The sequence below is a fragment of the Neomonachus schauinslandi genome, chromosome 7, assembly GCF_002201575.2.
Source record: "Neomonachus schauinslandi chromosome 7, ASM220157v2, whole genome shotgun sequence".
NCBI classification, from domain to species: domain Eukaryota; kingdom Metazoa; phylum Chordata; class Mammalia; order Carnivora; family Phocidae; genus Neomonachus; species Neomonachus schauinslandi.
Window position 1 is genome coordinate 142,744,697 of NC_058409.1, and position 71,322 is coordinate 142,816,018.

Below are 71,322 nucleotides of genomic sequence, written 5' to 3' on the forward strand. Positions count from 1 at the left end.
AAAGAAATTGAAAATTGTTCAGTTCTGTGGGCCCAGCACTGTTTCCACGTACATCAAGTCACTTGGGCATATTACCTGACTTCCCTGTGCCTTGGCTTCCTCATCTGGACAGATACACCTGATCGTACTGGGACTTACTCAGAGGAACACTGTAGAGATGGACACAAAATGCTCAGAACAAGCTCCAGGATGGGAAGTGCTTGATAAACGTGAGTCGCTATTTCCTCCTCCTCATCAAAGTAATCATTTAGCCCATTTTACAGATGAGAAAATGGAGGCTCAGGGGAACGCAGCAACCCTCCCAAGTACTTCCTGGAGGGGGGAAGTGGTTCAGCCACGATCCAAACCCAGCCCAGGGTTACACCATCTCTCCTGCTGGGATGCACAAAGCATTTGTGAAAACCATTTGAAACCAGTAGCTTTCAAATGGTTTTGATTGCAACCCTTGGTAAGGAATGCTTTATATCACAACCCAGAACAGATATATATAAAGAGAAATCAAAGTTTCCTGAAACATATTTTCTCTTACTATGTTCTATTGTTCTGTGTACCCTGCTCTTTTTCTATTTGGTACTATTTTATTTCATTTTTAAGAACTGGCTTCTTCCTGGCCTCATGTGGCAGTTTGAAAACCACCAGCCAGGTAAGTGAGAGAGTGAGTTTAATCTTTGGAGCAGCGCTGCCCAGGTGTGGTCCTGGGCACCCCCTCTGGCTACCTGGGCCCCCAGCTCTGCCAGGACCAGCCCCTCCCACCAGGGCCCCAGTCTCAGGAGGCAGGGTTGCAAAGCCCCTGGAGGCAGAGGTAGCCTGAAGTTCATGAATCCCATCTGCAGGCCCCCTGCTCTGGGCCATACAGATTCCCTTAGGCTGTGTCCAAGGACACGGATTTAGGATTTATCCAGTGAGGGTCACCCTTCAAAAGGCCGACGCTCCTTTGATGTTTGCATCTTGGGGTCCAAGGGACTAGCTCTACAGAGTAGGGAGACTAGGATGTCCGAATGGAGGCCAGCTGGTGCTTAGCAAGACAGACAGAAGAACCAGAGGAAGAAGCCAAAGGAAAATTCCTGCTGGGATGAGCCTGTCCTCGGTGCCACCTTGATCTGCTCGTCCCAGCTGTGCTCTTCCCTCAGCCCACTCTTCTTCTTCCGGCCCCCGGCCCCTCCAGTTCCAGCTACCTTTGCCCTTCAGCGTGGCCTGTGCCTGCAGAATGCACGTGGACGTGACGGGCAAGTTCTAGGCTCCGCCCGGGTAAACCTGCCCAAGCACCGCCCTGCGTGCTCTCCCTGCCGAGGTTTGTTGTGGACGAGCACGGAGAACTGGGAAGCCTACGGAAGGGCCTTGGGTCCCCAAATCACTGCTCAAGTGGACACCACCTGCTCATCAGAATCTCCTCCTCAGCTTCCCAAGAGTAAGACATAAACCTACATTATGTAAAGCCACTAAGACACCGAGATTACCCTCATCCACAAATGTGCTCTGAATATCTAAGGCAGTGGGGCAAGAGATTCTCAAATGTTAACACATTTAATGAATAAAACCTTTACTTCGAAACAGGAGATATTCTGTGTACTGGGTTCAACAGTGTATCCCCAAAGTTCATCCCCACCCAGAACCTCAGGAGGGCACCTTATTTGGAAACAGGGTCTTTGCAGACATAATCAAGTTAAGACGAGGTCATCCTGGGTTTGGGCAGGCCCTACCTCTAATATGACTGGCATCTGTATGAAGAGAGAGATTTGGACACGGAGTAACAGACCACAGAGGACAAGGCAGAGACTGGAGTGAGGCGGCTCTAAATCGAGAACCCGGAGGATTGGTGGTGGCCACAGAGGGAGAAGAGGGAAGGGAGGGTCCCTTTTGGGACGTCTCACCCCCAGAACTGTTGCAGAATAAATTTCTGCTGTTTTAGGCCCCCCCACCCACAGTTTGTGGTGCCTCGTTATGGCAGGCATGGGAAGCCAATATACTCTGTAATCAAAGCCTTGTGTAATTTTAAGAAATTGCATTATTTTTAGCCCCGTCCTGGGTCATGTGTTCTTAGGAAGAGCGCATCCTAAATCTGTACTTCCAGCTGGAGGATGTGAGCGCAGACCCCAGGGAAGAGACCTCCCCTCCTCTCAACCTTCCAGAGAAATCCCCTAGGGGTTGAGTTGCCAAGAGGCTTCCAAGGCAGGCAAGCTCTCTGCCAAGGAAAAATACTGGTTCTTCAGGCTACCCACCAAGGTCTAGCTACCCTTGAAGATGGCTTGGCCCAGCCCTCACAGTGCTGTGCCTCGGACAGTGGCTGGAGGGGGCCACATGCAACGTTAGACAGGCGTGGAGGGAAACCTGTCTGGGAGAGGCACTTGTGCGGACGCCCACAGCGTGTGTGTGTGTGTGTGTGTGTGTGTGTGTGTGTGTGTGTGTGTGGCCTGGATGCAGAGAGAGGTGAGGGAGGGGGTGTCCCCGGGAGGGTAGGGCAGCTGGGAGCCACAGGGGCCAGCGCAGCCAGAGAGGAGACCAGGGAGGTCGGGAAAGGCACGGTGGGTAAACGCCATGACCCGCCACACGCCCTCCTCTGCTGTTCTGTGTTATGGCCGCTCCCGGAACCCCACCCAGTGGGCCACCCATGTACTGAGGCGTGCTGACCAGAATCAGCTAGCTGCTCATTATCACCCTAGTCATGTCTTACCACCCTTGCAAGTTTTCAGAAACACAACAAATCATGCATTCCATGGCTTCCTGAATCAAATTTTATTTATTTTTTTAAAGATTTTATTTATTTATTTTGAGAAGGGGGAGGGAGAGAGCATCTCAGACAGACTCTGTGCTGAGTGTGGAGCCCCATGCAGGGCTCCATCTCATGACCCTGATATTTGACTAGAGGCGAAATCAAGAGTCGGACACCCAACCGACTGAGCCACCCAGGCACCCCATTAAAAGGCAAAATATGTTGTAAGCACAATAGCTACTCAGGCTACCTCAAGGAACACTAACGTGGTGAGCATTCTTTACCAAACAGACATCTTTCTAAAAGTGAATAATCACTCCGTATACTATTCGCTAAGGCTACCATATAAAGTACCGTAAAGTCAGTGGCTTAAAGAACCGAAATTGAATGTCTCACAGCTGTCAAGTCTAGAAGCCCAAGATCAAGGGGTCAGCGGGGTTCGTCTCCCCCCAAATTCTGTGAGACAGAATTTGTCCCAGGTCTCTCCTCTGGCTTCTGGAGGTTTGCCAGCAATCTTTGGCTTATAGACACCTTACCCCAATCTTCATATGACATTCTCCCGGTGTGTTTACCTTTGTCCGAATTTCCACTTTTTATACGACACCAATCATACTGGATTAGGACTGCTCTGTTCCAGTATGACCTCATATTAACTAACGACATCTCTCATAACCCTATTTCTTTTTTTTTAAGATTTTATTTATTTATTTGAGAGAGAGAGCACACGAACAGGGGGAGCAGCAGAGGGAGAAGGAGAAGCAGACTCCCCAGGACCCCAGGATCATGACCTGAGCCGAAGGCAGACGCTTCACCGACTGAGCCACCCAGGCGCCCCTCAAACAGTGGGATTCTACTCAAAAATAAAAAGGATAAACTCAGCTTCACACAACAATACAGACAGATCGAATGAACATTCAATTCAGGCACCAACACCAAACAAAATCAAAAGATGTAGGAAGGAAAGAGCAGAAGCAAGGATAAGGAAGATATAAAAATAGGCCAGGAGAGGCATGTTTCACCTGCTCTTTGATTTTAAAAAGCTCAGTTAACTGGAAGCCTGCATATGTGGTGAGTCAAGAAACACAGAAGGGAAGCTCAGTGGAAAATTTTGGGTCATTCCCACTGGAAGAATATTCAGGAATTTAGCCCAGCCCAGGGAAACAAATACGAGCTTCCTTTGCCTCGCTTGGATGAACCGGTTTCAGCCTTGCGGTGAGACAATGAGAGAAAGGCGTTAACCAAAAGGAAGTGCTGTTTCCTGTATTTCTGAGACCACAAAAACTGTGCAGAACGAAGCCGTTCAGTCACATCGGTGGCCCTGACGTGAGCTGCCAGAAGCACAGGAATCTAATGTCTCTTCAGCAGGTGCCCTTCACCTTTCCAGTCTGGAGGCGATTTCTGGAAATGGCCGGAAGTTATTCAGAATCAGGTCAGCTGAGTGAGCGGGGTGACCGAACCCAGTTCCCTACTAGGAGGCAAATCCAAGATTTGGCTGCAGCGTGACATCCCTGGCTGCCTCGTGTGGGTTGCCATCTGGTTCTAAAGGCATTTCCTTATACAAGTCCCAGTGCAGTTTGAGCAAGGACAAGGGCACAACGGAAGCCTGGACTTTCTGCAGGTGCCTCTTTTGAAGGGCTAAAGAAGTTCTGTCAAATATCGGATCCCTGACTGTCATGCTCCCCTTATCGGACTCCCACCCTCAGTTGGGTTCCTTAATGGTCATCAGCCATTTTCAGACACAGGACAAGGGTGCTGTTGTGGGTGCCAAGGAGGAAAAGAGGGTCCACCCTTGGGGGCTGGCCAGGGACCGTGGCAGAGGGGCAGGCAAGGACAGGGTAGACACTATCTGTATTCACTCCTGGGGCCACCATAACCAAGTACCACAGACCAGGTGGCTTAAGCAACAGAAACTCATTGTCAAAGTTCTGGAAGCTAGAAGTGCAAGATCAAGGTGTTGGCAGGGCCTCCGAGATTCTGGTTAGAATCCTCCTTTGCTTCTCACCTACCTGCTGGTGGCTGGCCAGCAATCTTCGGCATCCCTTGGCTTGTGGATGTAAGACTCCAGTCTCTGCCTCGGACATCACAAGCATGTTCCCTGTGTGTCCCCATCTTCACATGGCCGTCTTCTTGTAGGATATCAATCCTACTGGAGTCTGGCCCACCTGACTCCAGGAGGACCTCATTTCAACTAATGACATCTGCAAAGACCCAGTTTTCAAATAAGGTCACATTCTGAGGTCCTGAGGGTTAGGGCTTCACCATATCTTTTTGGGGGGACACAATGCAATCCATAACACCACCTTTGTCACGACTGGGATGGTGTTAACTAGGCTTGTTCACCCTCAGGTACTATTTGTTCCTATACACCATGCTGTTCAAACAAATCCTTTCTTGGAGATCCAATCTGTTGTGCCCCCAGAAGATCTCAAAATAAAATTTTTGTGCTTTTTTTTCCTTCCCTTTGTCTCTGACAGGTGCCCACACACGGAACAGGCTCCTTACTGCAGGAACACAAAAGATAGGGCTTTTAATTCACACACCAGGCTCTTGAGATCCAGAAGGGAAGGTAGGAGGGCTTTGGAGCAAGTTTAAGTCCTAATAAAAACAAAGGGGAGGGAAATCCATGGCCCCACCCACTGATGCCTCGGGGGAAGTCATGGGGGTGGGGCGTAGGGGCAGCGTGCCGTGCGGGTGGGGGAGGGTGGGGAAGGATGGGGGGGTTCTCGGTTACTGGGCCAAGGAGAGGGGGCGTTAGGGGAAGAAGACTGAGTGTGGCCAGCCTGACGTTGCGTGGCCAGAGGCTGGGTGGGAGCCAGGGGAAGCTGATTCCGGGGGGCACAGACCTTCCCGGTGCGGATGTGGATGTCGTTCGTCAGGGTCATGGATCAGCTTCCCGCTCTGCCCTTTCACCTTCAGCTGTCCAGGCCGCCTGTGGCTCATCCCCGGAACAGTCTCCACACCTGAGTCTTCGCTGCGCTCCCCACCGCCCCGCGGACACCCCCACTGTCAGCAGCGCGACTGTGCGCCTCGGCCCTGCAGAGACGGCGCTGGGGAGGAGGGGCGGTCTCTACCTGAGCCCTGGAGGCTGCACCCCGTTCCCAGGACTCCTGCAACAAAGGACCACAAACCGGGTGGCTTAAAACAACAGAAATATATTCTCTCACCGCTCTGGAGGCCAGAAATCTGAAGTGAAGGTGTCAGAGGCTTCACTCCCTCCAGAGGCTCTCGGAGAGAACCCCCACCCTGCCTCCTCCAGCTTCAGTGGGGGGGGGGGGTGGCGGAGGAGGGGTGCTGCCTGCATTCCTTGGCTTGTGGCTGCATCACTCTATTCGCTGCCTCCCTGGTCACACGGCCCCCTCCTCTTCTGTGTCAACCTCCTTCTGCCTCCCTCTTATAAGGATCCATGTGATTGCATTTAGCGTCCCTCCTAATGAGGGCCAGGGCCTACTGATTAGTCAGGATAATTCCCCACAGCCAGCTCCCTAATTTAGTTGTATGTGCAAGGACTTTACCACATAAAGTAACACGTACAGGTTCCAGAGATTAAAGTCTGGTATCTTTGAGCATCGTTACTCATCCTACAACAGCGAGAATGGGAGTGGGGCACCCATCCTTGCTGCCAAGAAGAGCTGATGGGTCCCTCCCTCTCTCACCCCCCACAGGTGCCCTGAGGGGCACCCCGCTGAGGTCCTCGGGCTCTAATCCAAGGGTGAGAGCAGATCCCCCCTTCCCTTCTGCTCTTCACAAACGCTCCATGTGTCCAGGGGGCAGGTGAGTGGCCCCGAGCACTTGTACCGGCGCCAGCTCGGAGAAGCCCATTCCCTGGCCGGGCTCCAACACTTCCAGCTCCGCCTGGCTGAGGGGAAACGCCGGATCTCGCCATCTTGGTGGCTGCCAGGACAGGCAGCTCACAGCTTCATCCAACACTCATCGGTTCCAGTGATTTCATCCATACTCTAAGTCCTCGTGACGCAAGTGGGTGTGGGGACCACGGCATCACCATCGCCTGGGAGCTCGCTGGAAAAGCAGAATCTCAGGCCCTGCCCCAGATCTCCCGAGTCAGGATCTGCATTTGGACCCGCTCCCCAGGGGAGTCTTGGGCTTGCTGCAGTGAGAGAAGCCCTGGTCTACACACCACTAGGATAGCTCCCTTCTCACCAGTACAACTGCTCGCTCCGTTCCAGTTCTGACCTTTCCTCTCCCAGCAGGAGACCGTGGGCTCTGGCTCTCTAGGGTAGGGGCATGTGGTTTGGAAGCAAAGCCCTACTCATTTAGTTTCTTTCTCTTCCTGACAATCTGTTTTGAATTTCAGCTACCATTCTAGAACGTGGCTTGCGTTGCCATTCTTAGGCATGGGGCAGGTGCGCTTGTGCTTCACAAAGTTGAGAGACACTGCTCTTGACTGCCTACATCCGGGGAGCAGCAGACCCAGCCCTTCCCCCGCCCGGCCACCTGCCCAGTAAGCCCTAAAACCAAGCCGGGTCCAGCCTCCCTGTCGCGAACACCTGTTGTTCTCCCACCAGCATTTCATCCCTTTCCTTCAGAAAACGTCTCCTCTCGGGAGGGGGCTGCCAGTCACGGCATGCTCACCTCCTTCCCTCCACCTACGTCAGGCCGCGGTCAGGTGGTAGTCACGTGACTCGGGCCTGCCTGTGTACTCTGTTCTCCTGGCCACAGTGATTGGTCCGGCGTTGGTCATGTGACTGAAACTAGACCAATCAGAGTCCTTCCCTGGGGCTTTTCATACTGAAGCTGGGAAATCGGTCTCTGTTCCCTCTGTTCAGGGGCTCCTAAACGCGCATGATGTCAGTCAGGACTGCCACCCCAAAGTACTCCCTCATGGCAGCCTCCACACAGAGGCACCTGTCCCATGGCACCTGCCTTGTGGTACCTCGCCCCACAGGGGTTCCCCCACACATGAACAACACCCATCCGCCAAGGGGTGGATTCTGCCAATCATGGAAAAGCCTCCATCAGAGTCAGAAGTAAAAGGGAGTCCTGGGACCACCCCAAAGCCCCTTCTAGTCCTGAGGTCATTGGGGTCCTGTCCCCGGAGTCCTTCTAACACATTCCTTTTTCTGCCTACCCCAGTTTGGATTTGGTTTCTGTCCTTTTTAACTGAAAATGTCCTGACTAACGCGTTCCCATCTTGAAACCTTTCACTGTCTGCCACGGCAGGGGACAGGGTCACTCCCCTTGTGTTGGCATTCATAGACACACACACACACACACACACACACACACACACCCTCCCCACGATTTAACTCCATATCCATTACTTCCTCGCACTGGCCCTAATATCCTACACTGGGAACTCTCCAAAGGTGCCGGCGCCCGCTGGGAAATTCCAGGCCCTTTGTTTCCCCGCCGTGTTTCAGGGGCTGCACCCAGGAACAGCATCATCCCGCCCCGCTGCAATCCTGTGGATCTGTGCTTCCCCTCCTTAGGCTGTGAGCATCCCGGAGGGACACTCAGCCTCTTAGCCCTGGGGGCCGGTGGATTTCACAATCATAGAACACCTTTAGCAAATACTGTGGCGGGAACATCCAAACTCCATGCGCGGTTTTTCAACTCCGGGTTCCTGAACATGTTGTGTTTCAGTGAACGTTCATGACTGTCAGGCCATGAAGTGCCTCCGTCTCTGCATCCTTACGAAGGGGGAAATCATAGCTCCTGAGCATAGGCTTGTCTGGACCATGCTGATGAAGCACTTAAGACCATGTCTGGGGTCCGGTGAACATCTCCGAGGATTCGCTTGTATGATGTACATCTTCTCTCCTCCCCCCACTTCCTCTGCCTTCTCGCACTTTCCACGTGTCTCTGCCTCTCAACACAGGGGTGACTGGCTACCACGGGCACCTGCCCCACCACAGGGGAATGCTCGAGGCAGGCTGTCTGGCCGCTGAGATGTGCTGAGATGCCCCTAAGTAGAAAATAAAGTACCCCTGCACCTCCATTTATGCATCCCGTTTGCTTCATTCCATCCCCACCCCCCTGCCCCCTATTTAGAACCTATTTCCAGCCAGGTGACCCAGGACACCGATGTCCTCATCCCCGAGACATAATCCCCAGCTTATCCCCAGGATTGGCGGGTCTAAGACCGCTGTGGCAGACGCTGCGTGGCTGCATGTCAGAAGGAATCAGCACAGACCCCAGGAAGCTCCCCCGGGGCCCTGAGTAAGAGCCTTCAAAAGGTAAAAGGACGCATTTTCTCCCATACAACGTCTTTTCGCTCTGATTACTATATTCTCCCCAGTCAGATTCACCTAGGAAATTTTAACATGTGGATAATCAGTGCTGATCGTCTGGATTTACTCTCTGAGAGGCCAGGTGAGTCATGAAATGGTCATCCAAGTGGACTGCCCTGGACCCCCGAGTCAGCAGCAGAAAGCACATCTGGAATGGTGCTTCTTCACAGCTGGATCATTCTGCCAAGTCCCACGACACTGAGTGTTCAGCGCGACACTTAGTGTAGTCACTCGTGGGTGAAAGAGCTAAGGTTCAGAGGGACACAGAGGTGGAGACGTGGAGTGCTTCCTGGTTACAGCTTCTGTTGTTTCTGCCCGTTCAGATCCCTGTCTGCTTCTCTCAGTAACAACACCCCACTTTCCCTTTGGGAGGCCCCCCGTCCCTGTGTCATTCCAAAGATATGAGTGGGACCCGGGTCTGGCCACACAGATGGCCCCACTTCCCCACCTGCTCTGACCCATCTGGACCGGCAGCTCCCCATAGCCAGGCCACAGAGAGGCTCCTGAGCGCACCACATCTCAGGCTGAGCCAAGAGATGGAGAAAAGGAAGGTTTTAGATCGCTTTTTCTGAATGACCAGATCCAGCCACTCTGAAGCTGAGGCTCACTGGCTGTTTCAGGTAGGGGAACCCATAAATTCTCTTTACTACACACCTGGTGAGGCTGGGATCCCTGACCCTGCAACACGATCCCCACATGCCTTCCCATTCCTCGGCCCCGCACCCCATCCTGGCAATCTGCACCTTTGCCTGCAGGCAGGCCTCTATCCGTGTCCTGGGGCTGCCCTGGCAAATGACCAGCGTGACACGCTGGGTGGCTTCAGACAGCAGGAATATATTCTCTCCCAGCTCTGGAGCCAAAGGTCTAAAATCAAGGTGTCACGTGTTGTGATGAGCACTGGGTGTTATACCCGACTAATGAATCATTGAACACTACCTCAAAAACTAATGATGTACTATATGGTGGCTAACTGAACTTAATAAATAAATAAATAAAAATAAAATAATAAAATAAAATAAAATCAAGGTGTCGGCAGGATGGGCTCCCTCTGAAGGCGAGGGAGGATCCTTCCTGCTCTTCCAGCTCCTGGTGGCCCCAGGCGTTCCTTGGCTTGTGGCTGCATCACTCCCAGATCTGCCCCCATCTTCATGTGCCTTCTCCCCGCTGTGTCTCTTTGTGTCTTTCCCTCTTCTTATAAGGATGTGAGTTTAAATCGAGATCCATCTAGTGACATCTGCAAAGACCTTATTTCCAAATAAGGTCACATTCACAGGTTCCAAGTGGACTTGAATTTGGGGAATTTGAGGGAAATCTGAGGGAAAACTATTCAACCCACCGCCATGCCCCATCCCTCCCTATTCTGCCAGGACCCTGGTCCTGGGATCCCCCCAGTTTTGCCTCCACATTCTGTAGGGGCCCTGGCACTCAAGCTGAAATGGTTCAGGATCCAGATCCCCCCCCAAATTCTGAAGATCTCTCATTCCAGGGACTCCCATATGCCACTTAAAAATTTCCAGAATTTATGGGGAAAAAAACGAATGCAATATTGATGGTATAAAAAGGTCCATGAAATGACCCTAGCTTCTTTTTTTTTTCCTTTGGAGCAGGTCTTTAATATGCCAGAAAGTCCTTGATAGGAGGATCTGTTTATGGCAAATAACAGAAGCATTGGAAAAGGTCTGTCTTTCAGTAGTTTTTGTTTTGTTCCTTTTGTGTTTATTCTTAATGGTGGTCAAATACACATAACAAAATTTATCATTTTAACCGTTTTTAAGTATGCAGTTTATTCAGTGGCATTAGGTCCATTCACACTATTGTGTAAACATGCCCACTATCCATCTCCAGAACTTTCCATCATCCCAAGCCCAAATTCTATATCCGTGAAACAAAAACTCCCCATGCTCCCTAAGCGGAGCCCAGAATTGCTGAATTAGGAGACAAAACATTTTGACAGCCAGGGTTTTTCAGAGTGTATAGCTGAAAGCTCAGCTTGGCGTCAGTTTACCCCAGGATGAATAGCAGGATTTCCCAGGGCCTGCCTGCTTGTCCCCTCCTGCCACACCCTCGTCCCTGCACTCCTGAAGGGCCTTGCGAACCCCTTCACTGCTCTGAGTCCTCGTTTTTAAAGCCAGAGGTGGGCCTGAGTTGCTTGAAACCCATACAGATCACTCTGAGGGGGTGCGGCTCTTCTGAGGGCTCAGAACTGACAGACGGTTCGCTGAGTCTCGGAGGAGGGACCACAAGTGTGACGAAGAAGGTTAACTCCAAAACTCGTGTTTCCCCATCCTTGAGGCAGGGCTGTCCCGGAGAAGGTGCTTCCCAGCGGGCCCTACGTTTCCCAGCAGCCCTGTGGACGCATGGGGCCCACGGAACGTGAACAGAGTGTTCTGGGAACCATCCACCTTAGGGCAGGGAAGAAGTGGGTTCCTTCCCCCTCCTGCCTCCCTACCTTCACTTTCCCTAGAGGAGCTGAGGCCCAAGGGCAGGAGGACAGGAAACTTCTGTGAAGATGGCAAATATTTGCAGCTTCCAGAACCATACCCTTTCTGCGACAGCTACTGCATGAAAGCCACCACAGACAAGGTTAGAGAGGGCATGTCTGTGTGTCAATAAAACTTTATTTACAAAAACAGGTGATGGGCTGGATTGGGTCTCCTGGCCTTAGAGAGCAGGGTCGGTGCTCTGCCCTCCACTCACCAGCATGCACGCCCCTCATCCGGGGCCTCAGGGCAGCTGAGCCCCCAACAGTGAGCAGACGGCTGTGGGCATCACGGGAAGGATGAAACATCATCCATTTGTTTCTTTGCCAAATTTGGGGGCCGACCACCATGCCTGACGTGGGAGACCACTATGCACCAGGCGGGCAGACCCCTCACCAGCTCACCCTGGGGGAGATGGCCAATAAGGTGTGCAAGAGGCATGAACGAGGCGGGGGGGCTGGGAGGAGGGAGCATGGCAGGTGACACGCAGGGGACAGATGGGACTCAGACGGTGTTTGAAGGAGACCCATTAGACAGGGGGCGCTGGGGAAGGCTTCTCCAGGAGACATGTGGGAGCTGAGGCCCATGGGGAGCACTGGAGAGGCCCTCCTGCTGGAGGGGTGCAGAGGGGGTGTCCCAGGGGGATCAGTGACGGCAGGAGGACGGAGGGTGGGCCAGAGCTCCCAGGAGCCAGGTGAATGAAGCCTTTAAAACATCACTAGGCCCCCCGCCATGTAAGAATGGCTTATACTCAGTAGCTCATGATTCGAGAGTGAATCAGAATCTTCCGGAGGGGGTTTAAACCCAGACCTGATCCTGTAGGTCTGAGGTGGGCCTGGGAATTTGCATTTTGAATGTATTTCTAGGCAATGCTAACACTGCTGGGCCCGGGGAATCTGAGAATCACTGGGTTTCTGGAGAACTCGAGCATCCCCATCACCCTCTCTGTCACATCACCTGTTGGATCCCCTTCTCGGGACATGCCAGCTCCGAAATGCTCTTGAGTCTCATGCGGAACTGCTTCCTTTCTTGTCTTCCTTCGTGGGGAGCAGAGCCCTTGTCTGTCTCCTTTAAGATGGTGTTTCCACCACTGAGAAAGTGTGCGGCATACAGGAGGTGCTCAGTGGGTGTTTCCTGGCAAGAAATGAACTGAATGAGGGTGGGAGCATGAGCTGGGGAGGTGGAGGGGCAGAGCCAGCAATGGGGTGGCCTGCCTCGTTCTCCGTGGTCTCACATTTCTGACATCCTATGAGTAGAGGGACTAACTGCCATTTTGTCCCAATCTTTCAAGGATGTTTGTAGAGCTCCTCCTTGGAGGAGCTGGAGGAAGTGTTTCCTGGCAGAGGAGAGGGTGGGTTGGTTATTGTCTAGTAAAATGAATGGGGTGCCTGGGTGGCTCAGTCAGTTAAGCATCTGCCTTGGGCTCAGGTCATGATCCCAGGGTCCCCGGGATCGAGCCCCGCATCGGGCTCCCTGCTCGGCGGGGAGCCTGCCTCTCCCTCTCCCTCTGCCTGCCTCTCTGCCTACCTGTTCTATCTCTCTGTCAAATAAATAAGTAAAATCTTTTTAAAAATAAAATAAAATGAAGGTATGGCCACCCCCGGGGGTAGTGGCTGGGTGCACTTGCTAACTGCGTGTTATAAAGCACGCGTGTTCCCCGAGCTCGGGGCTCGTCAGCTGTGCTATAAGCCCATTGCATGGCAGCGACCACCCGAGGCCTCCGAGTCTCCCTGTGGGACTTGGGGACGAGGGGAGCCAGCGCAAACACTAAGCTTGTATTAGCCACGTCTTGCCTTTTTAGGGTTCTGATGCTTTGGCGTCTGGCACCTTGCTGAGCCTGGGGTGACCGCCTGTCCCAGGGATAGCCAATCCCCAAATGTAGTAAATGACTCTTCTATGAGCGTGCTTTTGAAAGATAAACAATCCAGAGCCTAGACCCCGACCCCCTCTTTTATGGGACTGTCGTTCCAGGCCACCATCCCCCTGTCAGAATCAGCTCAGGGCCAGGTACCAGACTCCTAGGGGCAGCCCTTCTGCTCAGAGCCCATGGAAGTTACCCAAACTAGCCAGTTCTAAGCCTGCCTACCATGCCTGCCTTCCCCCTCCCCATGGAAACCACAACAAAGGCTCTTGTCTCTTGCCGGAGACCCACCCTGGTGCTTCCCCATGTGGCCCCCATGGGACCAGGCCCACACCTCTTGGGAAACGTGGGTAGCAACCTATCTTTCCGATCTGTCAGCCTTACTTATACCTCCAGTTTTCTACTAAGACGTTATATTTTAAAAAACAAAGCTTGGGCTGCTTGATCTGCTGTGAGTAACAAAGCCCCCTCTGTCTCTGCCCCAGGAGCCATGTGTCCCCGGGCAGCGTCCAGGACACCCCGTGGGAGCAGGCAAAGCCTGGGAGTGCTCACAGTCTGACCAGACCCAGGCCTGATACTGCAGTGGGAGCTGTGGGGTTTGAAGAAATCAGTGGAGGGTCTGAAAGCAAAGATGATGCCCATCCCCACGCCCAAGCCCCGGTCAAATTGGGCATGAGAAGAAGCAGATCCTCTTGAAAGAGCTGACTACTGGGGAGCCTGCTTTCCAACTTTTCCAAAAGGGGAGGGACTATGAGGTCAGAAGGGAACACCAGGCCTGTGGAGTCCAGAGCAAGTCCCCTACCCCCAGACTTTAATGCTCACAGGACCCCATCCCCCAGGGAGCTGGTGAAAAGGCAGATGGATTCAGGAGGTCCGAAAGCTCCCAGGGGGATGCCTGACTCTGCTGACCTTGGACTACGCTTGGAGCAGGGGCTGAAGGACACACTCAGCACAAGGCTTGCATTTACCCATGCGCCTGGAGGATGGGACGGAGACGGTCTTATGCCTGGCCTGCACCACCCCGTCTCGTATCAGATCCCATTGCCCTGTCCCCACCTTAATACACACAGTCCCCATTCCAAAGTCTGCATTAATTCAGCAACCCAAATAGGACCCTGGTGGCTATGACTGCCAGGGACCTTAGGAAATTTCTGGAACAGAAGATGGGGTTCTCAGAACGACCCTGATCTCTCTCAAGGTGCCTGGGTGGCTCAGTCGGTTAAGCATCTGCCTTGGGTTCAGATCGTGATCTCAGGGTCCTGGGATTGAGCACCACGTCGTCGGGGTCCCTGCTCAGTGGGGAATCTGCTTCTCCCTGTCCCTCTCCCCCTCCCCCCAGTTTGTGCTCTCTCTCTAGCTCTCTCTCTCTCGCTCTCACTCTCTCAAATAAATAAATAATCTTAAAAACAAACAAACAAAGAATGACCCTGCTCTCTAGTCCCCTCCTAACATCTCCTGAGGGACCTCCAATCTCTCAGAAATCTGGCTACTCTGCCCATCCCCTACACATAGATGGGGGTCCAAGAAATGGCTTCTGAATTAACGAGAAAAATCTATCAATCTGTATTTGTGTATTTTGTAGCTCCGGGGGACCATTGAAAGAAAGAAACCTCCCAGAAGAAATAACCACATTTGATTATGGCCTGTTTGTTCATTTATCTGCTCTTCTGGAAACTGAGAAGTCCCTATTTTTAGCACCTCCCATGCTCAAGCATGGATTTTTTTTTCCCCCCTTCAAGCTCTCTTAAAAAGTTGACGTTTCCCAGCCTATAAACTGCAAAGTCACATCATGCATTCAACAGGAGGAGACAGGGGGACAGCCGCTCGGGGAAGAGGCCTCCTCTCCCATGGCCCTCAGGAAACACTCATGAGGTAGGAAAGGCAGAGAGTGGAGCCTGGAGAGTCAGCAGGGCTGTTCCAGAGGCAGCCTCCCAGCAGAAGGCCCAGCTCTTCCACCTTGGCTGACCCCTGCTTTCCCTGGGCTTCCAGGGAGGGGGGTCTGAGGGGCCCCACCTCCACCCACCCTGTTCTCTTTTCACTCCCGGGGTGCGGAGCTGGGGAGGCTCCTCCCTGCGTGGACGGCTCTGCCAAGCCAAACTCACCAAATGGTCATTTATGAGCGGCTCCCTGAAAAATGGGGGGCGTGTGAGCCACGCGTGAGCCCCCATTGTAAAAATCGTTGCGAGAGGAAAGTTGTCACAACTGGGGTTCTGGGCTCAAGATTTTTCTAGCTCTGGCTCACTGGAGGAACTTGGGCAAGGCTGAATTCTCTGGGTCTCCTTTTCTCCATGAGTGACATGGGAATGATGATTGTAGACCCCGGCCCCCAGGGATAGTCCTGGAACTGGAAAGCGCTCTCACACGGTCCAGGGGATTAATGCACCACTCAATCATTCGTGACATCTCTCTAACGTACCCACACAAGGAAGAGTAATTATAGCAGCCGTCTCAAAAACAGACCTGGGGAGTCATTAGAAGAGCAATAATAATGCAAGACTAGAATAGAGAAGATTTCCGAGGCATTCATCTTCTTAACGCCTCCATGAGGATGGGAGGTGGCTGATATGAGTGAGACCATCACCACTGATCTTTTCAATCAGAAGGTGCAGGCAGACTGGGGCGGTGCCCCCACGAGCCAAGGATCGCTGGCGGCCCCCAGACCCTGGAGGAGGCGAAGAAAGATTTTTCCCTGGAGCCCTGGCAGAGAGCACAGCCCTGAGGACAGCTTGGTTTGCATTTCCTGCCTCCAGAGCTGTGACAGTACACTTCTGCGGTGGGAAGCCCCCCCCCACCCCCCAGCGCGTGGCACTTTGAAACCAGCACAGAGGGGACCCAGGACCTGGAACCAAGAGGACCCCAAAGGGAGCTCTCAGGGGCTGCGAGAACACTCAGCGGCAGCAAGCGGGGCACCAGGAGAAGACTCCAGTCCCTCTGGTTCCATCTGACCCAGGGCAGAAGCAGATGTTGTGGGAGCCAGCCAGCCAGCCAGGGACAGTCGCCAAGCCAGCATGCCTCCGCGCTCTCCGCCCGCCCCGTTGAGCAGCCTGGCTCCCCATCCATCTGTTTGTACCTGTGGAAGGAGAAGCTCCATCCGACCAGACCGATGGCAGGTCCGGATCAGGAAGGGCTGTGGTGTGTGTGTTCTCTGAGCTCTGAGTGCTCGCTGCTTGGAAGGCTGCCTGGCTGTGAGTTCTCTAGTTGGGAAATTACAGGGACAATGAGCCCCGCGTCCTTGCCTCTCATCCTTCTTTCTGCACCATATACCCTCCCTGTTTTCTCACTCCTTCGTTTCCCCATTTTGCTAAGCTCCTGTGAGTGCCTTGCATGCCAACCCAAATCCTTCCCGCCCGTCCATCAGCAGATCTCAGCACTGGTCCTGATCGGCCGCATGACCCTGTCCTGCCTTGTCCCAGGGACACTGGGCTTCTCCTTCCACCAAGTTTGGATGGAGCGCCTTCCTCATCGGTGAAGGCAGCAGGTCTTCAGGGAACGGGGAGCAGGGCACAGGAAGCTCTCAGCAGAGCTCCCGGGATAGTCAGGCTCAGGAAATGATGCGCAGCTTCACGAATCCATGGAGCGTCAAGGTTAATTGCAAAGACCAGGGGCCGGCAAACAGCCTGTGAGCCAAGAATGGGTTTTCATGTTTTTAAATAGTTGAATAAAAAAAATAAAAGAAGAAGATATTTTGTGACATGTGAAAATGATATGAAATTCTCAGTTCGGTGCCCATAAATAAAGTCTGATTGGAACACGGCCATGCTTGTTCGCTTCCACATTGTGGGTGGCGGTTGCCTTCGCCCTTCAGCCTCAGGGCAGAGTAGCTGTGACAGACCGCACGGCCCGCGGAGCAGAAAATATGTACTAGCCCATGCTTACGAGAAAGGTTGCTGGCAGAGACTCTGGAGCCAAATTGTCCAACTTCAGACCCTAGATCCACTGCTCACCTACCGCATGATTGGGGGCAAGTTCTCGTGCTCTCTCTCTCTCTCTCCCCACCTGCATTTCCGTACCTCTCAAATGGACATAAGAGTTCTTATTTCAAAGTTTCCTTGTAAGGATTCGATGAGTTATCACTTTACAGTCTTTGACCGGTGCCCGGCACACAGAAGTACCAAGGATGGGTGAACTTATTTTCAATCTCCCAGATTCTTAAACATCACCATCCCATAGTAGAGTAACGTATATAAGAATTCTTTTTTTTTTTTTTAATTTATTTATTTGAGAGATAGTGAGAGAGAGAGAGAGCACAAGACAGGGGAGCGGGAGAGGGAGAAGCGGACTCCCTGCTGAGCAGGGAGCCCGATGCGGGACTCGATCCAGGGACTCCAGGATCATGACCTGAGCCGAAGGCAGTCGCTTAACCAACTGAGCCACCCAGGCGCCCCGTATATAAGAATTCTTAAGCCTTCCTTCGATTCGACCCGCAAGGGTTCTTGAAACGTATCATTTCCTTTGCTTTTCATCATTGTTCCATATGCAAACAGATCCAGGAAGTCTTGGCTCAGACTTTGCAAATCCCAGATGGGTTCTAACTTGTTACGTCAGAGGGGAAAAAAAAGTCTGTCTTCCCCAGCAGGTTCAGGCTTTGTTAGACAGGCGCCACCTCCTTACTCTCCAGCATTAAAAGACGTCTTTGCAAGCTCTACAAATCTTGACTGTAAAGCAAAAGCAGAATGATGAAGCCTGGATTTCCCACAAGGACAGGGATGTTTTCCTTCCTTAACCGTGGGTGGCTGGGGTGGCGTGCGGAGGGCTCCGGGACAGCTAGCATGGGGACGGTGGGCACCGACGGTATCCCCCACCTCCTGCTGCTTCCATGTGATTGAGTCGTTGCTGGGCTCCTGACCGCTCCGCGGGAGACTCGGAGGCCCAGCCTCCTGTGCAGGAGGGCGTGGTCACGTGACTAAGCGCAGCCCCCTCCCCTCCCCCCCCACCACCACCTGGAAAGGAGGCGACAGGCCCCGCCTCTGCTCCTGGGCCTTAAGGCACCAAGCCCGTGCTCCGCGATGCCCTCCGCCCTCCCGAGAACCACACAGTTGACAGCGACACCCGAAGCGAGGGCCAAACAAAAAGATGGTCAGAACCTGGGTCCCTGAGTGACCATGAGGAGCAAAGCAGCCCGTCACCTTGGACCCCCTCCCGGAAGGGTTCTTCTTTGAGAGTAACCATCTGTTAAGTCACTGCACAGGAGCTTAGCTTTTACCCTTAACTGACACCAAGGCCCTGCAGTCTGCTTCCTTTGGGTTACAGGTGAGGAGACTGATTGGGCAATCCTCACCCCCACCCCAAATCCCCTGCTTGGCTGCAGAACGTGGGCTAGACCCATTCTCTTACCTCATAGCGCCGAGCTCTGCCACTTACTTAACATGGACACGATGTTTACTTTTTGGTGATAGGCCTGCGTCACCTCAGGTCTCTGAAAGAATCCACCCGGTATTTAGCACACAGAGCCACCCGCTGCTGGGGAACAGTGTGGGTCCAATCAGGAGAGAGAAACCACATAGTAATTCAAACAGGGGAGGGTTAATGCAGGATTCAGTCACTGGAACAGGATTGGGGTTCGAGGAATTGGCTGGTAAGAAGCAGTAAAAGAGTAAACGAAGAGCAGACCGCATCAGGAGTAGCCCTTGCCCCTCAGCACTGGGGTGGGGCACTCGAGGGAGAGGCCCCCAGGGCTGAGATCCAAACGTCCATGGAAAGGGCCTGGCTGTGGCTGATGGGACGGCAGAGAAGGGGCCCAGCTCACAGAACTTGCCAGAAATCTGCCCTCCAGGTGTTGGGGCTTACGGGAGAAGCTGCTGGCCCGCGAAGAAGAGCAGGCATGCCATTGCCGTGGATTTCAAGAACATTTACATACACACAATGATCAACTTTTGCCCATCTTTTTTCTGTTTTCCTTAGAGACTTTCAAACCCTTTCTCTTAGAGGGCACCAGTCATTGGACTTAGGGTCCACCCTAAACCCAGGGTGATCCCATGTCAAGAGTCCCAACTTAATTGCATCTGCAAAGGCCCTTTCTCCAACAAGCCGCATTCGTACATTCCACGGTCAAGCCTGAGACATGTCTTTCTGGGGACCATTATTCAAGTGATTACTATGGATTTAGAAATCCGGTTAGGTCTATAGCAAAGACCAGGTATTTCCCTTCCTTCTGCTTAAGCATGGCGGGCCCTTGACTGGTGGGTATAACTGAAGTGAGGGCCAGGCTGAGGTGGTACTCCCATCAGAGAGGAGGGGGCCAGAACCCTAACCCCTCAGGCCACCATGCCCCTGATATAGACAGGCTCCTCCACACTAGAGCCCGTAGCAGAGGGGGAGTCAGGTGAGCACCAGAGGGCTCTGGTCTCCCCCGTGTGATGTGGGAGAAGCTACTTAACGTGACTCTTCCCCTCTGTCACATCAGTAGCGCAAAGTAAATAACAATAATACTCACTTTCTGGGGTTGCTATGGAGCTTAAGTGAGTTAATGTACGTAAAATGGGCAAAATTCTAAAACGGCTCCCAAATTCCCACCCCACTGTGAACACGCCTTGCACAATCCCCTCTCCTTGAGGACCTGGTGTGTATTTGCTTCACCTAGATGACCTTGCCCTTTGGGGATGAAAAATGAAGTCTACCCGTAACTTATGAGTTTCAGTGGCATGGAAGTGATCATGGAATCATGTTAGCTGCTGTTACCACATACAGCTCTAGACCCACATCCCAATGGTTCCTCATCCACAGGAGAGGGAAAAGACCTCTTCCTTCCAGCTCCAGCATGAGAAGTTCAAAAACAGCAATTCTTGTTAATGATTGGTGGATGGATGGATGGTGCACAGCAGGAGTAAATCCAACAGTTAGTAGGCAACTTCTCCTCAGAAGTTTCCACCAGTTTCTACTGTGTGCTTTTCATTCCAGAAATCCTTTCTGTGTCTCTTAGCATTCATATGAATATGCGGAGATCTGGCTAGGCAAGCCCTTCACCCATTTTTCATGCAAATGACTGAGTGCCAGTTTCCCTCTCTTTGTCCTGAGCATTGCCTCCTCGCTCCAGCCCGGGGCATCTGACCTCTGTGTCATGAGGCTTCCTTTCGTCTGGTTTCTGGTTTTTCTTGGCCAACACCAGGCCCTGGCAAAAGATCAGAGAGTGGGGGGGGTAGGGGTGGGTAAATGAGGCAGGAGTATTTGTTCCTGTGGCTGCCTCCCAGGGAGGTCCCCGGGCGTTGGCTACTCCTCTACTGAATCCACAGCTCCTGCTTGGGGTCCCCTCTCCAGCTCCAGCCCTGTGACAGCCCCCCCCCACCCTGTCAGCCCTAGGGTCATAAAGTACCTCCCGTGGCTGCTGTCCCTCATGGGGTCCCCTCCCCCTTCCCCACACTCTGGTAAGCCGTCTTCTGTGAAACGGTGCCCCCAACAGCTGTCCCACCCCATGCTGTGTCCTCATCTGCGGCGAAGGCCAGCACCCACCTCTGGTAGTTGGTGTGAGAATCCAATGAGCCATAAAACCCTTAGCACAGGCCCAGACCTTACCCGGTGCTGGGTGAATGCACTTTGATCTCAGCCAGGCGTTATGCCAACCCAAGAGTCCCCGAGGCCCCACTGGGCGGCGTTTGCCAGGACACTTGGGACCGGCTGTCCGACTTCTGGTCACGCCCCTGTTCCAGCCACTTCACGTTGGATTCGAGCATGACGCTGGGGTTTGGGGGGTGACTGAGTGGCCCCTGTGCCCGGAAGGGAGTCATTCTCTATCCCAGGTCTACACCGGCTCCATCCGAGCAGGGGCGAGTTTGAGATCTGCTCCACTGTGGTGGGTTACACACCAGCCATCCACGCGGCTCCTGGGAAGGACCCAACTGGGAAAGATAGGGCCTTAATGCATCCTGTGACCTCACGGAGAGCCCGCACCGGGGAAATGGAGCAGATACAAGGAGGGAGGCAAGGGGACAGAAGTGTGAGGTTGGGGCACCTGGACACGGGGTGTCCTTGGCTTCTTAGCTCTGGTTCAGTCTCCTAGAAAAGGGGGTTAATTATATTTCTGCACCCACCTCAGGGGTTCCAGTGAGAATGTGCTTTGATAACCAGGGAGAAGTAATTCTGCTTAAGAGTTAGAATTTTCCCTGGGGGGTGTCTGACCCCTTTCATTCTTTAGACGCCAAGACAAAGAGCCTCAGGCCTACGAGTGCTTCAAGGACCTTTGGAAAGGTTTAAGACTTGAATAAAATTATAGGCCTCGAATTATGGACATAGCAATATGACGCTCAATCAATGATTACTTTACCTCTTCCTTCTTCATTAATTGTGAAATTGAGTATACATACAAATCTCCCTACATTTGAAAACCATTTGTAAAGCTAGATTTTCTCATGTTACAAGAATTTGTAAGTAGGCCAAGCGATTGCCAGGAAGTAACAGCTAATTGTCGTTAAGTGAGCGACTTGCAGCTAAATCATTTTCAGAACAAAATCCCAGCCCTGCCTAACTGCCTCAGAACTCATCGTGCCAGGTGGTTGCGCATTCCAGAATCATCTCTACTTCCGCCTTTTCTCTTTCTCACACATCACGAACACCAACCAACAAAACCCACTTTCTTTAAAGATGAAAAATGCAGAAGCCGACAAAGAGAGTTAGGTCGAAGACCAAATCCTTCTGGTTGCAGCTTCGAGAACAATGGCTTTGGAAGTGCATCTCCGCAAGACGGAGCTCCTAAGACACAAGGTCAAAGTCGCTATCAGCTGATGTGCGCCTCTGGCTTTTCCAGTCCTGCTTTCCCCCAACCCACTCCCCTGCAAGGAAGGGAAAGCAGATATTTTCCAAACCCACACCTCACAAAGACCAGGGATTTTTTTTTTTTTTTTTTTTAGTGTTCACTCTCCATCACTGTAAAGTCTGTTTTTTAAGTGACTAATTGGAAAAATCTTTTTTGGCTCCCGAGGTGCTGAATCCAGATGAGGCCATCTGCCTCCTCTCAGCGTGTGTGCAGAGTGTGGTTCTGAAGCCCCAACGATCCTATCGGGTCCTCAGGGACCCCACCTGTCTCCCTACCACAGAGGAGCGTTTTTGCGGGTCTCCCTCCAGAGAGCCTTTGTTCAAACACTCCAGTCACTTTGAATGGTTTTTTATCCAACATGTTAATTAATGATTCTTGCAACAAGCTTGTAGTTAAACCATTTGACTGAGCCCCCCAAAGACAGTTAACAGTCTGATTGAAAGCCAAACTTCCTATGGCTGTTTTAAAAAGAAATAACTACAGGATATGAAGAAGAAGAAGAAAGGCGATTCAACTACGGGACAGGAAGAGTCCAAATCAGCAAGGGAATAGGAAAAGTGTTCTCTTTAATGAGACGAGGCCTGCTGGCCGAATGTTAGGAATCTCGTTGTCGAGGAGCAAACGGTCTAGTTTTGGCACACAGCGTGGTAGCTTAATTAGGTGCTAGAACAAGATGTTGGAGGCTCTCGGGCAAAAATGAGACAGAAGAGTGCTTCCCTTTATATGCTTTGTTAGTTATAAAATTAGTTCATTTTCCACCTTCTGTCTGGGCACTTGGGAGCCTTCAACACGGAGGGACAGCTTCTGGGGCTGAGGCTAAGCTGAGAGTGACCCAGAGGAAGACCCACTGTGTTGTGGGAGGGGCAGGAACAGAGCCCCCAGATGTCAGGCTGGGGTCAGTCTAACCGGCTACTTCGGCAGTCCTTGCTGGGACCGCAGTAAGGGGACAGGATTGGGGTGGACAACCACTTCCAACTCTGCTGACTCAGAGGCCACCCTAAAGAATATTCTGGAAACACAGCTTGAACCTGACTGTTCAGATATGCACTTACCCAGAAGCAGAAGCTGCATTCTGGTTGTCCCGCTGAGGTGACATATATGTTCGGGTGGCATCCACTAGACAAAGGCCAGCTCATGCTTCTGTACCCCGTTCTTTTTGTTTGAACGTTAGGGCACTCGTGGGCATCAAATCAGACCAAAACAATTTTGAGGGGCTGGAAATTTTTTTTAAGGGAATGCTATTTCCAGTTCTATGACAAAGTCATTCTGAAGACCTACCTTTCGTGGGGCACCTCGGTGATGCAGTCGGTTAAGCGTCTGACTCTTGGTTTCAACTCAGGTCATGATCTCAGGGTTGGGGATCGAGCCCCCCATCTGGTTCTGTGCTGAGCACAGAGTCTGCTTCAGTTCTCTCTCCCTCTCCCTCTGCCCCTAACCCGCTCTCTTTCTTTCTAAATAAATAAAATCTTTAAAAAAAAGACCCACCTTTTGAGACGAAGGACAAACAGCAGAGCCTGTTCACCAGCAGGGGCTGTTTACTCACCCCTGTCGTAGCCCGTGTCTACCAGCTCGTTCCATACACGCCCTGCACAGAGACACGCACGGCCTCCCCCACTGGCAGCTTCCAGAGCCAGAGGGACACACTTGTGACAGCCGATGAAGCTCACAGCCTACCTAAGAGCTCACTCCTGGCGCTGTACGTTCTACGGGTTTGGACACACGCGTAACGATATGTATCCGTCATTGTGGTATCCCACAGAGTACTTCCACTGCCCTAAAAATCCTCTGCGCTCCACCTGTTCAACCCCCCGGCAGCCATCTTTGTACTGTGTCCATAATTTCTCTTGTCCAGAATATCATACAGCTGGAATCATACAGTAAGCAGCCTCTCAGACTGGCTTCTCTCACCTAACAATATGCATTTTAACGTCCTCCGTATCTTCTCCTGGCTTGACAGCTCATTTCTTTTAGAGTGGATAATAACCCAGTGTCTGGATGCACCAGAGTTTATTTATCTACTCACCTACTTCATTCCCTTTCATTCTCTTAACACCTTATGATTTTTTGATAGAGTGAAAAAGTATCCCAATTTACATTTTTTAGTTCAGATGTCCACGTTAGCAAGTTTATTTATGATCATATTCATCTATTTTCAATCTCATAAAACTCTGTCCACGTTTACCTCCTTGACCTAAGCCAGTGTGACTGGTTAGCAATTTGATGAAGTCCTTCTGGTAAATGTTGGTGGCCTCCAGTGATGACAGGACGCAGGGGCTCTATGTCCCTCCCCTATAACCTCCCGACAAGATCACTAAAATGAAAGTATGGCTCACCCCAAATTCTACCAAATGCACAGACACTTGTTAGCAAGCAGGCCCCAAAGTCATCAGGTCCTTGGTCCCCTGGATGGACACGCTGCATGATAAGCTCTCTCCGGGGCTGACTCAGTGACATCTATGGCTGGCCTTCCAGCTGGGCCAGGCAGAGGGTCCCCTGGGAAAGAACCAGGTGAGGCAGGGTCCCTGGCTCTCAGGTAGTGATTACACAGGAGGGGGCTCTCTCCTCCCTGAAACAAATTCTTCCTGCTAATTTTGGGTTTTCACAAGTCTTTGAACACGGATAACTTTAATTAGCATGGCGACCAATCTACAGAGAACCAACAAGCCAAACCATTTTTAAGTTCTCCGAAAAATGATCTAAGGTGTATTAATTGCCACTTCATTTTGAAGACTTGATATAAAGAAAGCAAATAAAGGATCTGGGATGCTCATTTCTGTTCCGTGGACCAAGTGCTGGTCTAAATTGTCTACTTTGGGGGCACCTGGGTAGCTGAGTCTATTCAGCGCCCGACTCTTGACTTCGGCAGAGGTCATGATCTCAAGGTTGTGGGGTCAAGCCCCACATCAGCCTCCACACTGAGCATGAAGCCTGCTTGAGATTCTCTCTCCCTCTACCTATGCTCTTCCCCCTGCTCTCTCTCTCTCTCAAATAAATAAATAAAATCTTAAATAGTCTACTTTGTTTCCTGGGGTCATGATGCTCCTCCAGCTAGCAGGTGCTCCCAGGCCCACCCCTCCCAGAACAGATCCAGCTTCAGCAGAAGACACTCTTCCTAGGGGGTCTTAGGTGTGGTTGTCCGGGGAGCAAACATCAGCATTCCTGCTGGTCAGGAGTCTCCAATGAGGAAAAAGAACAGCCAGTTTTACACTGCCCATCCCCCCCCCCATAGCATCCAAATAGATTGTTTTACGCAAAAAGATTGTTTCCTTGCTACGAATCCTCTCCATGTAAGGGTCTGCCAGGAAACAGGGTGAAGAGCAATTATTAAGTAGATCCCAGGACACACTGACTACACTGGGCTTCCACTATGAGAAAAACTCACATAACACACCTACGTGGTTAAAGACAAGCTGTATTTGGTGCCAAGGTTTTAAAAAGCACTATTTGATATTAAAAAGTGTTCTTCTCTGTAATAATGGCCTCTGTCTTCTGAATTTTCTTCTCGAGGTTTTCTAAACTTTCCTCGTCAGAACGAAGAAATCTGAAAGTCCTATCATGCCATTCTTTCTAGATTCTCTAGGTTGGAAACAGATAAAGGCACTTATTAGTCATTTCTCACAGCACACAACGCAATTCTTATGAAATCAATCTAATTTAAAGGTTTTACTTAGAAAAACAGATGATTTCCAATCTCTAATCAGTAATTTTTTTTAAAGATTTTATTTATTTATTTTGAGAGACAGAATGAGATAAAGAGAGAGAGCATGAGAGGGGGGAGGGTCAGAGGGCGAAGCAGGCTCCCCGCTGAGCAGGGAGCCCGATGCGGGACTCGATCCCGGGACTCCAGGATCATGACCTGAGCCGAAGGCAGTGGCTTAACCAACTGAGCCACCCAGGCGCCCCTCTAATCAGTAATTTTTTTTTTTTAAGATTTTATTTATTTATTTGAGACAGAGAGAATGAGACAGAGAGCACATGAGAGGGGGAAGGGTCAGAGGGAGAAGCAGGCTCCCTGCCGAGCAGGGAGCCCGATGCGGGACTCGATCCCGGGACTCCAGGATCATGACCTGAGCCGAAGGCAGTCGCTTAACCAACTGAGCCACCCAGGCGCCCTAATCAGTAATTTTTAACTCTAAAACTAAAGCATTATATTTTCTTGTACAAAAATGGGCATTTATTTCTAGGTGAAAAAATCAGTACTATACATTCTTCTTTATTGGCCATTCAAATTTTAGTCACTACTGAAACAAAAGTATCCTTCTATTGGAAAAGTTGGTCCAGTGAAACTCAAAGGTCTTGAGTCTATGAAACTTTGGCATTGCCAACAGCATGTCCCTTGCTTTTTCTTTTTATCTATAGATACTTCTATTTCTTAAGCCATGGTGAAGCATTAGCACATTTCTAGTGCCAACATCCGTGGATGTAAAAATGCTGAACAATATTCATTCTCTATGTCGGTGGGGGAAAGGAGAACCATCTCGAGGGCTCGTATTTTCAAGGTAAAGGGAACATCAGTTAGCAGTCCTAAACCACATTTTACCATAAACAGCAACCATCTCTCACAGCCCCAGGGGAATCACAGGTGTCCAAGCTTCTCACTGTGGCTGCTTAGAGGTGAAGAATAGAACGCTGGAGAATGGTGCCTGTCACCCTGACCCCATGCTCTCCTGGGCATGAGGATTTCCCGCCACGGTGGCCCCTACAGCTCTCCTCAGGCTGCCGGAGAAAGTGGGTTTGCTGTCTTAGCTGTGCTAACAGCAAATGGAGGCTCAGCTGGAGTGTATCTCCCCAGTTAAGGAAGAGCCATTAACCAAGTGATGGAAGAGAAACACCAAATGGGATCTTCTTTGGACTTCCCTTGTGAACTGATTCTTCACCCCGGGTACCAGCTAATGGCTACAGAACAAATCTCGCCATGAACACACCATGCCAGATCCTTCTGGAAACAGGAAGGGGCCACTCCAACCTTCCAGGGGCTTCCCAAGCCTCCCAGGCTAGGTCCTTGAAAAGCCACCTCCGGGTCGGCCCCCAGGGCATCCCGTCGGCCAGGGCCCCTGGTCGGCCTGCCCAGCCCAGCCTGTCTCCGCTCATGCACGCCCTCAGCTCATCAGTACCTGAGTGTCCAGCACCTTCCACTAGGGACGCGTGGATGGGTCTGAAACACTCTTGGAAATGAGCAATGAATTCATGAATGCATGACTGAGTGAATCGATTACTGAATAGGCAGAAGTCCCTCCCACTGCCGAGAGAGGCCGAGTCAGAGTCAGCCCGTCTACAAAGGTGGGTGGGAGCGGGTGGGGAGAGGAGTGCTCTGACCCAGGCCAGCCGGCCACAGCGCTCACCCACTAAGCTCCGCTGCCCCCATCCTGTGTGCCTTCCAGGTGCTTGCTGCTGGGATGGATTTGCTCTCAATGGATGAGCAGAAATTGTAAGATTTAGACAAGCCCAGCTCACAAACTCTGTGCCCTGATCCAAAATGGGTTACTGGGGTGCCCAGGTGCATTCAGGCTTTTCCTGTGAGCTCTGAGGGGGCTGTCCATGTCGGGGTGCACAGGCACCAGGTTATACACCTGACCCCCCACCCACCCGGCAACTGAGTGTGCTTCTCCTTTACCTTCAGCCCCTCCCTCCAGGGGCCACCCCCGTCTGCAGGGTCATCTGGGGGAGCTGGAGCCTGCACTGTGTTGGCTCCCCTGCCCCACGACTCCTCTGAAATCACCACTGCCAAGGTCACAATGTAAGGGACAGTTCTGCAGCTGGCCGCACTGGGCAACGCCCATCCTTGTCCACCCCCCACCCCCCGCCCTTCCAGGTGCCCTCTGTCCCAGGGTCACTCCTCCTCCTCCTCGTGCTCACCCCCCTCCTCAAAGCCTGGAGCTCCAGCTGCACCCCCACCAGCCAGCACCCTCCTCACCCTGCCACATCCGGCACCACCTGGGGGGACTCCAGCCCAGGCTGCGCTCACTGGACAACCCCCCCGGGTCACCCCACAGGCCCACCAGCTCACGAGGCCTCCCCCCCCGCCACAGGTCACGTTCTGGGAGACAGCAGCACCCTTCGGGGCAGGCCTGGAAGCCTCTGTCGCCCACTCCTCACGTCCAGTTAGCCTCCCAAACCTGGGGCAGCCCTACAGCCTCGCCCTTCTTGGTCTGGACCTTTGCAGAAGTCTCATGCCTCAGGGGGGAAAGGGGGGTCCTTCCAACCAGAACCCACCACCCGCTTCCCTGTCTAAGCTCTTCTCCATTGTCACCAGACTCAACCCAAACTGCCCAGAGGCTCCCGTGCCCCTTCACCTCCACCGCCTGTGGGGGGGGCAGGCAGCCCAGGGGTGCTGTCCACCCGCCAATGTGCCCCGAGCACCACTGGGCGAGCAGACACCACCCCAGACCGGTGAACCAGCCCGCATCGCTGCGCTCCGTGAACATCCCATACGGTGACTTCGGTGACTTCTCGGAGGGACGGAGGGGGGTAAGTGAAGCTGCTTTATGGGGAGGGCCCTTTACCAGAGGCCTCTCGGAGCAGGCGACATCCAGCAGCCGTGCAAAGGGGGCGGGCTGTTCCAAAAGCACGAGTGCGAGTGCGGAGCCCGAAGTGTGTTTGGGGGGCAGGGAGCTCGGGCTGCTTGAAACCCACAGACCCACGTGGCTGTGTGGGGCCCAGAGGCCATGAAGGTGTGGGTGAGAAGCCTCTGGAAAGTGACTCAATTTATCGTTTTAAAGGACAAGGGGCTGCGGGGGGTGGGCTGGGGCAGGAGGAAGCGGGGCCCCAGGAATGGAGGGAAGGACAGGAGGTGGGATGGATTAAGGGGGTGTAGGGGGAGGAAAGGGGCATCATCAGGGGTCACCCACGTCTCTGTCCTGACCTCATGGGGAGCTGGTGATGCAGTTTACAGAAGGGGGAAACTGAGGAACGAAATGTATGGGAAGGATGTGGATTTCTGTTGGGACATTTTCAGCCTGGCGTGTGACATCCCGGTGGAAAGGTCAAGTGGGCAGTGTGATATCGGAGTCTGGAGCTGGGAAGCAAGGCCAGCTCTGTGACAGGACAGCAGTCCCCGCGGGAGGGGCCCAGACAGAGGGCCAAAAGGGCTGAGATTCGCAGAGGTGGGGCAGAGGGAGGGAGGGAAGGGGGAGACCAACGGGAGTGTGTGTAGGAAAGCATGATGGAAGCTGCCGGCGGCCTCGGCGGCCTCAGAGTCAGTGGGACAGGTTGGGTCTGGAGTCAAATAGGGAATGAGTCTGGGGTGAGGGACAGGACGGCGTCTATGCAGCCCCCACTGGCCCGGACCCACCCACGATGGGGCAAGAGCTCTGATGCTGACACACAAGGAGCTTGCCTGTGTCCCGGCGAGGTGGGATGGGGCCAGGAGGAAGCTGGTGGTGAGGAAGGGGGCAGGCACAGTGGGGGCTCAGCTGGGCTGGGGACCAGGTCAGACTCAGGAGGGCGGCAGGTCAGGTGGGGGCGTGATGCCGGTCCCCTCCTATGGCTCCCCACTGGTGGGCAGCTGCGGGTGGTACTGGAGGAATCAGGAAAGAGAAGGGTGGCGCCCTGGAAACGGGGAGCCAGGCCACAGGGCAAGGGGCCGGTGAGCGTGGCTGCGGAGGAGGGGAAGGGGAGCGCCTGCTGGGACATTGGCGAGGGGAGGGCTGAGTCCCCAAGAACTGTGGGTGTTGGGGGTGTCGGGGCACGAAGAGAGTGTCCCCTGGGAAGAGGAGGGCAAGTCAGTGGATGGCACACAGAGGAGAGGGAAGACCGGCGGGGGGAGGGCAGGGATTCTGAAGGAGGGAGGACAGAACACGGTCTGGGAGGGACGAGGCCGCGGAGCCGAGGAGAGATGGCCACGGTGGCAGCAGGGAGTCCCGGGGCTGGCCCTGGTGCCCCAGGCACGGACGGTGTGGGAGGGCAGGAGGGACCCAAGTCTGGCGGTGATGACAAGCCAAGTGTCCCGCCTCTCCCCGCCCCCCCCCCCCCCCCCCCCCCCCGCCGTCCCGTTCTCACGGCCCTCCACCCTGCCTGCTGGCGGGGTCTGTGAGTCCGGTGTCTGTCCGCTCCCAGGACGAGCAGGACGGGGCACAGGAGCCAGCACCCGATAAACATTCAGGGAACAAAGGCATGACATCACACCCTCTACCTGCGGCGTCGCTGAGACGCGCCTTCTATCTTCCTCTTCGACATGCTGTGATTTTAAACCACTGGACACACTGGACTGAAGAATCAAGATCAGTTCTGATGAACTTTTCTTAGAGACGGGATAAAGAGAACCCGACTTCAGTCCAGCACTGCCCTGAACCACGCATGAAGAAAAGCTGCCTCCTGAGGTTCAGCTTTCTTTAGCACGGCTTGGGGCCATCTTGGGGCCATCTGGAGCGCAATGTGTGTTGCTCTCCCTCCTGGCAAAGGCCGGATTCCCCAGAGCAAAGGTACCCGAGAGGAGAGAGAGAAAGACCTTCTCTAGCAGTCCGTGCACTGGAATTCCAGGGAGGGCTCATACTTACACAGTGTCCTTTAAAGTGGCGAGATAGGATTCCGTGTCCACTTCAGGGATGTCCGAGTCCATTTTGGACAAGTAACGGTAGACGTAGGAGAACGTCTCAAACGGGATGCGCGCAGGCCCGCCCTCGGGGTCCACGGTGAGGATCTCACACAGGTGCTTCATCGAACTGTTCAGTGACTAGAAACACCACAAACCAGGGGAGGAAACAATTACTACCTGGAATCGCTACAGTGAAAGCAAGACAGCAGCAGGATCAGCGCTTGAGTATATTTTACAGAAATTCTCCAGCAAGTATGCTTCAATCGAAATGAAGAACTAGGTGAATTTACACTTGCCATAAACAAAGAAATAAAAAGGAAAGGTTTGATCAAGAGCCTGAAAAGAATTTTAATCCACAGATTTTATTTTATATTAAAACGGGAATGAGGAAGCGTCAGTCTCCTTAAAGCTGGGCCCAAAGCCAGCCCAGAACCCCCCAGCCCCTTCAGCGCCGTGACACACCCGGGGAAGGAGCTGTCAGTCACCAACGAGAAGTGCCATTTGGGGGGGGCTCTAGGACAGATGGCCTCGTGAGCTGTCCTGATGCCCACCTGTGATCAGCCTCCATGCAGGCTCCACACAGGGCTAGCCCTGCTCTGGGCCTTGTCTCGGTTCCAGAAAAGTACCAGACCTTTCTCCCCTGCACACTGTGCATCTCACTCATGCTCCTTCTCTCTGTCTGGGTCAGTCACCCCACCTACCCTGGCCGACACCTTGACTTTCAGCCTGAGAGCCAGTCCCTGGAGAAGCCATCCCACTCCTACAAGGCACATGCTCAGAGCATGCAGACCCTCCCTCCGAGCCAGGAGGGCAGAAGGATTGTATCCAATCCCTGGTGATCTCACAAGAGCCTACAGGCTTGCAATCAGCCAAGGCGGAAACATTGACACCTCATTCATGGGCTCACGCTGCAAGTCAGGACCCTTTGCCCGGAAGAGAGCAGGCTGTTGACACTTAGGGGGCTGCACTTAGGAGGGAAGAGCAAGGAAAACACAGGTGGGTCAGGCACAGAGGAAAGCTTCCCAAGTGGGGAGAGTCACACCCAGACCTGCTTGACCGGGACCGTGACTGTGTGCAGGGAACGAACCTGACACCCTTAGGGACACACAAATGGCTGGAGCCCCGTTTCCTATCCCGACATGTCTGTGGGTCGGGATTATGGGCACTGTTTAGCTGGGTCGTCCAAGGCTCCAATCGGGGTGGTGGCCAGGGTTTGGGCCTCCTCCAGAGGCTCGACTGGTGATGGACCTGCTCCCACCCTCACCGAATTTGCCAGCAGCTGCCGGACACACGGCAGGGCGCTTCCCCAGGAGCTCGGCCAGCTTCTCACAGTCATATCGGGGAAAATCCCTTCTGCTTCAGCAGGGAGAGGGGGAAAAGGACTAAAACGAAGTCCAGGGGCCCAGAGAGGCTAGGTGGCTGGCCCGAGGTAAGCCCGCAGGACCGCCACACCCCAGCACCTTGAAGAGCACCAGGCTGGCTCGCAGGGTGAGCTGCCCTGTCGGGAGGGCGGGGGGCGGCTGCCTGATCAGCCCGGAGCTCCCCTCATCACCACAGCTGGGGCTCGGCGCATCTGGAAAACCCCTTCCCACACTCCCCGGGACCCCTGGCCGTGGCCATGGCACGATGCCGGGGTGGATGGCACAGCTCTGACGTTAGTCTAACCCCAGGGCAAAATGATGCTCCGACGGGAGAAGCGACCGTGTTCTGTCTGCCCAGCAGGTGCTTTCTCCGGGGTCACCGCCCGCGCCCCTTCCTCTCAGCACGGCCTTGAGAGGACTTGGTGAAAATAGAGCTGCATGTTTTATGATCCATGTTCCTCGCTTGAAACTTTTCCAAGACGTGCAGTTATGTTAGCTTTTGCTTTTCCATCCGTCACAAGCGAGAGAGAGTCATTGCTGAGCCTCAGGAAGGAGGCCAGGGAAGGAGGCGGCTGGCGCGCAGCAAGCAGATGAGGTCTGTGAAACTGAGCTGCAAAGGCTTCCAAGGCGGAGGTATTTAAGGAAAACATGCATCAAAGCAGCCCAGCGTCACTGCCTTCTGCAAAGGCCCGATGACGTTACCGGGGCAAACGTTCCTGACAACGAGATGAGATGTGCGGCAATTTGTATATCCAGAAGAATTCCTAAAGCAACTGGCTTGGCTTTGCCGCCGCGAGCCTGTCTCCCGGACCCAGACTCCCCAGCTCCCAAGGGCTGTCGCCAGGCAGGCCACGTGCTCGCCAGCCAGGAGACCCTCCGGGCAGGTGCCCCTCCTCCAGCCTCCTGCCCCGACCCCCCCCCACCTTCCTGGCCACAAGCTGTCCTGGGAGGTGGGGCTGCCAAGCTGCACTTGGTCTTGGCTAAGCGTCTCAGGCTGGGCCGGCGTGTGAGATTGAGGCGGAGACGTGAGAGGAAAACAGGCCTGCAGACACCTGTTTCCTGAGCATCTCGAGGGTGCCAGCTCCGTGGGATCTCTGTTTCAGAATTTTAGCTGCTCTTGTGATGACACAGAGAGCCAGCTCACGCCTCCCCCAGTGCCCTTCCAGCTCGCCGGGACGTGACAATCTGCACGACATCTTGCAGGGACCCTTTTGTCCAGAAGAAGGGGGGGCCTGCCTCCGAGGTGTGGTCTGAGGGCGCTCAGGAGGGACAGCTCAGTGTTGCAAGCAGGGTTCCCACCCCAAAGTGCACTTTTTGTTTTTTATAAAATATTTTATTTTTATTTATTTGACAGAGAGAGAGCGAGAGAGCACAAGTAGGGGGAGCAGCAGAGGGAGTGGGAGAGGGAGAAGCAGGCCCCCCGCCGAGCAGGGAGCCCAATGCGGGGCTCAATCCCAGAGCCGTGGGATCATGACCTGAGCCGAAGGCAGTCACCCAACCAACTGAGCCACCCAGGCGCCCCCCAAAGTCCACTTTTAAAAAGCCGGAGGTCCTTTGCACCTACTTCCTCACCCTCCTAGGTCTTTTCTCATGTAAAACACGGTTCTCTTCATGGACTAGTGGCAGGGGAGGGTGGGAGACAGGTATCCCCCAGCTGGCTGGGACGCGGTCCTCCAGAGAAGCCAGTTCGTTCCAGTGTCACCATCCAGGGGAGGATGCAGGGCCCCCACGTGTGAGCAGTGACTAGGCCAGTGGAGACATGGGGGTGGAGTGCACCCCAACTCTCTTCTCAGCAGTGGGGTGACTGGTGCTGGGGGCCCAGGGGCAGCCTTCCCACTTCAGGGGGCAGCTACCAAGCAAGTGTGCGGCTGGAGGCTCCCACCCACGGGGGGGGCTGTATCTTTCCGTGGCCACAGCGAAAAAGGAGTGTTCGTGGTGAACACTAACCCCAGACCCCAGAATGGGCTTAGAGGCCTAGCTGGGGGAGCTGACTGGAAAGCAGGAGGGGAGCGAGCCGGGACACTGCCTCTACCACTGGGCCCCCAGGCACCGGGATGGGGCGCAAGCACAGCTGTGCTGGGAGGATGCTCTACGAATGCCAAGGTGAGGGCCGTTAGGAGGCTGACATTGAGAGCTTTTCAGGGTGAGAACCATTTTCGGACAGCAAATGATATTAAGGATCATCCTTAGGAGCTGTTATTCTCTGAGACAGGAAATGGCAGACTCTCATTCGGTGTCCCAACCTGTGGGCGGCACACATCTGGGGCTACAGCTTCTCTAGCGAGGGGCCCTCCCCCCACCCGCTCGGGGTCTGCGTTCAAATCCTGCTCAACCACTTCCAATCTGAGTCACTGAGCTGCAGTGAGGTTCCCAGAACAGGCCCTAAGTCAGAGGGGCGCTGGGGGGATTAAGGAGAACACAGACAAAGGCTCCGAATGTTCCAGCCCATGATGAGAACTCTAGGCGTGAAGCCCGTTCACAAGCAATGTGTTTGGACCGAAGACTGTTTGCACACGTGCACATTTGCCCCTGGACACAGGGACACGTTCTTGTGATGAACAAAGTCCGGTGCTTCTCAGAGCCTCACAGAGTTGGGCTGGTGGTTTGTCATCATGGACTTTCTCAGTCAGTGGGGGGGGTGCGGGGATGGGGGACTTCCTTCTCAGTTTTTTTATGTAATAAAAAAGATCTTCGTGCTTAAAAAACAAAGCAGAGGATTTTGATCCACGGCTTTAATGCTTAGGATCATTGCCAGTGCTGTAGAGATGTAAAGATAAAGGTCACAACATAAAATGTTATCATTCGGCCAGGCAAGGATCTGCACAGCATGATCTGCCCAGGGCAGCCCCACTGCCCCTTTGCCCCGTTCCTAGCTCCCAACACCATAAGCAGAGCAGTGCTCGGTGCTCCAGGGCAGGACAGAGCAGACGGACAGTCGGCTCCAGGGGGTCGGGTCGCCTGCTTACCGTGTTCACTCCCGAATCTTCAGCTCTCAGAACTGGACTCGGCACAAAGCAGTGCTCAACAAACATTTGGGAAGGAAGGAAGGGAGGAAGGGAGGATACAGACGACTCTGAAATGTAAGCAGAGGTTCTAGTCTTTGCAGAGACCTTAAGCTGGGTTCATCTGACCAGTGACTGTGAAGAGAAATTTAAGAGCATGGAGAATGCATCTGCCGCCGGCCATGCAGAGGCCAGGGATGAAGGAAGCAGAAACAGAGCGTATTGTGTTGACAGAGCAACTAGATTCCAACGTAACAGAAATCCTACGTGGAAAAGGGGATAGGCAGCGATCCATTGTAAATTACTCATCCTGCATTTCACTTCTCCGTTTCCTCCTTTTTTGAAGGTTTTTTAAAAAGCATAAAGATAGGGGCACCTGGGTGGCTGGTCAGTTCAGCGTCCGACTCTTGATTTCGGCTCTGGTCAGAATCTCAGGGTCGTGAGATCGAGCCCCGCGTCCATGCTCAGTGGAAAGTCGGCTTGAGATTCTTTCCCTCTCTCTCTGCCCCTCCCCGCCCCTGCCGGGAACAACTGCATAAAGATGAATGCTAAGATGCCAAACTACACCAAAATTGTCACCTCGTCACCTCCATGTCACAGCTTTGTCTTGGTGTACCTCCAAGCTCCCCCAGCCAACGTGGGCATACAGTGGCTTCTCCCCATCTGTGCCTGGCCGCCCCAGGGCTGTTTGCACTAGGGGCAGGAGTGGGGGGTAGGCCACGGCAGAGCCGACACCCTCACTTTGGACACCTCCCATTGACCCTTCCCCCAACCCTCCCCGCAACACAGACATGTGAACCAGAGGGGACCTTCCCGGACAGTCTGGCCTCAGAGTCCACAGCCCACAGCAGACACGACTATTGAGGTGGCCCAGCTAGGAGACAGGCCGGACCCCACACTGACCAGCAAGGGTGAGAAACAGTAGAGGAGGAAAGGAGAGGCGCCGAAGCTTTCTTGTGCCTTCCCCAGTGTTCAGTCCAGAAGGTGACCAAATGTCTCCACCTAGTGTCCCACACGACACATGGACAAGAAACCCTCTCTCTTGCTCCGGCTTGGTTTTAAACCCTGCGCTTACTTTTCATGATTGGGGAAGTAAACCTTACAAAGATGGATCCCCACAATATGAAATATTCTTTCTCACCCTTGCTAAAATCTAAATTTCACAACTAAGTTTAAAGGCACAAACCATAAACATTAATTCTAATATTAGATATTCATTTTACAGTATTAAAATCTTGCTTTCACAGAGTTCCAGATAAACAAAGCGACGTGAAATTATCTTCAGTAGGTACATCTGTCTTTGTCCTTCCCACCCCAACACCCCATGCCCCTGGTTATGTCTGAGCCCCGCTCTGCTGCAGGACGGTCCCTGGCACAAATCAGCCCGGGGCGGCAGTCCTCTCTACCGCTGGCGGAAACACTGCCTTTGGGCACTTAGGTGACTCAGTATGCAGCAACCAGCCAGCATTTGGCTTTACTGGGGTTTCAGCGGTTCTCACTAGGGCCATTACGAGAACCAGTAAATGGGGGTCTCTTCACGGAGTGGATATTACACAGCAGAGACAATGTATGACCTACAACAGTCTGTGATGTTGCAGAGGGAGATGGAAATCTAATTGGGAATGAATACAAGTTCCAGAAGATTGCTAACCACAGAATTAGCTTTTCATAAAGTTAAAATCCACGAAAATTAAATACTGTATTTCTTGGGGTATGTATGTGGCCCACAGGAAGCAGGAGATTTGGGAGGGCGGTTGCCTCAGGCTGGGGAGGCAGGGGGACGGGATGGAGGAAGAGAGTGCAAGCAGTCACATCAGTGTGCCCGAGATCATGTAGGGTCCATGGGGGTTTCCTACACAAATTGACTTCTAAAAATTAACATCAGAGCTGAGTGTGCGCCACGAAGCGAGGACTGAATTATCTAGTCTCTGAGGTCCAAAGACGGAAGGGAGGGACTGGGGCACCTGGGTGGCTCAGTCGTTAAGCGTCTGCCTTGCCTTCGGCTCAGGTCATGGCCCCAGGGTCCTGGGATCGAGCCCCACATCAGGCTCCCTGCTTGGCGGGAAGCCTGCTTCTCCCTCTCCCACGCCCCCTGCTTGTGTTCCCTCTCTCACTGTGTCTCTCTATCAAATAAATAAATAAAATCTTTAAAAAGGGGGGGGGAGGGGTGAGAAAAGGGCTCAGCTCTGCAGTGGAGGGAGCCCCCCTTCTTCACACATATAAAATGGTAACACTCCCTTCCCTGGACCCCAGTGTCTCACACAGACACTCAAACACTGGAGCTGAAGAGGGGCTTCCAGATTCCCAAAGAAGTCCTGCCAAAAAAATTAACAAAACAGGAGACAACAAATGTTGGCGAGGATGTGGAGAAAGGGGAACCCTCTTACACTGTTGGTGGGAATGCAAGCTGGTGCAGCCACTCTGGAAAACAGTATGAAGGTTCCTCAAGATGTTAAAAATACAACTACTCTATGACCCAGCAATTGCACTACTAGGTATTTACCCCAAAGACACAGATGTAGTGAAAAGAAGGGCCATATGCACCCCAGTGTTCATAGCAGCAATGTCCGCAATAGCCAAACTGTGGAAGGAGCCGAGATGCCCTTCAACAGATGAATGGATAAAGAAGATGTGGTCCATATATACAGTGGAATATTACTCAGCCATCAGAAAGGATGAATACCCAACTTTTACATCAACATGGGTGGGACTGGAGGAGATTATGCTAAGTGAAGTAAGTCAAGCAGGAAGAGATAATTATCGTAAGGTTTCACCATATGTGGAACATAAGGAATAGTGTGGAGGACCATAAGGGAAGGGAGGGAAATCTGAAGGGGGAGACATCAGAGAGGGAGACAAACCATGACAGACTATGGACTCCGAGGTCTCAGAGGGGAGGGGGGGGGGAGATGGGGTAACAGGGTGATGGGCATTAAGGAGGTGTCACACGCAACTAATGAATCATTGCACACTACATCTGAGACTAATGATGTGCTATACCGTGGCTAACTGAACATAATAAAAAAATAAAGAAAGAAAGAAGAAGTCCTGCCAAATCTTCACACTCCAGCCCTTCCCTTTCCACCCCTCCTTGGTTCAGAGACCCCTCACTTTGGGAACTGGAGGGTCATCTCTGTCTTCATTCCCAAGGTTCACACTTCAACACCGCCAAAGTTGCACCATATCTGTTAGCTACTAATCATATATTTTAACTCAAATGTAAAATAATTTTACGCCTCTTCCCATAGATGAGGAGAACATAGTATCTGTTTACCAAATGATGTGCAGTTCAATATAAAGTCACCAATGCATTCTCTTCTAACACTTAAATGCATTGTCATAATATCTGTATGTTTTATCTACTGTTAACAATTTTAAAATTGAAGCATTCCCAAGTATTTAACTTCTGCAAATTAAAATAACTATAAGCCTGCGGGACGCCTGGGTGGCTCAGCTTGCTAAGCAGCTGCCTTTGGCTCAGGTCATGATCCCGGGGTCCTAGGATTGAGCCCCGCATTGGGCTCTTTGCTCAGCAGGGAGTCTGCTTTTCCCCCTTCCTCTGCTGCTTTTCTGCTTGCTCGCTCTCTCTCTCTCTCAAATAAATAAATAAAATCTTAAAAAAAAAAATGTAAGCCTAAAAATACAACAGGCACTTGAAAAAGAATTGCTTCTCTCCAAGTTACTAAAGTAGTGAAAGTGTTTCTTTCGGTTACTGAAACACCGACATTACTTTTAAGCCAGGCCCCTGATTGCACAGAATTATTCATATGCTACTTGTAGGTACGTACCCCACCAAGCATGCTACATCCAAGCGCTAAAAATTTTATCCACTCCATTTTGTCTTCGCAAGGATCCAATTGCAACAACGCTCTGAAGTTCTCTATTGGCAGGCACAAAGTTTTCCATTTCTGCTCAAGATCTGCTAATTCCACATACTGCTTGTGGCCACACTGTAGAGAAAACACAGTATGATGAAATTCCTAAGTTTTTAAGTCTGTAAGTATATATTTTAAGTTTTAGAAACCCGTGAAATTAGATAATGCTTATGAATATTTAAACATATCCCAAGCGCCCAACCGCATGCAGGGAAAAGATGAACTCTGGTTCACGACATGGTTAGCCCTGGGAAAGCAGGGTGGGAAGGTGTGCGGCAGGAGGAGCGCGGGCAGGGAGGGGGCAGCAAGCTGATATTGGCCTGTTTTACTTCTCAAGAAGAGAAAGGCCGGGGCGCCTGGGTGGCTCAGTCGGTTAAGCGGCTGCCTTAGGCTCAGGTCATGGTCCTGGAGTCCCGGGATCGAGTCCCGCGTCGGGCTCCCTGCTCGGCAGGGGGTCTGCTTCTCCCTCTGACCCTCCCCCCTCTCATGCTCTCTGTCTCTCATTCTCTCCCTCTCAAATAAATAAATAAAATCTTTAAAAAAAAAAAAAAAAGAGAAAGGCCTGAGACGCAAATATGGCATGACGTTACGACTGGGTAAAACGGGCATACACAGACTGGGTATGGGATTCCCTGCTGTCTGTGCAAAACACTTCACAGCAAAAAATGAGCTTCAGTAAGTAAAATAAAAACGTTTAAAATCCAACCCGCTAAAATAAGTCAATCAGAGAAAGACATGTATCATATGACCTCACTGATATGAGGAATTCTTAATCGCAGGAAACAAACTGAGGGTTGCTGGAGTGGGGGGTGGGGTGGGAGGGATGGGGTGACTGGGTGATAGACACTGGGGAGGGTATGTGCTCTGGTAGGCGCTGTGAATTGTGCAAGACTGTTGAATCTCAGATCTGTACCTCTGAAACAAATAATGCAATATATGTTAAGAAAAAAAAAAGAAGAAGAAGAAGAAGGTAGCGGGAGGGGAAGAATGAAGGGGGGGAAACCAGAGGGGGAGACGAACTATGAGAGACGATGGACTCTGAAAAACAAACTGAGGGTTCTAGAGGGGAGGGGGGTGGGGGGGTGGGTTAGCCTGGTGGTGGGTATTGAGGAGGGCACATTCTGCATGGAGCACTGGGTGTTATGCACAAACAATGAATCATGGAGCACTACATCTAAAACTAATGATGTAATGTATGGGGATTAACATAACAATAAAAAATTTAAAAAAAAATCCAACCCGCTAAATGTGTTAACAGTTAAATGGAAGAAACCTTAAAAGTGAAAAGAAATTCCTTCCTTCCATTTTTTAAAATCATCTGTGAAAATTGGTAATGCTTGTATCTGTTAATAGCATTCTATGTGAAAAGTTCTGAGCAATTTTAGCGTGTTTTTCCCCAAGTTACCCCTTCCAATGGTTATTCATTAGAGAAAACCTTGGAATCATCCTATTTTCAGAAGTCAGTGTACCACAGAAGCATGGTATGTCAAATGTAGAATAGGGACAAATCACTTTAAAGACCAAGGTTATACCACTGAGGTCACTTTTACTAACACGACACGGTCATTAGGAACGCCAAGCCTGACTGGGTGATACCCTCCCGATTAACTGGTTTCTCTAAAAGCAACGTGGTGGGGCAGGTGAGGACGGCCCTCGGTTCCTGGGTGAGGCCATGCCAGGAAGGATCTCGCCCCCGCCCAGGCTCTCTGGACCACACTGCACACCAGACGCCAAAGGGCAGTCTGTTGTTCAGGGGAAGGCGGCAGCAGATTATTTCTTTAGCACGTACACAATTTTTACAAGCATATTTCAAGAAGAGACTTGCAGCCCCCATTCGGGAGTTGAATTTCCAGACTTTTAGTCCAGCAGCATCTAGTGTTTTAATTTGGTATTTAAAAGCAATTCTATGGGCGCCTGGGTGGTTCAGTTGGTTAAGCAACTGCCTTCAGCTCAGGTCGTGATCCTGGAGTCCCAGGATCGAGTCCCACATCGGGCTCCCCACTCAGTGGGGAGTCTGCTTCTCCCTCTGAACTTCTCCCCTCTCATGCTCTCTCTCACTCTCTCTCTCTCAAATAAATAAATAAAATCTTTAAAAAAAATAAAAATAAAAATAAAAGCAATTCTATTTCACTTGCCTACCATCTAATCACGAATAGCTATTTGGGGTTCTTTAAACTAGAAAAAGGCCACTGAACACAGCAGATTCCTCCTCTGAAGAAATCTGGCAGGTGTGCGCCGGGAAAGCTGGCCTTGCAAAGGTGAGCCGGCGAGTCTGCCACATGCCACGCAGCGGCCATGCTATATCTCGTGAAGCTGACGGAGAACAGAGATCCCCTCCTACCTGCTTGTGCAAAACTTTCAGGAGTCCTTGAGTCAGGCCTGTGTCTGTTTTCTGAGTGGCCACGGGCATCTCGATTCTGTCCTTGACAGGAAGTGGATCTCCTCTAGACAAAGCTGAAAAATACCTAACGGCAACAGACATCTTTGAAGGCTCATCAGTACCCAGAAAACACTGGAATTCACGCGGTTTCTTAAACAAGCCATGAGCGTGACAGTGCCCAGGACACCTCCAGGGACACCAGAGTCCGAGGGCAGGGCTGCAGTCATGGCTCCTCCACTCCGATCCCCAACCTAACCCTCTCTGCATGCCTCAGTTTCTCTGTCTGCAAAGCCAACAATGGCAGGCCCTGTCGTAGGGCTCCTAGGAGTAGTGAGCTCAAGCTGCAACAGGCTAGACATGCTGCTTGGCACCAGGCCATCGGGGGGCTCCTGAAACATGTGCTATTCTTATCAAGCACACGCTAGGAGGGGTCCTGACCTGCTGCCAAAGGAGGTGGGAGGGTTCAGGACCCAGGGTTCAGGACCCAGTGACCCAAGGGCAAGGTCATGGTCCAGTCATTCTATTTTGACAGTTAGTGTTTGGTCTTCCCTTCACTTGGCTCTGCTGCTTTCCAAGGGGGTTGACTTCAACCATCTCTGTTCAACCCTACAGGGTCTCGGATCAGGGAAGTCACATGTCTGCTCCGCTGGGGACCAACCACTCCACTCCATGACGTCAGATGCCATGCCTCCCCCCCTCCCCCTTCACTTTTGCTGCCTGGTATTTTCTTTAGTATTTTTTCCCCTTAATTGTTCCTTTCTGGGATGCAGATATTAGTGCTTATACTAGGGGCTGGGGGGTATGGAAATAGCTTAGGGCAACAAGTCAGGAGGGGGCACACACCGGCTTCTGGCTGGTGGGGACCAGGAGAGGGTGTCAGGTGTGCTAGAGGTGGCCGGCTGCTGAAGCCACGTCATTCTCCACTCCAATGACTAACACAACAAAAAAGAAACAATATACTCATGAAAACGAATAGTGTATCATCCACCAGGGCCACAGGCCATCATGTAAAAGATATGAATAATTAGAAACATCTCTGATTATGTAACAAAGATAGCTGTTGATAAATAGATACTTGACAGGCTAAAAGAAATGTTATACCTCATCCCCTTTTCTCTCCCCATCCACATTTTGTTGACTTAACAGTTGGAGGAAAGTCAAAACAAGGGCAACAATGTGGGAGACGAAGGTGAACAGGAAGATCTAAGGTGACAGGGAGGGGGCATGGGGGCATAGTTTTGCCATATTGTTCCTAATTAGGGTTTTCACTTATTCCGGGGACTTTATTCCTTCCTCCCCCTCACCGATCAAACCACAGCGTCTAAAGCAGTGGTTCCCAACAATTCTACCCCCGCCCCCCCCGGAAGGCACTGGCAATTTCTGGAGACATTTTTGGTTGTCTCCAGAGGGGATGGATGGTGCCTCTAGTGGGTACAGGTCAGGATGCTGCTAAGGGTCCTATTACGCCCAGACACCCCCACACTGCCACCTTTCCCTCGTACACCCCCCCAAGCAATGATCCTGTCCAAAGTGTCAGCAGTGCCAAGGCTGAGAAAGCCTGCATTAGGGGCGAGCCCCCTGGTGCTAATCTCCTGGAGGCGTGTGTGAGCGGGGACCAGTTCTCACTCCAGTCATATGCATGAGGCACTGGTGACAGACCCTAGCTGCAGCATGACTAGCGAGGCTGACTCATCTCCACCACCTGAAAGCCTCCTCTGTGAAGAGGTTAACCTGAATGCCTCCTGCCGTCTTCCACAGCAGGTACCTTCCTGTGATTCCTGGTTCTCTGCTTTGTCTTTAGTTTTTTTTTTTTTTTCTTCTTGTCACCGCCCCTTTGTTGGTATGCTAGTCTTCTTCCCGGAATGCCCTTGCCTTGTCTTAACCTCAAAGACCAATGTGCCCTCTTCTGAGCAACATCTCTCCCTAACAGATTCTCCTTTGTGACAGCTGGGACACATCTGAGCCCATTTCACATACACTGCTTAGTGAATAAAGCTTGCTTTTTCTCCTAAACCCTAAAATTGTTCTTGAGAGAAATTAAGTGCATGGAACATCCAGAAAGTGCTCAATTACGCCTTTTAAATTAAAGTGAAGCTTAAGTTAAAATAATTTAATGTCCCGAGGAAAAAAAATGATTCAATCTTGGAATGTTCTGTTGACTACAAATAAACTCTCGTGTGTCCCATCTTTTATTGATGCTTGGATGATGGTTAAAAACAGAGGCCGTAATTTTTTCGGCAAGAACCTTGAGAGAATCTTTCAGAAGCAACTGACAGAAGTGTCTGTCACAAGACAAAGCACTGGATTAATAGGTAGCCTTGTGTGGTGGGTTCAGTAAGGGCCCCAAAGACACCCAGGTCCTAATCCTGGAATCTGTGGATCTTATTTTGCATGGTGTCAGGGACTTTGTAGATGGGAGAGAGGATTCTGAGATGGGAAAATTATCCTGAATTATCTTGATGGGTCCTAAATGCAATCACAAGCGTCCTTGGAAGAGGGAGGCAGAGAGAGAGAGACTTGAAGATGCCACACCACTGGCCTTAAAGATGGAGGAAGAGAACATGAGCCAAAGAATACAAGGAATGCAGCTCCAGAAGATGGAAAAGGCAAGCAAGGGATTGAAGTCTCCCTAAAGCCTCTGGAGAGAAGGCCTGACAACTCGACTTTAGCTAAGTGAAACTGATTTGGGACTTTTGGCCTCCAGAACCGTAAAGAGAATGCATGCCTGTTGTTTTAATTCATCAAATTCTGTAGTTGTTACAGTTGCCACAGGAAACTAATTCACCTTGGTTATACAGTTTAGAGAAGGTCAGTGAAATCTGACATGCTGGTTACTAAAACATTTAATTTTTTTTAAGATTTTATTTATTTATTTGACAGAGTGTGTGTGCGCAAGCAGGGGGAGCTCCAGGCAGAAGGAGAGGGAGAAGCAGGCTCCCTGCTGAGCAGGGAGCCGGATGTGGGGCTGGATCCCAGGACCCTGGGATCATGACCAGAGCTGAAGGCAGACGCTTAACCGACTGAGCCACCCAGGTGTCCCAAAACACTTAATTTTATACTGGCTCTTGTGATCATAAAATTGAGTTTCTAACTCTGTCTACTGAAAAGGGACGAAGAGCTTTCCTTTCAAAACGAAATGGGGTTTATTTTAATGGTTCTAAAGTCTGTTAACTTTGTAACCTTAAAATTATGAATGCCTGTTCCTGAAAATAGGATGTTTGTTGCAAGAAACAGTGAAGGCTCATTTGCCTTCAGTGAACTAAGCTGAGCAAAGTTTAACCTTATAGCGGCCTTGGGATAATTACCCCAATATGACCTCCGTTGCTTTGGTTCTAATAAACTCAACCAGATACCGAACCCTGGGAGGATTCTCTAGGATGAGGAATTTAGCCTTACAAGATTCCTTACAAAAGTCATTTTACAGGGCGCCTGCGTGGCTCAGTTGGTTAAGCAACTGCCTTCGGCTCAGGTCATGATCCCAGGGTCCTGGGATCCAGTCCCACATCGGGCTTCCTGCTCAGCGGGAAACCTGCTTCTCCCTCTCCCTCCGCCTGCCACTCCCCCTGCTTGTGCTCGCTCTCACTGTCAAATAAATAAATACAATCTTTAAAAAAAAATCATTTTACAAATAAAATAAAGGGACTGCAGTAGTTTGATTTTGTAACACAATGCAGAAACGTTTTTGCCCAATGCAATTGCTTTGTAAGTATTAGTCTGAGTAAATACCACTCTCCAACAATGGAGCTGTCATTACTTTGTGGGGAAGTGAACATTTTGCAGTAATTCCTGGGAAGGTCAATCGACCATGATGCTTCCTAGACAGACATTCAGGTGCAGACACCACCAATGCGTCCGAGCAGTGCTCCAGGTGTGGGGGCAGGAGGCGCGAGCCGTCTCGCGGACCGGCCGGCCATCCCAGGCGCTTACCCCGCGGACCACTGCAGCACGTCGGCGGGCTGGGTGCGGATCGCAGCCTTGGTGAACTGCTTCAGGATGTCCGGCAGCTCCGGGGGAATGCGGATCTGCTGCGCGCAGAACATGGTATCGGGAAGCGGCATCGCTCTCCGCAGACCGGGACCAGGCTGGGAAGAATCAAAGTGTGCTGCGTGGAGGGGGAGGACGGGCCGGTGAGCCTCGGGGCGCGGGCGCCCCCGAAGGGCCGGGCCGCCCTGCCTCCCCCGGATTTGGAGCCTGGAGGGGGGACCCGGGTCTGTGGCGGGGCCGGGCTTGGGGGCGGGCCAAGAGGCCGGCTTCGCGAGGTCCGGGCGGCCGGCGGGGGCTCTCACCCGCTCCTCCTCGGGCTCTTCGGAAAGTGAGGGCCAACTGCCCCTTCTAGCGACAGCCGGGAAGCGCCCCCGGCAGCAATTGCTTCACAGAGGTATCCAAGCAACCGGGACGCCTGATGGCCCCGCCTCTTGGCTCCGCGCAGGCGCACACGCCTCGGGCCAGGCCGGGCTGTCGCAGGCGCGGGCCTGGGAGGCGGCGCTTGCGCAGGTGAGGCTCCGGCCCCTTTTTGCCACTAACTGGCAGTTAAGGGCGGCAGGAGCTGAATGTTTCACCTAGAAAAGGACCTTTTGATCGATTTCCCACTGCCAAATGTGAAGGGCGAATTCACGAAGGACCCCCCTCCCCCACTTCCCCTTGCTCTGGCTACGTGAAGCTTAAGGACGAGATGACTGTCGTCCTCGGTAGGAAGCCGTTACAATCATGGGGTCTGGTCGATGCAGGTAGCACGAGCCCCGCCCCCGAGCTCCGCCCACTCCCCCTGCCCTCTCAAGAAGGACCCTGGCCCTCCTTCCTCCACGGCCTCGCTCATCCTGCTCAAGCCCCTGTCTATGCAGCAAACCGTCCCGGTCTCCAGACCTTCACACATGGCTGTTCTCATTGCCCATTCGTTCTTCCGATATAAGAGCCCCTCAAGAGTTTAGACAGTGGGCGATTTTCAGCTCAAGGAAGATTGTTTAACTTGTTTTCCTAAGCGAGACAGAATGGTTGAGCCTGATTGGGTCTAGAAAACATAAGCCGCGTCTTCTGATGCAGTAGCTATGGGTCGAAGGGTAGGAGAACTGCTCCGTTCTGGTGAATCCAGGGCAGCGTACAAGGTGTGAATCATAGCTGCGGCTACCCTCAAACCCACTCTGAATGAATGAAGCCCTAAAGCCCGCCTTCCCCTGCTCACCTCCGGCCAGGAAGATGGAGAACTAGAATGAGCTACTGCCAGGAGGAGTCAATGACAAGCCCTTCCTCCTGCCCTAGAGGCATCACCCCCAACCGTGACTCCAAATTAACAGCACTTCCAAATTAACAGCACTAGCAAAAACTGAAAACAGTCACTATTTAATGTTGATACAATATGGGAAAACAAGGAATCTCATACAGTGATGAGAGAGTATTAATTAGTACATTTTGGGGGCCATTTGGCACTATATTTTGATGACTTAGCAATCGACAGATTTATCCTACAGAAGTACTAGCCTGAGTATATAAAGTAATGTGGACAAAAATGTTTACTAAAGCACATAGTAAAATGGGTAAACTGTCTTTTAGAAAACTTAAATCATAATCTTATCCACACAACAGAATACAATTCAGCCAGAATTTTAAAATGAGGTAGCTACTTAAGTATTGACATAAAAAGATGTTCATGAAATATAAAGAGAAAAAAAGCACCCCATAGAGCAGAGTCTGTGATAATAGGAGTTGAATGTACATTTGCCCATAGCACATTCTGGAAGCAAACACTAAACTCCTGACAGGGGTTACCTCTGAAAATTGGCACATAGCTTTCAAGTTTTATTTTAACCATATACACATTATTTTTATTGATTCATCCATTTATTTACTCGAGTATTGACTGCTAAATATGTCCCAAGAACTGTTCTGAAATATAGTAGTAATCCCCAAATAGTTTTAAAAAAATCTCTGAAGCTTCAAGTGGGGTAAAACATACAAATATAAATAAGACAGGAAAACCATGTGATGTGTTAATACATACGAGAGATAAAACACAGCAGAAGAGTCAGGAATGCCCCAGTAGCTGCAATTTTAGGAATGACACTTCAGTAAAAAATGAAGAGCTTGGGGAGAGCCTAGATGAAGAACATTAAGGCACAGCAAGCAGCAAGTGCAAAGGCCCTGAGGTTTGACCTGTTCTGGAAGCAAGGAGGCTCCCAGGAGCACAGTGAGCACAGGGGGCCTTAAGGCAACTGTGAACTTGGGACTCTGAGTGTGATAGTTAGCTCTCTGAGTAGAGGACTAATGTGATCTTAGATCTGAACACGATCATTCTGGATTCCGTGTTGAAAATAAATGGAAGAGAGACAAGAGAGTGTGGGCAGAGGCCGGGAGCTCAGGAGAAACTGCAGCGACCCGGGCAGGAGAAGGAGGGTGGTGCTCTGTACCAGGATGGTAGCAGTAGAGGTGGTGCAATGTAGCCAGAATCCGATTCATTTTTGAAGACTTGCTGTCCAATTGTATGTGAAGGTTGGGAGAGAGACAAGGGTCAACGGTATTACCAACATTCTTTGTTTAGCGATTTTCATCCAATTGCTTACCAACTGAAATGGGGACGTTTGAGAAAATAGATTTGGGGTAGGGGCATCATGAGTTGTGTTTTGGACCGAAGTTTGAGATGTCTGGAAGAGTCCACATAGACAGGTGCACAGACATGTCTGGAGTAAATATGTGAGTGATCTGCATACAGATGGCCTTTAAAACCACGAGAGTTGAGTGAGATCACCAAGTCAATGGGTGTAGGTAGAACTGAGGTCCCAGCTGAGCTGGGCTGACAGGATAGGGTCAGTGAGGGAGTTTGGAAAGGAGAATCCAGACAGGCAGGAGGAAAATGAGGGGAACGCTGTGTCCTGACAACCAGGAAAATGGTTTCACTGGAAAGAGGAACCAACCATTTCAGGTGAGAGCTGAGAAGGAACCACATCATTTAGTGGTGGCCATTCGCGACCTTTACAGGAGCAATTCCAGTAGAAAAGTGCAGCAAACATCTGATTGTAGCAGGGCTGGAAAAGGAGAGGAAAAATTGGAAAGAGTGAGTAGAGATAGCTGTTTGAAGGGCTTTGTTGGAAAGGAACGTGAAATGGAGCAGTTGAAGGAGTTAGTGGGGTGGAGATTTTTCTTGTGGAAGAGATGATACAACATCTGAATGATGGGAATGACCCACCACCACTTATGAGGGAGAGGGAGAACTGCAGAGCAGTGCCTCGAGCAGGTGAGTACTGTGATCTAGTGAGCCCGTGCAGGGTGGGGGGACCCAGGGATTGCACGTGGGTCCGGGGGCAGTGTGCATACGGGGCACGCACGCTGGAGGGGACGTGTGCGGCCTGCACAGCCTGGGGAGCGTATGGGCGCAGGTGCAGGTAAGACAGTAAATTGACAATGTGAATTTGTGAAGACTTGTTCTGATTGCTTCTGTCTTCTCGGTGAAATAGAAATGAAAAGTCATCAGCCAAAAGAGAGAGAAGAAAGGTATGAAATGACCCCTTAGAGAACATATATGAACACTGGTTATTACTTTTTGAGACTGAGATGTAATTAACATGCAATGAATTGCACAAATGTAAAATGTACAATTTAAGTTTTAGCATATGTATACATGTCAAACCAGAAGCACATCAAGATAACAAACACATCATCCCATTTCTTGATGCTCCTCTTAAGTCCCTCCAAGCCCCTCCCCACCGATCTGTAGGTCTGCTTTCACTCAGCATTGAGACTTGTCCATGCTGTGTATATCAAATTAATTGTTTTTTTTTTTAATTGCTGAGCGGTATCTCATTGCATGGATGGTCACTTATCTATTTACCTGTTGATAGGCCTGTGGATTTCCAAGCCTGTTTCCAGCCTTGAGCTATTACAAATAAAGCTACTAGGAATGTTCATGTATGAGTCATCATATGGACTTACTTTTTGCTTGGTCAATAACTAGGATTGCTAAGTACTTATTGTAATGTTTTCAGAACTGCCCAACTATTTCGCAAAGTAGTTATACCACTTTGCTTTCATACGTAAAAAGAGAGATTTCAAAAAGATTAAACCGTATAAAGCAGTGTAAAGGGGACTTGCTCTCCCCAGGCTCCTGGTTGTCGCTGAGTGAAGCACACCGCAGGAGGCTGGAGCAGGCCTGGGGCACGGCCGAGCACAGTACAGAGTGCCCAGGGGGACCCTGCTCTGCATTCCTCAGGGCATGCTAGTCATACCTGGACTAGAACCTTCTGCTTGTTTTTCTGGCCCTTTCCACTCTAAGGGGCTCCTTGAAGGCAGACACCATACAGCGATTCAACTGTAGTGCTCAGTACAGTGTGGGAAGGAAAACAGACACCAAAGCCAGAACACTGTGGGAGGAGGAGGGGAGAGAGTTACCTCCTCAGACCTTAATCCACTTACGCCATCAGTGCTCTGTTGGCAACAAGAGGGGCTCTACAGCGCGGGGTATGAGGGGCATTACCGGCCACTTTCTGAGATCCACCATGCAATTTCCTTTGCTGTGAAACTTCAACCTCACAGATTACAGATGCCCTGTGGTTCAAAGAGCATTTCTCCTACCACTGCTGCGTTGAAAGTAAAAATGCACTTGATTAAAAAGAAATTTTAATAAAGTTTTGAACCTAGAAACAGAAGGATCTGTTCACATGGGGCTTCATGCAATTCCTTTCTTTTTCTCTGAGACTTACAGTCAACTACATAAAATGGACTTGACTGGTTTTACTCCAAGTATCCACTTAAAGAGAAAACCTGGTGAGGCTTTGGCACGTGGATCCTGTAACCAGGTGCTGAAGTGGGTAGCATCTTGCCTGCAGCTCGAGAAGAGGGCCTTCACTATTCCCAGTGATGCTGGTCTATTAGTACGGTGAGGGGGCAAAGGGGAAGGGATGTGTTCTCTGCAACTCTACTTTAGAACTTAGAACAGAAGAGAGGAACTATAATCACATGTAACTTCTTTTTCTATGTAACTATATTAAAAAATACCTAGATCATCTATACCGATTAATAATGCACATTTCTGTAATTCTGAAGCAATCTTACAATGAAAAAAAAAAACAAAAAAACTAGGCTACAACTAACATTCACTTTATTCAATTTTGTTCTCTTGACTTAGAAGGCAACAAACCACCACATAAAAAAGGGAGCATTTTAGAATATATACACATAAAATTGGTCTGGGTATCTAAGGTGTTTGCTTTAATAGAAAATTGATGTCCCAAATAACTACGTGTTCTTTTTTTTTTTTTTTTTTTTTTTTTTTTTTTTAAAGATTTTATTTATTTATTTGCGAGAGAGAGAATGAGAGACAGAGAGTACGAGAGGGAAGAGGGCAGAGGGAGAAGCAGACCCCCCGCCGAGCAGGGAGCCCGATGTGGGACTCGATCCCGGGACTCCAGGATCATGACCTGAGCCGAAGGCAGTCGCTCAACCAACTGAGCCACCCAGGCGCCCAATAACTACGTGTTCTATTTACCCTCTAAGACAGTCACTCCTAGGCCTTACAGTCATTACATTTCCATTACGGTACTACTTTACTCTCATGACAGAACGAGGCACTCATACAAAACAGATGGGAATGAAAACAGATATACACTGTCCTAACTTTACTGCATCCATGCCAAACATATTGCTAGAGGTTTGAATGAAACCCTTACCTAAAGTGGTTGCTTTTAAAAATGACACAGGGCAGTAAGAGGGAGAGAAGGAAACGTGCCCAAATTAATAAGGAGATACAGACAGCCTGAGGGAGTTAGAGAATCTCCACAAATGAGGTTTTTAATAATACTTTGGTGGCAAGACATTTTACTTCTGTCTCTTCTTGATGGGAACTGAGTAGGCAACATTCTAAAGGAGTCTTTTAAACATAATCATTTCATTTTACAATGTATAAAACTGGTCATTAGAGCTTAAAATACTCAATCCTGAAAGTGAGAAGAATAGGTAGCTAACTTGTGAAGTTGAAAAAAGTGCCAGTGTTCTTAAGACTGGCGCTACATTCTCGTGTGTGTGCGCACGCGCACGTGTGTTGGGGGGGTGTAAACACAATACAATGGAGAAATGTCCACTGCTTCTTTGTTTTAAAAAGTCATGAATTCAACCTAAATTCAAGAGTTACATTTTAATAATAGCATTTGCCAATACAGAAATGACATCTCTAAGACCAAATCATTTAAGAAAAAGTTATTCTCTATTACTTGAATAAGGGAAAGAAAAAAACACAAGAATCCACAGTAATAAGTTGAAATAAAAAATTACTTTTTGTTTACATCTGGAATTGAGATGTCCAATTTCCACTGTTTCTCCAGCAAACAGGAAAAAAATCACCTAAAAACATGGAACTTTAAGGCTAGCTATACATAAACTTCACATTGGCATTTTCTTCAGTTTTCACCTCAACTATTAGTATTTAGTAGTTTAAAAATCAAACATAATTTGCTAATAAGGAACAACTGCACACTTCATACTATGACCATTTGATAAGTGGTCATGTGAAACTAACTCCCAAATGTTGATTTGTCTTCAATTTATAAAGTTAAAAATAAAGCAAAAAGGTCCTTCCTAATTAACTTCCTTGAAGACAGGTAAAATGAAGCAAAACTATGCTATTTTATATTAAAAAAAAAATCTACAGGAAGAAGGGCAGCAATACTAGGACTTTCTGAACTAGAGGTTTCAAATGTTTATAAGACTGTTGGTTAATAATAAAATCCTGATGCTACCCATGTAAATATTATGCCAGCAAATGCTTTCCTTACGGAAGTATTCATCTGATCGAAAAGAGGACAAAGCACAACTGAAAACCAAGAGGAAATCCTTAAGTACAACAAGATAAAGTTATCACCAGTGAAATGGAGGGCAACTTTTGGCCATTCATACACATTCGTATATAAGTTTGGTTTGGTTTTTTTTTTGTTTTTTTTTTTTTTACAAAATATCTGGTAAGATTCATTTAAAATTCTGTAGAATAACAATTTTTAATCTTTTATGGTATCTGCCTAGAGCTCTTCCTGGTAAAACAGATAAATGTGTTCCAATGACTTTATATCAAGATCTACAAATTCTCTGAAAAATTAAAAAAGAAATTTAAATTAATATAATCAAGTTATGTGACCAATTGATAATATTTTTCTCCCAAAGAGAACAATTTATATAGAAACACACCACAACAGGTGGCATTACATTTTAAAATGCTCTTAATTTTTTAAAGTAGGACTAAATTTCTAAGTAAAGGTAGGGTTAGCAAAGACCTTATTTCAGATTACAAGAGAAAGGACTACTACAAAGTGCCAAAAAGTGTAACACTGAACCCTAAGTCAAGCTTTTTTTTTTGATACTGATGTTTTAAAAAATATTTTTAAAGTAATCACCACACTTTGGGAAAAATTGTTGAAATATAAAACAACCAGAACATGTTTGTTTTGGTAGCTTATGTTTGGCTGACTTTAATATTTAAAAAATCTTCAGATTAGACTCTATACATTTTAATACTATATGGAAACTCTTTAAGAGTTCCTGAAGACCTATGCTGTCCATTTTTCTCTGAGAATTTCTAGGTTATTATTCAAAAGCAAACACCACCCTTACAATATACCATTACCATTAAATACTTGGATCATGTGCCCAACTGTTCTATTTCTCTAAACTCCTTACTTGAAGCTTTGGTTATAAGGGGAAACCAGATTTATAAGTATTCAGTTTTCTGAGATTTTACAACACATTTCCAATGAAATACATTCTTCACTCCTATGTTAAAAGGCCAGCTCAAGCCAGCTTCCTTCTGGACAACTACAATCAAGTTGGTTTTATTTGTAGTTCAATTCTGTAAATAAAAAGCTCTGGCAACTTTGGGATTTACTCATGGAAAACTAGGAAAAATGTACTCCCTAATCCTCACCGAACGGTGCACTAACCAGCAGGACCAGGTGTTCTAACCAGTCTTCTCTAATGCTGCTGGTCTAAGACCACAAACCATCTACATTTAAGAAACATCTCAGTGTGTTCTAATTCCAGTATGATGCATTGTTGGTGATGTTATTTTATAAGACTTGTGATCCTGCATGACTTCTGGCCACTGCTGCCAAAAAGGAAAAAAAGACAGCTGTGTATGGAAAAGGGGGGCTGGAGGGAACTAATGAAAATGTTCTTGTGGACTTGTTTTCTCTAAACACAGACATGCCCCTAACAAGCACAAAATCCCAACCCCTAATGCTGATCACTAGGAATATTAAATTATCAAAATTAAAAATAATTTCCTCACCTAGCACAAGATACTATACAATATTATAAACACAGACATGTGAAAAAAAATCAAGCAGTAGAAAATGTACAACAGCTTTGGTGCTATACAAAATAACTTCCAAAAACGAATGACAGTGAAGCACAGAGTTCATGTTCTCTTACCACAAACACTCCACTGCTGATTTCTACTTGTTTCCTTTCAAGTTCTTGGTGAGGTCTGAACAGCCAAGAAAGACAGAATGTACAGTTTACTTAATACGAACCGCTAGGAACACCATGATACTTGCGCTCCAAAAGACGTCATTAAAAAGTCTTGCCTTTGCACTATGGCTCTGTGGCACGTTTCCTGTCAAGATCACAGCAGGTCCAAAATAAAGTGACAACTAGATTTAATAAATTAATATACATTTTGTTTAAAGATGTACAATGCACATTCTGTTTAATCCAAGGTTTTAGGGTATCCAGGAACTTCTATTTACACATGTACAGATCTCAGACAGCTATGATGTCGGAAGATGCAGGAAGGGCAGCAGAGCCTTGCACTGCTGCTCTCTGAATGCTGAGAACACAAGTCAAATACAGTTAACTTAAAAACAATGCTGAGAGATCACTGGGAAAAATCTCCAAAGAGAGAAGTCCACAAAAAAGGACACGTAAAGGCAAGGGGAAGGTCAAGGTAGTTGAGACAACCACTTTATTCTTGGGACGACTGTGGAGGTGGCGGAGATGTGCCTTGTTTGCCAGATTTCCGTTCATAATTCACGAGGCGTTGGCCCACAAGGTATCTAGGTTGTAAAAACAGGGTGGTTACTCTTACATGATCTTACATATTTAAACATTCTCCCTAAGAGCAGCCAGTGATACAGTTTTTAAATGCAAATCAGATCATTCCCACTTAAAACCCTGCAATGGTTAGATCGGTAGAAGGGAGCTCGAGAATGAACACCTGGCAAGAGGCGCACAAGCAGGCACCTCACAGGGAGCTGCAGGCCAGTGGGAAAACAGGAGAACGGCAGATGTTGGAAGGTCTCAGATGCTGGGCAATGGAGCATGTGCTCTGGTCCATATGTCAGGGGTTCTCACAAACTCACACACTTGGGAGGTAAGGCACAGTAAGCTTTTTCAGGGGATTTCTCTGGTAAAGATATTTTATAAAACAGCTTAGTGGACAGATCCGAAGAAAAACAGACTAGAATTATGGCCTTCAGAAAGCTAGGTAGGGAGGCAAGTGGACCAGAAAACCTCTAGCTCTAGAGAAAAGGAGAAATCAAAGGGCAAAGTTTTCAATGAGGTCAAAGGGGAGATGGCAGAGAGGTGAGTGAATGCAAGGAACAGAAGGCAGGAGGTTGTGGCCCAAGAACAGAGCACTGTGTGTTCCTAACTCACATGTTATGATGAGAGGGAGGAAAGGGCCAAGGATGCAGCCGCTGCAGAACTAGAAACAGAAGTGACCATGCTGGAATGACAAGATGTCACATCCCCAGGACGACAGCAGTCATTGTGGAGAAGCAGTGGTGTGCCTCACTAAATGGGGGGATTGGCCTGCAGGTTGACCCTCGGAGGACAGTGGCTGACCAAGCTGAGGATGTCACAAAGAGCTCCAGGAGGCCGGGGTGACAGGTGCCCATTTGGAGTCAGCACTGCAGACTAAGGAGTGGCCTGTAAGTCCTTAGCCACCTGTGCAAGCAGGGGAGAGTGAAGCCAGCCCGTGACAGGGTGGCCCAGGAGCTGGGTCTTTGAGACCCAGTTTACTTATCAATAAAGTAAGAACAACAGTACCATGTCCCATGATCACTGTAAGAAACAGAAAGCATACAAAGGCCATGGCAACAAAGGCCTGGCATGTGCTAAAGACTCAGGGTAGAAACTTTCACCATTACTTTTTCTACCTTGACTTTCACCTACCACTTTTCTGCTAATAAATACTAGCCTAATGAGGTATTTTGGCAGTTTATGCCAAGTAGCTTAACGTGTCACTTTTTAAAACATTTCACTAATCCTACGGTTTCTTCATCCATGATCCCACTGTTTAATACTTTGTCTTCCCAATTCTTTTCTAAAAGTTTACGACTCCTTTCCACACTGTTCCCCAACTAACAAGTGGATTTTTAAACTGTGAGAATTTTATAAGTGTTTTAAACAATGACAACTGAATTGACTCTAATGTAATACACACAGCTCTACCTGACATACACGTCATCACAAAACATACCAAGTCATGTCAAGGGGTTAGCATTACGGCAATGAAAAGGCAATGAAAAGCACAGAAAGAAATGGTGTGAGTTAACTTGCCCAGGACCAAAAAGTAACTCAGTGGCAGAAAAAGGAGACTCTGAACACATCCCCCACTTTCCCTAATGCCCCAGCACCCTCTTGTGCCCTGGCCGGCCCCACGCACACCCCACGCTCAAATACTGCTAGAGAACAGGTAAACAACAGCACCCAAGATGGGGCCTCTAGGGAGCCTGCACTTCAACAGTTTTCTACATGAAGGAACAAATGGGGAGAGAGAAAAGAGTACACTGCGCTGCAGAGAGTGACAAATAAGAAAGACTGGGAGGGGGGTGAGAAAGGACACCGGGGCAGCTGAGCAGGGGAGCAGGCCGGGGCACAAGCACTGAGGAAGAAAGCAGCAGAAGCCGAGGCCGTGTCTCGTTTGCTTTCTGCCTGCAGAACTTACTCGTCATCCTAAACAAGCAAAGTGACACGAACTGACATTCATCACTGACATCCCCCCTCTCTGTTCTTTCTTGGTGGACAAAATTTTCTACTCTGACCGCCGAAGTGTACTTGTCCTTCTACTGCCAGCAAATGCTTTGGAGAAGCCTTGAACATCCTGAATTTCATTCTTAAAAATATTACTGTTAAGAATCCTCAGAGTAAATAAGGTGACCATATAATCTGCTGTCTAAACTGAGACACTCACAAATAAACGGGGGTATTGTTAACAAGGACACGAGATGGCACGTGTACACTGGGACTTTCCAGGCAAACCCGGATGGAGAGTTATAAACTCCCCTTCCTTGCTGGACACCACTAAACCAGAAGAGGACTCACCTTTCTGTCAGAACACGGAAGGTCAGAGGGCGATTATCCCCAGAAGGTGTTTCCCTTGGCCGCTGTCAGTCTCTCACTGAGGTCAGGTCACAGTGTCCCCCAAACAGAGGCCCTACAATACTTCTGCAGGGGCCTCACAGCCTCCCTCAGCAATGATCAGAGTAACCCAGTGGTCCCCCGCTGCAGGCAGGGCTGAGGCAGGTTGAGTCCTCATGCAGGCTTATTTTTATCCAAAACTATTTAATATATTGTCAGACCAAAACATTTGGAAACAGACTAAAAACTATTTGGAACGGGCATTAAAAAGTCTTCCTCCCCCTTCCTAGTTTCTCCCAGTCTTTTCATCTCCATAAATGGTAACTATGTATTCCCAGTTGCTTGGCCCAACTGAGTCCTTGATAACGCTTTCTTCACACTCAACATCCAATCTGTTAGCGAATCCTATTAATTCTACCTCAAAATATATCCAGAATCTGAACACTCTTCCCAATGATGACTTATATTAGAAAGAAAAATTAAAAAATGAGACATCTTAAGCTAGATGAATGGAAGTCTAGACTTACTTGTCATTTTTAATGTGTTCATAAAGGCGCTTGAACTGGCGGACCTGGAAGGACAAGATCCCCATCAATACCACAACCATCAGTAAAAATGGATAAATTCGCCGGTGGACCAAGTTTTGCATTTCCGCAGTAACACCTGTAAAACCAAAAAAGAAAAACTCTAAGTGTATGTGGAAGGACAGGGAAACGAAAATATGTTCTTCCCCTAGGAAGAAGGGACTGGTGGTGCTCAATTAAAACTGAAACTCGTGTGTGAAATGGAACGAGGCCTGGAGTGAGGCCAGAACGCAGCGGTCCCAGAGAGAGGAGCCTCATGAACCACGCCAAGGGGCGGGACCATGCTTTCAAGGCCACGCAGGAACCAACAAGAGGATGTTCACTAACGAGGAACAGTGAGAGTCATTCAAAAGAAAGGTCATTGTGGAGAGTGAATTAGTGGCGGAGGCTTCAAATTAGGGAAACCACATAGGAGGCCACCGCGGTTACGGTGAGAGCCATGGGGAAAGGTGCCGGATTAGAGAATGGATTCGGGAGGCTAGGTCAGCGGGACTTGGGGACCATTTGAGTAAGGAAGGCAGAGAGACTCAGGTGACACAGATGACCTACAAGGTTTCTGACTCATGCAGCCTGTTGGGTAACACTAGTCACTGAGAGGGGGAACTCAGGAGAAAAAGATTTGGAGGGGAAAACTTTGTGCTTATCATTCTGAACATATGCTGGGTTTAAGGTCCTGTGAGGACTCTTCAGCACACAATTGATAATATCTAGTTGATGAAGCATCACTAAATACCAGCCCCTCTTTGCTTTTCCTTTTATGGTAAAGAACGTTTTGAAAATTAAATATAACAACATTTTTCCTTGATTTTACAAGTATGGGATCACAGCACTTCTAGTCAGGAGACAACCTGAAGGAAATCTGTTCCTATTTTGGGGACAGTGTAAATGTTAATACTTTCTCACCTAGAGAAAAAAACTATACCAAGGAGCTTTATGATTCTCCAAATCTTGCCCTAAGTTGTCAAGTCTAAGAAAAATAGTCTTCTGAAATCACTGTTTTAGCTAGATTTATATTTACAACTTAATCATATGGAGCCAGACAGCCTATGATACTGGAAGTGACACTAATATAGTGGTGTTCATAAAGGTGCTCTCTTCAGCTCCCCAGCCAGCATTACCCACCTAGTAAAGGAACAACGCCGGACGCTATGACGTAAGGTACACACAGGGAAAGCAAGAGCACAGAGATCACTGGCGCTGCCAGTTTACGAATGATATAGTGAAGGTCAATGTTCCGGATGCCATTTGCATAAACCTGAAACATGAGGGAGAAAATCAGAACAAGGATACATGACAAATTCCTCCAATTAACAGAGCAATCGCTACTGAATCCAAGCCACAGGGAGTTAAATTTATTGGTTATTTTTCCCAAAGTCAAGACAAATTTTGAACACCAACCTAAGTATGGTGCTCACAAGTTTTTACAGAAATGCATTTACTTCCTTACACTTTGTAGTTAACTCTGCTGAGGGATAAAATAAGACACCAATCGAGAATCCTGACTACACTAGCCTTGCACCATACAATGCCAGACATATCCAATAATGTTAGATGAAGACCACATAACCTGAAACAACGGCACACACATCTTGTGTGAGTGATCTGTATTATTACTCAAAATTGCATTCATTTCATCTGAATATAAGAAAACATTATCAACAGGAAACATGTTCCTGAAAAGCCTGTATAAATGAAATTTTGACAGATCAAAGGTATTTTATATAAAAATTTAATATGAAAGAATTCTACAGTGAATTTTTTTTTTACTTCAAGAATTTCTACAATATTTTCATCATATTCAGAAAGTTCTAATGAACAGTACTTCAGGGGAAAGAACGAATGGAAGTGGGAAAACTTTGGGAATAACGGAAAATAAAGATGGTGTGAAGAGGGGGACAGAACAGAAGAACACTGTTCCTGTTTTCTCCCCAGCACTTGAACTTGTGGCCCCAGCAGAGTACCCTGCAATTCAACCCGATCCCTCAGGAATGGGCCAGAGCATTCAGATGTGCATCACAATAGGCTTAACCCTCCAAAGGCATGCTTCCAATCCAAAGAAACCTATTTAACCCAAATGCATTTAAATCAATGCAACAAGGCACCCCAGTGTTTCTCAAACCTTTTACTCAAACTTACACATATGTAAGAGAAAAGAAGGCGTCAGAGAGCAAAATATTAAAAAGATCAACAATGTTTCACAGCCTCCAACTGTGATTAAACCCTTATTCTTCACACTCCTTTGCAAGGGCCAGAGTCTCACCTGGAGACTCCACAGTGGAGAGATGCATGTGAACATACAGCAACTCCCTGGCTCACCCTACCTCCAGAAATCTCTGGGTTCAGGAATTTTTTTTGACAATTTTCTTGTGCATACTGAGCTGAGAACTACTGTCTTTATTTCCTATACATCAAAAGGAGATGTACCTTTACTGCTACAGAACTGTAACACCTAATTTATTTGGCACTAACCTAAGGATAAGAGTGTTGCCCACAAGTACATTTTCTAGACAATTAAAATTTAAAGAAGTATGTACCAAAATCTGTTATGTTAGTTATTTTAGATAGAAATCTTCCTGAAGTGAATTATCGTAATTCCCAGCCTATTATCAGAGTACAGAAGCACAATCTACTTTTTTCAAGGTTATCACCACAATGATCAAGTTATCTGACAGTTCCAACAATAGAATAATAGTCTTAGGTGCTATGCAGCTAGAATATTCCCAAACAGCTTTGCTTTTTCTTAAGATACGTGTTTTTATTTTTTATTTTTACTATTTTTTAAGGCTCTGGGATATATATATTTTTAAGTTTTTATTTTAATTATAGTTAATAACATACAGTGTTTTATTAGTTTCAGATGTACAGTTTCAGCTTTACTTTATCAATCTATTTTTTCCTGCCCTTTATTTTTAAAAAGATTTATTTATTTGAGAGAGAGAGAGAGAGAGAGAGAGAGAGGGCGTGTGTACAAGCAAGAGGGGCAGAGGAGAGGGAGAGAGAATCTCAAGCAGACTCTGCACTGAGCACAAAGGTGGACACAGGGCTTGATGTCACGACCCTGAGATCACGACCTGAGACAAAACCAAGAGCTGGATGCTCAATCAACTGTGCCACCCAGGTGCGCCTGCCCTTTATTTATTGTCTTGAACAGTAACCTCTTTACTCTACAACAGATTTAGAAAACTGAATACCAAGCCTACATCAGAACTCCTGCCCTGAAAAGAAATCATATATGCTAATTTTGGCCTTTACTTTAGACAGGGTTTTAGGTACTCTAAGCCACTGGTTAAACTTCAGATAAGGGAAGTTTTAAAATAGTGGCTGATGAAAATTCATGGTGATAAAACAGCGAACTGTCTTCCTCTTTAAAAAAAAAAAAGTTATATATGCTTATTAGAGAAAATGTGTAGAAAACTCAGAAAGGTGGAAAAACGAAACGTAAGCACCCCAGCGGCCAAGCACAACCTCTGCCACTCACAGTCTCTCCTGAAAGCTGACTCTGCTCACCTGCTCAATTACTGTTTTCAACCACCACTGAGGACCCATCAGTGTTATAGCTGCAATGATTTTGGCGTGCAGGACTCCAAGTGCCCAGTCCTAGGGAAATAAAACCATTTAAGATTTATTTATTTGAGAGAGAGCGAGCAGGGGGAAGGAGACAAGTAGGGAGCCCGATACTACGTGGAGCTCGATCCCAGGACCCTGAGATCATGACCTGAGCTGAAATCAAGCGTAGGGCGCTTAACTGACAAAGCCACCCAGGCGCCCTGGGAAATAAAAACCACTTAACAGATTTTCATTTTCAGCAATAAACCCAGCATAGAGGCTATATAATTTTCCTGCATATTTCATTTCAAACCAGAAGTTCTGCAGGATTAGTAACAATTTTACAGAAGACTAACAAACACTAGAAAACCCAGGGAAATTGCCCACCCTCCCCCACACCCGCACCCCCTACCAGAGCTCAATTTCATCGTTTCTAACAAAACAAATTCTAGTATATTTCAGAAACCTACAGTACTTTTCCAAGAGAATTAAGAAATAAATAAAACAGTGCCATAATTTTGTTTCATCAAACCACCTTAGGCTGCCGTGTTGGTTTTAGCCAAGCTAATTATGTCAAAATAGCCTGTGGAGCCATGTTCGGCCTAAAGAAACTATCCCAAAGGCTCACAGAGAGCTCCTAGCTCTAGTACTGCTGAACTGCTATTAGAACCTCCAGGGCCACACCAGGCTCCCCGCTGTGCCTCTGGCCTGCTCATGACAGTGTCCCACCCGTGCTCCACCGGGCAGCCGGAGTCATTGCCACCCCCACCCCCCACCACGTGATGACTCAAAGCCCAAATCAGACCACATAAGGGCAATTCCCTGCTTACAACCCCAAGGTCCTCAACATGGCACACAAAATCCTTCATAGCCTGGTGTCTCGTTTTGTTTTTTATGTATTATTTTATTTTTTAAAAAGATTTTATTTATGTATTTATTTAACAGAGAGCGAGAAAGAGAGAGAGAGAGCATGTGAACACAAGTAGGGGAAGCAGCAGCAGAGGGAGAGGGAGAAGCAGACTCCCCGCCGAGCAGGGAGCCCAACGTGGGGCTCGATCCCAGGACCCTGGGATCATGACCTGAGCCGAAGGCAGACACTTAACGACTGAGCCACCCAGGCGTCCTTTAATGTATTTTTTAAAAGATAACATGGAACATTTAGATCCATTCTTATATAAAACCAAAACCTTTTGCAGAGAAGGCTGGAGTCCGGACTACCAGCCCAAGTCCTGATTCCTCCCCAGCAACGACCACTGCTAACACTGGTATGTACCCTCCACATTTTTTCCCCTATGCATTTACCTGTATCTACACATATTCATCCCACAGAAAAGATGTAGTATCATTTTTATATGGATTTTGCTCATACCGTTTTTCCTTTTCATTGTCCACCATCTTCAGGCTAATGTTCTGATTTACTGATTTGGTTAGTATTCTGACAATCTTCTTCAAATGGGATCAAAGGTTGACGTATGCTCTGAATTCTTGCACATCCTAAAAGTGGCTCATCACTCTGACAAAAAGCTAAATGACATTATGCCAGGATATAGGAAGCTTGGTTTTTCTCCCTTTTCTCTCAATGGCCTATAGATGCTCTTCTGCTATATGGCTTGTGGTGCTACAGAAAAAAGTCCACTACCAATATGATTCTCTTTTTTGAAGTTTGACTTCTCTTTACCTTTAGAATTCAGAAATCTTACCAAGATATGCTCAAATATGTGTTTTTCTTATCAGTTTCATCTCAATGTCCACTTCACCAAATCTGATGAGTCCTTTAACATACAGAATCAGGACTTTCTTCAATTCAGTTAAATTTTTCTATTTCATTCCATGTTGCCTCATTTCTGCACTCTGGAGCTCTTATTAGGGGATGTTAAATTCCCTTCACCTTCCTACTTGTTCAGTTTTGCTCTGTGCTTGGCAGTGATCTTCCAGGAGCCCAATCGTGACTTCAGTGGTGACTACCCACGTCTTTAATTCATCTACTGAATGTCTGAGATCCATGTGATTCAGCATCACAGTTCCACTTTGTTTTATTGCCATTGTGTGTGCATACACACATACTCCCCTTAATCTCCTGCGTTTTTATTCTTCTGTTTGGATGCTCATGGCTTGGTGAGCAAGCAGTTCCATGTCACAGGGCATGTGTTCTGATTGCTCTGCCTGACCTGTTTTTCTGTTGTTGCTGTGCACTCCCTTAGATAAAGCATTTGGTTATTTTTCTCTGCAGGTTCGATGAGGCTCAGGTCTGTAACCTAAAGGACTACAAAAGGACATTTTAGCCCTTTAGACCTTTGGGAGAGCAAGTGCCAGTCTCCTACAGAGAACATGGCAAAAGCCTCCCCGCTGCTTCTCTGTGGTCCCAGGCTCCCAGGCAGGGAAGATGTGACCCACAAATTCAGCTTTCTTTTGGCCTTTCGGAGTCTAGAAGGCACCCAGGTGAGGTTCATGTTCACCTGAGAAGTCCACAGACTGCTCAAGTTCAAGCTCTTCAAAGATCCACCGATATATCTAGACCTTTCCCACAGGATAGGACACGTAATACTAGTTCCTCTGCTAGAATTCCAAGAGTCTAATCTCCCATAAATCTATGGCTGCTTGACACAGGGAAGGCAAGTAGCTTAGAGTCAGGAATGAGACAAAGCACACTGTTCTGTCAAATGTTAGAGTTTTATCCAGAATTTTAAAGATACCATGCTGTATATATCCATCTACAACCTGTATTTTTCTTCTACTTAAAAACATGTCTGAGGGCACCTGGGTGGCTCAGTCGGTTAAGCGGCTGCCTTCGGCTCAGGTCATGATCCCAGGGTCCTGGGATCAAGTCCCGCATAAGGCTCCCTGCTCTGCGGGGAGCCTGCTTCTCCTTCTCCCTCTGCCTGCTTCTCTGCCTGCTTGTGTTCTCTATCTCCCTGTCAGATTAAAAAAAACAAAAAAAAACCAAAAAAAACATGTCTGAGAGCTATCTATAGCAAAACATACAGCTCTACTTCACTCTTTTTAACTGCTGCACTAAGTGTCAAAGTAAAAATAGATCACATTTCTTTAGTCATTCTCTGCTGATGGACATCTGGGTTGCTTATAATTTTGACATTATAAAAAATGACACAGTGGAAACAGCCTTGGTTGTACTTCCTGCCCACATGTAAATATTTCTTTGCAGCAGATCTGGAAAAGTGAAACTGCTAGGTCATAAATATAAATATTCTTAAAACTGTATAGTTTCCAGTTACTCTGCAAAATGACAATGTTGGGTACTGTCAAGACCACCAAGGACACACATGTAATCGTGCAAGCTGCATTTACTGCTCACTGCAGTGAGGAGGAACACACAGTATGCAGAAGCTGGGGTGCTCACTAAGAATGTTAGAAAAGCTTATTATAGTATTTCAGTTTGTTTGAGGTGCTAGGAGAGAATTTAAGGGAGCAGGGCTTTGCTCTATGTCAAATCCTTTAGAAAGTGAGGTAATCTATACTGGGTCTCTTACTAAATTCTATCCAGAAGCAGGGACTGACTGAGGCTAAAACTGTCGTAGCCAATGATGTTAGCTGGGAATGGGGGGTTGTCTTCTCATTTCTGCGGTTTGGACAATGCTCATGTTTTGCCTGTGTTCAGACAGGATTATGAAAGGGTCTTGCTTTTGTCTGGCTCCTTTCACGGTCACAGAGTGGTCTTGTGTGATGCTGATGTTCTGTGAAATTGTTTCTGCCAGACAGGAGAACACCAAGGCCTAGCTGATGATGCTAGGCCAGCTCCTGGATACCAGGGGCTACTTGCTCTTTTTCAGTGCTGCACACTGCATAACATCAAGACGCAAACAGTACCTATTTGCTGCATTTGCAGTGATTACCGGGTTAAGGCAGCATCTGTCTGACCTCCTTCCATAGTAATGTTCTGTGTTTTCTTTTGGGATATCAAGTAATCTGTAAGAGGACACTTTGCCACCATTCAAATAACTACTTCTGCATTGTAGTGGTGTGAAACATGCCTGCAAATTCCTCTCCCATTAGGTGGTTGGGGTCTATAGCCCCTTACCCTGAATCTGGGCCAACCACTGTGTCTTGCTTGTATCCAATAGAATGTAGTGAAAAGCAATACTGTGGGAATTCTGAAATGAGGTCATAAAAGGTGGCGCAGCTCCTACCTTGTTGGGACACTCATTTCTCTCAAGTGCAGTATAAGAAGCCCAACTACCTTGACGCTAACCAAGCTGTGAGGAAGCCCAGTTACATCCAGGAGCTCCAGCAAACCAACCACCAATGTCAATCCTCACAGGTGAGTGATGATGCTTCCAAAGGATTCCTGCCACAGCTCTCACACACACTCCAGGGCGCCTGGGTGGCTCAGTTGGTTAAGCGACTGCCTTCGGCTCAGGTCATGATCCTGGAGTCCCAGGATCGAGTCCCGCATCGGGCTCCCTGCTCAGCGGGGAGTCTGCTTCTCCCTCTGCCCCTCCCCCCCCATGTGCTCTCTCTCATTCTCTCTCTCTGAAATAAATAAATAAAATCTTAAAAAAAAAAAAAAAAACCACATTCGACTACTGAGTCTTCCCAGCTGAGGCCCCAGGTAACATGGAGCAGAGACAAGTCTTATTTTCTAGCCCGCAGACTCTCTGGACACAATAAATGGTTGTTTTAAGCCACACAGTTGTGACGTAACTTGCTAGGCAGCAATAGTAACTGAAGACCCATCGACCTTCACCTGATGGGTTCCGTATCCACTGACAATCCTTGCTGGAATCATTTATTTTGTTAACTATTGCAAAATACTGATTTTCTTTTTAAAGATTTTATTTATTTATTTGAGAGAGAGAATGAGATAGAGAGAGCATGAGAGGGGGGAGGGTCAGAGGGAGAAGCAGACTCCCTGCTGAGCAGGGAGTCCAATGCGGGACTCGATCCTGGGACTCCAGGATCATGACCTCAGCCGAAGGCAGTCGCTTAACCAACTGAGCCACCCAGGCGCCCGCAAAATACTGATTTTCTAAATCTGTTAATTCCTCTACATTTGTTAGCTGGCATTATTCTGTAAAAAACAGCTTTCCTTCAATCCCTGATGCTATCTGACTATACTGCGATACATCTCTTATACAAAGACATCACATGTGCTTATTTCCCTCTCTCTCACTCTCCTCTCCGAGTCTGATCCAGAGCACACTGGATTTGAGGCAGTTCCAGACATATGCTCTATCTCACTGCGTGGTCTGCCCCCTCCTCCCTCCTAGAGTATCGTTTTCCTTTCTTACCCATTCCTCTATACTCTACTAGGTTGTCCTAGACATTGTCCCCTACAGAAAACCAAATCCCAACTCCCAAAACCAGGATAAATACCTCTCCCACATGATGCTGCAGCAACCTGTGCTTGCCCCAGTCACAGAGCAGCCTACCTGTTACCTGTCTGTCTGGCCCACCTGCCTGTAAGGTGCACAAAAGAAGTTCCTGCATTGGCCTCATTTCCATCTGAGTGAGTTATACAATACAGGGTTTTAGCACTAATGTAAATATGTGCTGTTAAATGAAGTTTTTGTGGAGCTCTTCATCTGGAAAGGAGAGGAAGGGAAATCCCACATAATTTTCATTTCCAGTAAATCCACTGTCATATACAAGAGGAAACAGAAACAAGGCTGAGAAGCCTCTGAATGACCGAAGCAGTGCCTAGCTCTTTCCCCTAGGATCTCTTAAGAATTTGAAGTCTATGATGCTAATTTCCGGCTCTAAATACTATAGAAAAGTTTCCCTACTAGCTTTAAGATCTTTTGTGACCTATATAAGTTCGTCAGAATGCTCTTTTTAATAAGCCTGTGACTTTGTGGGAAAACATGCTGTAATTATTTTAAAAATGTAAGTTACTGCTTAAAGTCTCAAACCTAAAAGAAGCAAGATATATCACCCTAACTAAAAAGTGGAAAGATCAATGCATGTTAGTTTGTATCTTTAAATATCATGTGAAGCCTAAATGAATAGTGACATTTCAACCTATAAAGACCTTTTAAAGGAATTATATGACCTGCATATTCTGAAGGCAATAGATTAAAATGCATTATTTAATCGATTTTATAAGGGTTCCTACAATAGAAAAAAATAAGGAGTCTTTCTAAACAAACCACCTATAATCATTTAAAAAAAAAAAAAAAATCAAGGATTTTTCTGATCCAAGGTCCACAAAGAAAAATCACGAGCAAAAGTCAGGCACTTACCTGCCATGGGTAAAAAAGAGGAGTCTGATCCAAGGGAACCCTCAGGGGAGCAACAATAACCAGTTCAAACAGGAGCCCCAGCAAGAGCGGGACAACTCCCGCCAACAGCACGGCAACTATCAAAGTCTTCATGATCTATTAGGAAACGAGGCCATGTCACTAGAGAGTCTTTCTGATTTTCAGCTAAACTATTCCATTTGGAAATTTATTTTTCTTCTTTAACCTGATGCCTAACAGAATATATTATTACCTCACATACATTTTATGTTACACCATTAAATGAAATTTGAATGTGTATATACAAGCTCAAGCTATAACAGAAGCATGAAATTATTATGCATTTTTGCTATAAAATTCTAAAAAATTCATTTTATTACATATATTAATCAGGTGGCTGTGCTGTTTTTTTCAATCTCATTCTCAGAAGTAGGCTTCTGTTTGTCCAAGGAAAGCTACTGATTATCCCAAGCTGCTATTCCAATGGCGGCCAACTCAAAGGCTGACCCTGAGGTGGACTGGTATAGGGAGAAGGGCTCTGTATAACCCCAGTGAAGGTAATTAATCAATCTGATCAAACTAGCTCCCTTCAGAACCCTCTATGGTCCAACAAAACTCACTATGATGACAGAAATGTCCTATATCTGTGTTGCCAATATGGTAGCCATTAGCCACATGGCTAGAGCCACAGCTCTAGAATTTGAACAAAGCAACACAAAATGAAAGTCAAAACAAAGAGAAAAAAAGAAAGACTATGAAAGCATCACTACAGAATCCTGATGAAGAAAGGAGTCTTTAGAGTGGCTCTGATGTCTGAGGACCTCCCTTTTTCTTAAGGTAGCCTCAATGAGTATGTCTGCTGTTTCAACAAGAGACTAATATGATGTGGGTGAAGATGCAGTACTTGTTTTAAATGGCATACTAAAGATCAAGAAGAGTATCAAATGAAAACTGGTATTAGCTGGTTTCTGTATTTTAAATATAGTTATGTGTCTCATTATCTTGTGGAATTAAATAGCAATTAAAGCCCTCTATTCATAATATAAAATAAATCTCATGTTTTTCTTTCAACACTAATATTAACCTTTCAGTGAAATCAAAATGTTTTTCTTTCAACACTAATATTAACCTTTCAGTGAAATGAAAATCTAAATTCAGATACAAAACTAGGATTATACAAAAGAAGAGGCATAAGTAGTGACCTAAACCTATTTACCAGTCATAGCCAACATCACAATCAATAAATCACCATCTTACACTGCCATTTTTTCCCCCACCTTTGTGCAACTAAGTACTTTACTGAGTAATAATTTCCATTACTTACTACACTTTCACATTAGCCAAGACATTCTTGAATTAGCAATAGAATGTGTAATTAAAGGAATCCCATTTATATGAAAAACATATAAAACTTAATCCTGAAGTCAAGATTTTACATATTCAAATAGATCAAAAAATCAAATTTTAGAAAAAATATCTTAAAGGAAATTTTCACTTAAACTGATTTTAAATTCTACAGAGTATCTTATTCTTTAAGAATTTCCAAAACAACTTTTCTAATTGCATTACTTACTTAAGGGCCTAACTGGATCACTTAATAGCATGATTTTCTTTTGACCCTTGAATACATCTGACACATCTGACCATGGTTCTCAGAATGAACCAGAAAGCTACTACTGTCTTAAAGGAATAGTCCTTCTAATTAAAAAAAAAAAAAAAAAAAAAAAATTCTTTTTAAAATATAAACAAAAAAAAAAAAAGAAAAGAAAAAAATTTAAAAAAACGACTGAAAAAAAATATCCACTACTCCTGTCATATAAGATCAGTTCTTTATTAGAAAAACCTACCATGAGGGACCACTCTTTAACCTTCTGGAAGATCACTCTGCGTCCCTGTGGCATCCATGCCACGAGCACCGTCACTGCCCTTATGGTGAGCCAGCAAACATAGAGACCACAAGCAGCTGTGTAGAGCTCATGAATTTTGGCAGTCCCCGTCCAAAATGACATTAACCAACGGCCAGCAAATACTGAAAAGAGAAAGGCTGATAAATGAGATATATGGCTATCTATGTAAAAACTGCCTCACATAAAGAGTGAATACAAATAAATTCTACCATGTACCAATAAAAATCTACATCAAGCAAGATGATTTATAAAGTAACTTTCTTCACATGGTTACTCCTCAATAAGGCTAGAGAAAACAGCAAGGTCCAAATGTCTTGTGTATTTTTCTATGGATTGATTTCCTCTTAATACAGTACTATTTATTATTTTCAAATACCTAAAAGAAGCTAATGGCTGTGCTGAGCATTTTCCATGTATTATATCATTAATCCTCCCCAAATCCCCCAAGTAGCCACTATATCTCCATTCTGAAGATTAGGAAACCAAAGCTCAGCAACAGAACCTTGCCCAACCAAGGTCATGTGCGGGTGGAGGCTGAATTTGAACTCATGCCTATGTGACAAAGCTCATGCTCTTGACCAATGAACCACACTGCCTCCAATTAAATTAAACCAGCTCATCAACAGTTAAGTCTTACAAGCCGCAATGCTCGTAAGACTTCTTTGCAACCTCCCAAAATGGTTTGGGTGTGAAGACAATTTGTTTTTAAAGACAAATGTTATGCGAAACAAACACATGGATAGATAGATACAATTTCACATACTTCTAATCAAGTGTTTTTGAGAGGACAGGGTTAAGTTTTTAATTTGTAGTATATTATCATCAGAAAGTAAACCATGGAGGGAAACAGCCTCCTTCGCCACCTTAAATGCATATATGACACCAAGCATTTCTAGGATTAAACATGACTATGTTCTTCCCATTAGATGGTGAGATTGGGTTAACAGGGAAATATTCAGTTAACAATATTTAATGAAATTAAAGTACTTTTACTGCCAAATTCAGGTACTACGTTTCCTTCAAGTTTTTCTTAATATTTCTGATAAAAACATGAAAATGGAACATAAAAACCACAAATGTAAAACAGTCCAAAATTCAAAAACTAAGTTTTCTCAGCAATATGTTTACTACACTGCACCTAACCGTTAATCACTTTGTCATTTTAACAGCTGTGATTATGAGTAGTGAGGATTTAGCAAGCACAGTTCTAAAGGTCAAAGTCATTATTCAGAAACTTGCAAAAAAATTTTTATCACCACTTGTCGTTAAATCACAATTCCTACAGATTAGAGAATATTCTCATTATTTTTAGAAACCTCACTTGAAATTATATTTTCTACTTGCTCCTTCCTGACCTTATTAGCCCTCATGGAAAAACTCAAGTATTTCATACAAATTTGATTTATAAAATTATAGAGGTAGTGCTATAATCAAGATACTAACTCAATATACATTTATGTGCTTGTAAGAGATGAAAACTATCTTCCACTTAATGATTTTTTAAGCAGCCAGCATGTATCAGTATGATTTAGAATTTTCTTGCTTGCTATACACACTAACTGGGAGGGTGGGGGCAGCAAGCTCTTCCTGAGACTTTGTCACTGGCTTTGGACTCGACCCCATTTACCTCTGACCTTTGCAGAACATGACAAACTATTATATTCATCCACAGTGTCTTACTTGTTAGATAAGGAGACGGTGTCTAGCCAAAATTTAAAGATTAGTATTTTTGAATACCAGATGATAAAGGGAAACAGTCTGACTTTATAAAGTGTCTAGTAACACCATACAGTGGACTGGAAAGATACAGTGAGGGCAAACATAATTAACATCAAAAGACTGGCTTGAAAAAATGATTTAAGTCACAGATAACTTTTTGAAAACCCATTCTATAAAGAGACTATCTCCAAGAAAACTGAGCGACCACATATACTTTACTTCTAAAACTGAATCAGGAATTTTATCTTGATTTTGTTCACCCCTCTGTTCCAGTACAAATGACTCCAAGGAGAGGGGGAGCCCTAAAAAGATCAATATCCCATATTCAATCAAAAATAAGGGGCAAACTATTTCAAGTTTATACTTGATGAAAGATACAAAGCATCTCACGTCATTAGCTCATACCTGGTAGAGTAAGGCAGATGAGGCTGGCAATCAGTAAGGTTATACACATGAAGACAATCAACAAAAAAATCTGTAAGGCAAAACATAAGACTGCATAAATGGTTCATGTGCTCAACATGACACCCCTCAAAGAATCAGCACAATTCTCGCAGTAAAAATAAATTGCCTATATTTCCAGGTTTCCTTCCACTTCACATAAAAAGGCATTTTTATTTTAGGTAAAATTACCATAATTTTGGCCAAAAGAAAATATTTGAAATATATTTTCATATAGTCAGATACATCAGCAAGTAACAAGTAAATATATTTTTTAATCAGAGAGCATACAAATAAAACATAATCAGCTTAAATTTTCCCTATTAATTAAAACTAAAAACATTCCCTTTTTAATCAAATTCTCAAAAACAAGTTTTTATGAAAGGAGAGTGCTGTCCAATTAGA

General features: G+C 48.1%; 2 protein-coding genes across 4 annotated transcripts in view; both read right to left on the reverse strand.

Annotated features, from left to right (window-relative positions):
- Positions 1–25,557: 25,557 nt before the first annotated feature.
- ROPN1L (rhophilin associated tail protein 1 like) lies at positions 25,558–45,254 on the reverse strand. Its single transcript, XM_021702500.1, has 5 exons — positions 45,124–45,254; positions 41,158–41,281; positions 38,730–38,891; positions 30,541–30,716; positions 25,558–25,621 (listed from the first exon to the last, which is right to left on the reverse strand). The coding sequence occupies exons 1-5, from the start codon at positions 45,252–45,254 to the stop codon at positions 25,558–25,560; spliced, it is 657 nt and encodes a 218-aa protein (XP_021558175.1).
- Positions 45,255–54,099: 8,845 nt separating this feature from the next.
- The window catches only part of MARCHF6 (membrane associated ring-CH-type finger 6), a 75,908-nt gene continuing 58,685 nt past the window's right edge, over positions 54,100–71,322 (reverse strand). For 2 of the 3 annotated variants that reach the window (XM_044917185.1, XM_021702545.1), the window contains 7 exons: positions 70,882–70,951; positions 68,698–68,879; positions 66,854–66,988; positions 60,618–60,707; positions 58,233–58,365; positions 57,054–57,189; positions 54,100–54,218 (listed from right to left, as the gene is read on the reverse strand). In XM_044917185.1, coding sequence (XP_044773120.1) covers positions 54,128–54,218; positions 57,054–57,189; positions 58,233–58,365; positions 60,618–60,707; positions 66,854–66,988; positions 68,698–68,879; positions 70,882–70,951 — 837 coding nt within the window. In that variant the 3' untranslated portion in view covers positions 54,100–54,127. Of the gene's footprint in view, positions 54,219–57,053; positions 57,190–58,232; positions 58,366–60,617; positions 60,708–66,853; positions 66,989–68,697; positions 68,895–70,881; positions 70,952–71,322 lie in introns of all 3 variants that reach the window. The other variant, XM_021702544.1, reaches the window with a different exon arrangement.

Excerpts from the sequence above, each read along its gene's own strand:
- ROPN1L (XM_021702500.1), bottom strand. The coding sequence starts at position 45,254 with ATGCCGCTTCCCGATACCATGTTCTGCGCGCAGCAGATCCGCATTCCC. Across the intron at positions 30,717-38,729 it reads GATGTAGCATGCTTGGTGGG|TCACTGAACAGTTCGATGAA; the intron begins GTACGTACCTAC and ends TGGTGTTTCTAG. Across the intron at positions 25,622-30,540 it reads GCCACTTTAAAGGACACTGT|AGAATCTAGAAAGAATGGCA; the intron begins GTAAGTATGAGC and ends TTTCCAACCTAG.